The sequence below is a fragment of the Kogia breviceps genome, chromosome 1, assembly GCF_026419965.1.
Source record: "Kogia breviceps isolate mKogBre1 chromosome 1, mKogBre1 haplotype 1, whole genome shotgun sequence".
NCBI lineage: Eukaryota > Metazoa > Chordata > Mammalia > Artiodactyla > Physeteridae > Kogia > Kogia breviceps.
The window spans coordinates 117,189,426-117,261,514 of NC_081310.1; the positions used below are offsets into that span (position 1 = coordinate 117,189,426).

The 72,089-nt window shown below is 39.8% G+C and overlaps 1 protein-coding gene and 2 non-coding genes across 6 annotated transcripts; 1 reads left to right on the top strand and 2 right to left on the bottom strand.

Annotated features, from left to right (window-relative positions):
* Window positions 1-9,350: 9,350 nt before the first annotated feature.
* LOC131754835 (monocarboxylate transporter 1-like) lies at window positions 9,351-47,579 on the bottom strand. 4 transcript variants are annotated; one of them, XM_067039516.1, is made up of 7 exons: window positions 47,422-47,533; window positions 41,256-41,303; window positions 20,335-20,595; window positions 19,827-19,865; window positions 19,139-19,282; window positions 14,990-15,856; window positions 9,351-11,371 (listed from the first exon to the last, which is right to left on the bottom strand). In XM_067039516.1, the coding sequence occupies exons 3-7, from the start codon at window positions 20,549-20,551 to the stop codon at window positions 11,118-11,120; spliced, it is 1,521 nt and encodes a 506-aa protein (XP_066895617.1). In that variant the 5' UTR covers window positions 20,552-20,595; window positions 41,256-41,303; window positions 47,422-47,533; the 3' UTR covers window positions 9,351-11,117. The 4 variants fall into 4 exon arrangements, with proteins under 4 accessions (XP_066895617.1, XP_058916841.1, XP_058916866.1 ...); XM_059060858.2 differs by lacking the exon at window positions 41,256-41,303 and having other exon boundaries at window positions 47,422-47,538; XM_059060883.2 differs by lacking the exons at window positions 19,827-19,865; window positions 41,256-41,303 and having other exon boundaries at window positions 9,352-11,371; window positions 47,422-47,579.
* On the top strand, window positions 38,878-38,982 carry LOC131746759 (U6 spliceosomal RNA). The gene has a single exon (XR_009332646.1). It is a non-coding gene; the product is annotated as a U6 spliceosomal RNA (small nuclear RNA).
* An 11,035-nt stretch (window positions 47,580-58,614) lies between the features above and the next one.
* TRNAG-CCC (transfer RNA glycine (anticodon CCC)) lies at window positions 58,615-58,687 on the bottom strand. The gene has a single exon. It is a non-coding gene; the product is annotated as a tRNA-Gly (tRNA).
* Window positions 58,688-72,089: the final 13,402 nt, after the last annotated feature.

Consider the following 72,089-nt stretch of genomic DNA (forward strand, 5'->3'; position numbering starts at 1 on the left):
GGAGCACGGGCTTAGTTGCTCCGCGGCATGTGGGATCTTCCTGGACCAGGGCTTGAACCCGTGTTCCCTGCATTGGCAGGCAGATTCTTAACCACTGCGCCACCAGGGAAGCCCTTGATTCACTTTTGAGTCCTTGGAGTTCAGCTCCTGGACTTTTTGGGTTCTCATCACATTGTGTTATAAGTACTGATATCCTTTTATTGCCCCCAACAGACAGAAAGCTTTTTTTTTTTTTTTTAAAGTAGGCAGGAGTCTTCTTCCTTTTTTTAAAAAAAAATATTTATTTATTTAGGCTGCATTGGGTCTTCATTGCTGCGTGGGGGCTTTTTCCAGTTGCGGCGAGCTGGGGCTACTCTTCGTTGCGATACACGGGCTTCTCATTGCGGTGGCTTTCTTGTTGCAGAGCACGGGCTCTAGGCATGCAGGCTTCAGTAGTTGTGGCACGCGGTCTCAGTAGTTGTGCCTCGTGGCCTCTAGAGCTCAGGCTCAGTAGTTGTAGCACACAGGCCTAGTTGCTCTGCGGCATGTGGGATCTTCCAGGACCAGGGATCGAACCCATGTCCCCTGCATTGGCAGGCAAATTCTTAACCACTGTGCCACCACGGAAGTCCAGACAGAAAGCTTCTTATTCAACGTTCTATCTTCCTAGCCCAGCCCAGGGCCTGATGCATAGTCCGTTAACACATGGTTGCTCAACTAAGATAATTTGTACAATTTCAAAGCCTCATTGGTTCTCCTGCTGGTCTCTACACACCTATCTCTGGTTTTTCCTTTCTAAGAGAGATACCATCCTTCCCCTATCTACCCACCCCCATCCAACAATTCAGGGCCCAGCTGGCATGCCACCTCTTCCAGGAAGCTTCCTCAGCCCTCCAATCAAAAGGGATGTCTCTTTGCTCACTGTCTCAAGAAGTTCACACTCTGATGTGTGTGATGATGGTGGTTCAGAAAAGCAAATCACAGTGATAATTGTTATTTATGATAGAGGTTATGATCATAGTGAATACTGAGTGTTTACACTAGGTCAGGAAGGATTTTACTGCCATTGCCTTGTTTAATCCTCATAGCAACCTTCTAATGGAGTTCTGCTGTTATTCCTGTTTTACAGATGTAGAAACTGAGGCTTAGAGAAGTTAGATGCTGTGCCTGGGGGGTCAGAGCTGGGGAAGGTCTGAGATGGAATTTAACATCAAGGTTTATTCTCTTAATAACTATTGCACTCTAGCCATGAAGAGACATCAGAACCCAAAAAGGGCCATTGAGAACATTTGGGGAGTGTATCAGTCAGGATTGTGCAGAGAACAGAATCACTAAGAATGATATGAAATAAGCAATTTATGATAAGAATTACACCTTACGTAATTGTGGGAACCGGTGAAGGATTCCGTGGAAGGTTGTGGTCCCTGCATCTGGCCTGGGCCTGGAATTGCTGTATATCTGCAGGGACAGGATTTGGGAAGAAAAACTGGAGGTGAGGTTGGGGAGAACAAGGTCAACAAGCCCCATAAGAACAAACTAGAACCCATGTCTCTCCTTTACTGACTCCAGCCTTGACAAGCCAGGTGACGTGCAGCAGAAGCTGCTGGTGCCATTTGGCCTGGAGCTGCACAGGTAGGTGGCCCAGGACTTGGAGGGAGCTGGAGCAGCTGTGAGCTTGGCTACTGTCCGGGCAGTGCCAACAGGCTGAACCAGCAGTTAAGTGTCAAGGTTGTAATAGTACCTCATTTTGGCAGCGTTACACAAAATCATCTAAAACTTAGAAATAGGGCAAAGGATGATTATGTGTCCTTTCAAAGTCCTCCTTGGATGGATCCTTGCCTAATGCACCTAACTACAGACTATTTAATTCTCTAGGTTCTAGAATCCAGGAGAATAAACCTTTTCAAAAAAAACATTTTTTTAAATGAAGTATAGTTGATTTACAACACTGTGTTAATTTCTGCTGTACAGCAAAGTGATTCAGTTATACATATACATACATCGTTTTCATACTCTTTTCCATTATGGTTTATCACAGGATAATGAATATAGTTCCCTGTGCGATACAGTAGGACCTTGTTGTTTGTCCATTCTGTATATAGTAGTTTGCATCTGCTAATCCTAAACTCCTAATCCATCCCTTTCCCACACCCCTTCCCCTTTGGCAACCACAAGTCTGTTTTCTATGTCTGTGAGTCTGTTTCTGTTTTTGTAGATAAGCTCATTTGTGTCATATTTTAGATTCCACATATAAGTGATATCATATGGTAGTTGTCTTTCTCTTTTTGACTTACTTCACTTAGTATGACAATCTCTAGGTCCAACCATGTGGCTGCAAATAGCATTATTTCCCTCTTTTTTATGGCTGAGTAGTATCAGGAGAATAAACCTTTGCTATCTATTTACTATTGTTTAGGGTCCAGGCTCTGGGATGCTCTGTGTTCACTCATAGTTTTTGCCTTGCAGAGATGCAAATGATCCCTCGTCCAGTAAAAATATATAACCCTTATAGGAGCTCAGCTGAGACAGGAGCAACAGAGCTGTCAGGTGTCAGAGTAGCCAGTTAAAGCAACCAGCCTTAAATGGAAGAGGTAAGCCTGTAGCCGCTTGCTGTGATGGTGTAAACAAGAAGCTAAAACTGAGGAAGCAGCAGCTCTCCCTGTTCCATTTTTCTGAGGCTCAAGTGGATCAGCACAGGTGTGGGGTCATCTCACTATTGAGGGAGCGCCCAACAAAAGGCTCCAGCAGTTTGATGGACTCTGGGGTTGGGGAAGGGTGAGCTGGGGAAAGACCTCGGCACTGAGGACTGGTTTTCCCCTCCCCCATCCCCTGCCGGCAAGGAGGCCTGGGCAGAAGTGCCTGAAGATGACCTCAACGGAGGCCTCAGATAAAGAGACCTGGGAATGAAGGCAGTGGCTGAGGAATGTAAATGTGTGAGAGAGCGAAGGTTAGTTAGTTTTATTGTATCGCTAAGTTTGCAATCATTCCAGCATTCCTTTTTTCATCGACTATATTGTTTCTTGAATTTTCCTTTGAACTGGATTTACTATTCTGCTAGTTCCTTCATTAAGGAGTTAAACTAATCTTTGCCACATGCTCCTTATATACCTGTATGATGGGCATGTTTTAACCTCATTATGGTTATACTTTGACAGTAGCAGTGTTGAGGGTGGATTGGAAGCCTGTGGAGGTCCTTTGGAAGCTATTTCAGAAATTCTGATGAGTGTGTGAGGGCCTGACCTAAGGCTGTAGCAGGGAAAACAGGTGAGGAGGGGGTGGACAGGGGTAGACGCTGAAGCACAACAACTTTTGAGTGTTGGTAAGTGATGAGAAGTAAGCAGGAAGGATTGCTTCCATGTGGGAGGATGCTAAGAGCACTCCAGAGCTTCCAGCTCAGAAAACTAGCCCAGCAGGTCCAGGTCTTCCTTGGCTTGGGCTTATCCTCAGCATCTGAGAAAGTGGATAATGCTTAGAATTTACCTGGTTCTAGGACTGAGGCAGTGGTTATCACTAAATGACTCTACAGCCTCAGGGGATTAATAGGTAGAAACCACTATGTAAAAAATAGATAAGCTACAAGGATTTATTGTACAGCACGGGGAATATAACCAATATTTTTAAATAACTATAAATGGAGTATAACCTTTTAAAATTGTGAATCACTATGTTTTACACCTGAAACTAATATATTGTAAATTAACTGTAAATCAATTTAAAAAAATATCATTGACGCTTGTTTCCACCCTAATCTGACTTATCTGGCCTTGGGGGTGTCCAAGTGATCAGAATTTTTATTTATTTCTTTTTCTGTTTTTTTTCAGTTTGCGGGCCTCTCACTGCTGTGGCCTCTCCCGTTGCGGGGCACAGGCTCCGGACGCACAGGCTCAGCGGCCATGGCTCACGGGCCCAGCCGCTCCGCGGCATGTGGGATCTTCCTGGACCGGGACACGAACCCGTGTCCCCTGCATCGGCAGGCGGACTCTCAACCACTGCGCCACCAGGGAAGCCCTCTTTTTCTGTTTTTAATTGAAGTACAGTTGATTTACAATATTGTGTGAGTTTCAGGTATACAGTAAAATGATTTGGGTATATTCTTTTTTTGATTCTTTTCCATTATAGGTTATTATAAGATATTGAATATAGTTCCCTGTGCTATACAGTAAATCCTTGTTTTTTATCCACTTTATATATGGTAGTCTCTGTCTGTTAATCTTATACTCGTAATTTATCCCTGCCCCCTTCCCCTTTGGTAACCATAAATATGTTTTCTATGTCTGTGAGTAGATTTATGTTTTGTAAATAAGTTCATTTGTATCATTGTTTTAGATTCCACATATAAGTGATATGATGTATTATTTGTTTTTCTCTCTCTGACTTAGTATGATAATCTCTAGGTCCATTCATGTTGCTGCAAATGGCATTATTTCATTCTTTTTTTTACGGCTGAGTAATATTACTTTTTTATTTTATATATATATATATATATATATATATATATATATATTTATATATGCCACATTTTCCTTATCCATTCATCTGTTGATGGACACCTAGGTTGCTTCCATGTCTTGGTTATTGTAAATAATGCTGCTAAGAACATTGGGGTGCATGTATCTTTTCTTTTTTTTTCTTTTTTTTTTTTTTTTTTTTGCGTTACGCGGGCCTCTCACTGTTGTGGCCTCTCCCGTTGCGGAGCACAGGCTCCGGTCGCGCAGGCCCAGCAGCCATGGCTCACAGGCCCAGCCGCTCCGCGGCATGTGGGATCTGCCCAGACCAGGGCAAGAACCTGTGTTCCCTGCATCGGCAGGCGGACTCTCAACTACTGCGCCACCAGGGAAGCCCTGTAGACTTTTTGATGATGGCCATTCCAAGAGCTGTGAGGTGATACCTCATAGTAGTTTTCATTTGCATTTCCCTTATGATTAGAAATGTTGAGCATTTTTTCATGTGCCTGTTGGCCATCTGTATATCTTCTTTGGAGAAATATGTGTTCAGGGGCTTCCCTGGTGGCACAGTGGTTAAGAATCCGTCTGCCAATGCAGGGGACACGGGTTCGAGCCCTGGTCCGGGAAGATCCCACATGCCGTGGAGCAACTAAGCCCGTGCACCACAGCTACTGAGCCTGCGCCCTACAGCCTGCAAGCCACAATTACTGAAGCCTGTGTGCCTAGAGCCCATGCTCCGAAACAAGGGAAGCCACTGCTGTGAGAAGCCAGCGCACCTCAACAAAGAGTAGCCCCCACTCACTGCAACTAAAGAAAGCCCACATGCAACAATGAAGACCCAAGCCAGCCAAAAAAGAAAAATAAATGTCTATTCAGGTCTTCTGCCCATTTTTTTAAAAATTAATTAATTTATCATTTATTTTTGGCTGCCTTGGGTTTTCGTTGCTGCGTGCAGGCTTTCTCTAGTTGCAGTGAGCGGGGGCTACTCTTTGTTGTGGTGCTTGGGCTTCTCATTGCAGTGGCTTCTCTTGTTGTGAAGCCCCGGCTCTAGGAGCATGGCCTTCAGTAGTTGTGGCACACAAGCTCAGTAGTTGTGGCTCGTGGGCCCTAGAACCCAGGCTCAGTAGTTGTGGTGCACAGGCTTAGTTGCTCCGTGGCACGTGGGATCTTCCTGGACCAGGGCTCGAACCCGTGTCCCCTGCATCGGCCGGCGGATTCTTAACCACTGTGCCACCAGGGAAGCCCTTCTGCTCATTTTTTGATTGGGTTGTTTGTTTTTTTGTTATTGAGTTGTATGAGCTGTTAGTATGTTTTGGAAATTAAGCCCTTGTTGGTTACATTGTTTGCAAATATTTTCTCCCAGTCCATAGGGTATCTTTTTGTTTTGTTTATGGATGAGCAGGATTTTTAAAAGCTACTTTAGGTAAAAACTGTTTTGATAGACTGAAAAGTATTAGAATTTACTGACTTTATCCAGGTGTTTCACAAAGTAACATAGTAAGAGATCAAATATAGTCATCAGGTGGTAAGAAGCAGCATAGTGTCTAACCCTGGTCTTCCCTTAAATTTAATTACAGATTATGTACTCTGTTTCATGTCTTTCTCACCCTCTAGACTATAAGGTCTCCGAGGGAACATCCCCACGTTAGTCCCTATTGTATATCCCAAGGCTCTATACAGTGTGGGGCATGTGGTTGGCCTTCAGATATCACATATAAGATGAATAAATAAATACTTATAAAAATTTTAAAAATGTCTCTACAGCGTCAGATTTGAAAAGTATTCAGAATTATAGTCAGAAAAGCAGTCAAGTGCTTTTCTTCCTTTTTTTTTTTTAAGTGGGGTAGGAGGGTACAGAGAATGAAGCACAGCAAGAAGAGAAAAAAAAAAAAAGTATATCTGAACTCTCAGTACAATTTTTTGGGCTTCCCTGGTGGCGCAGTGGTTGAGAGTCTGCCTGCCGATGCAGGGGACACGGGTTCGTGCCCGGGTCCGGGAAGATCCCACATGCCGCGGAGCGGCTGGGCCCGTGAGCCATGGCCGCTGAGCCTGTGTGTCCGGAGCCTGTGCTCCGCAATGGGAGAGACCACAACAGTGAGAGGCCCGTGGACCGCAAAAAAAAAAAGAAGAGAAAAACACCCCAGGGTGAACATCTCTTGATTACACATTTATAGATTGTATGTCAGCCTACCGCCTACCAAGGGACTTAGTCCCAGCCCACTTCCCCTTCTGGCTTCTTAATGGCTGCTGGCCACCTCCTCCTGCAACCCAGCAGGCAAGAGCTCAGCAATGCAAGCTCTTTTAATTCTTGAAATGGTAAAGCATGGTAGGAAAGGAAATCCACAAGTGAAGAAATCACATTATGAATTCCAGTGCCAAAGAAAAGGACTGTAAATCAGATTGCGAATTCATTGGGGACCAGGAATCATCTTGCTCTTTTCGGTGCAGGACCTGAGTGATTGCTTTGGCCGTTATTTACCCTCTAGGATTACACAGGACTCGCCTCTTCCATTCTAGTGTTTGTTTCCAGAGTTTCCATCCAACCCCACCTTCAGCTCTAGCCGCTGAGCTGCCATGCTCTTCTGACAGTAGATGACCTGCTAGGATGGAGGGGTTGTGTTGTGAATTTTTTGGTTTTTGGTTTTTTCACTTTTCATTGAAATTTTAAATTTACAAAAAAGTTGGTACAGAGAGTTTCTATATGCTCTTCACCTAGCTTCCTCTGATGTTTTTTTAAATTTAATTAACTTATTTTTTTAATGTTTTATTTTATATTGGAGTATGGTTGATTCACAATGTTGTGTTAGTTTCAGGTACACAGCAAAGTGATTTAGTTATACGTATTTTGCTTCCTCTGATGTTAAATTTCTTTCATAATCATGGAACATTGGTCATAACTAAGAAGTTAACACTGGACAATCCTATTAACTACAGACCAGTTTTTCCATTAATGTCCTTTTGTGGTTCCAGGACCCAATCCAGGATATCACATGCATTGTTTTTAATTATAGCTACCTCCCTGGGGTTTTGTGTGGATTGGATGATAAACTGCATGTAGAAGGGCTACGTAAACCTTGAACTATGTAAGTGTTATCGGCAGTTCTTTTTCATTGTTGTTCTGGTTAATGATGAAACATACTGACGCTTCCCTCACTGCACTGCTTGGTGTGAGTAGATTCCAATTTCATTATTAAAATGACTAAAACCATATGCTGGGCACTTTAATCCTCACAACAATTATATTATGCTCCTGTTATGAGACACAGAGTTGATATACTTTTAGGCTTTCTAGGCCCTCCCAAGGTAGAGTTAGGTACCTTTTCATGTGCTGTCTCATCACAGCACTTACTGTGCAGTCTTCCCCACTAGACTAGAAGCTGTGGGTTCCAGGAACTGGATTTTGTTCACTGTTATTGCCCTTATCCAGCAAATAGTCAGGCACATAGACAATACTCAAAAAAAACACTGCTTAGATGAATGAATAAATGAAGGCTGATCTTTCAACCATTGCTCTATTCTGAAAACTGCTGTTTTCCTTACAACATACTGTTAACTGTCTGCTCTCCCCTACCAGAAAGTGAGATCTGTGGAACACAGAATGAATCTTCAATGCCTAGAACCCTGCTTAGAACTGACACTTAGGGTAAATGTCAATAATATCTGTTGAGTGAATGTATGGAAAGGTAGACTTCCTCCTTTGGTCCACATCACCCTGTCTTTTTGTGACATCATTGTACCCTTTTATTTAAAGAAAAAAAAAATTATTTATTTAGGCTGTGCCAGGTCTTAGTTGCGGCATGCGGGATCTTCTTTGTGGTGTGCGGACTCTTAGTTGTGGCATGTATGCGGGATCTAGTTCCCCAACCAGGGATCGAACCTGGGCGCCCTGCATTGGGAGCATGGAGTCTTACCCACTGGACCACCAGGGAAGCCCCTCACTGTACTTTTTTCCGATGCTGATCTCAGTAAGATAATGTTCAAAAGCATAACGCTGTGATGTGGGTAAGTGCAGAATGCTCTGGCTTCCTAAGTTAAATATGCATTTGCAGCTAAATGATGACTGGAAGGGGAACCACAGGAACGCTGTCCCCAAGAGCACTGTCTCCAGGAGGGAAGCAATGATGGTTGACACAGGTGGCCTGTGGACTCTACCCTCCACAGCTTTGTCCAAGACAAGCAAAATCATGCCTTGAGGCTATTCGTGCTCTGTGCTCTCAACTTCCATGTCACACTCGCACCGGAATGCAACTCTTAAAGATAAACAAATAGATAATGGCTTATAATAATCATTAGCTTTATTTTCTTAGGAGATAAGTGTCTCTTGTCAGAACTCTTCTATTTCAAATCTAATCATTTTTCCTCTGTTATTAGTGAAAATATAACAATCACATTCACGTTAAGGAAAATGAATATAGGGAAAAAGTCACCATTCCAACACAAGTATGGTTGGAATTTTGTGTTTATCTCTTTCCTCTTTTTTTCCCTGAGAGTATATTATATATACTTACCTAGTTTGTGTTCTGCTTTTTTCACATAACATTGTATCATGCTTATAACAGAAGGATCTTTCCATGCTATTAGACTTCATAACCATCTATTTAAATATACTGCCACATATTTAAGGATGTTCAAATATATTGTTCATTTCACTGTCAGATATGCCAGGAAAAGTTACCTAAAGAGTTTGAAAGAGAAAACCTCAAGGCACCTAAATATTTTTAAGACTGTTAAATGTCAGGATTAAAAAATAAACCTTCTCGGGTATTCCCTGGCAGTCCAGTGGTTAGGACTCCACACTTCTACTGCAGGGGACACGGGTTCAATCCCTGGTCAGGGAACTAAGATCCCACATGCCACACAGCACAGCCCCCCCACCCCCGCAAAAAAAAAAAAACCTTCTCTAAAAATACACGGAGGACAGCACATGAAAAAATGGTCAACATCTTTAATGTTCAGGGAAATGTCACACACTACATACCAACTAGAATGGGAAAGTTAAAAAGATCGGCAATGCCAAGTGCTGACAAGGATGTAGAACAGCTAGAATTTTCATACATCGCTAGCGGGATTACCAAATGGTGTAGCCACTGAGAAAATAGTTTGATCGTTTCTTACAAAGTCAAGCATGCACTTGCCATATGACCCAGCAATTCCAATCCTAAGCATTTACCCAAGAGAAATGAAAGCATATGTCTGCACAGATCTCTATGTGAATGTTTACAGCATCTTTACTTAGAACAAAGCTCAAATGTCCAACTGGTGGATGGATATACAAATTATGGTACATCTATACAAAGAAATACTGCTCAGCAATAAAAAGCAATGAACTACTGAAAAATACAACAACATGGATGAACCATAAAACATTATGCTATTGTGAAAGAAGCCAGACACAAAAGGCTACACCCAACTGCTTTTACTCACAACACTTATGACACCAACGTGTGGGTTATTTTCATACCAACAACCATTTCGCCAACTCTCCAGACACCAACTTGGTGTCCTACAATTCAATTCTGACATAAAGTACCCAGAGTTAGTGTCAGATTCCACAGATTTAAAGGCTTAGTCTCTCAAGACTGCCCTCACTTCAGATTCCAGTCTCAAGTCCCAGGTTGCCACCTGTACTTGTGAGCAACCAGCTATAAATTGGGAGTTCTCATGACTCCTTCATCAAGTTTGATAATTTACTAGAATGGATCACAGAACTCAGGGAACACTTTGCTTACATTCACTGATTTATTATAAAGGATACAATTCAGAACAGCCAGATGGAAGAGATGCATAGGGTAAAATATGGTGCAGAGGAGTGGTAGGGAGCTTCCATGCCCTCTCTGGGCACACTACTCTCCCAGTACCTCCAAGTATTCACCAGCCAGGAAGCTCTCTGTAGTTTAGGGGGTTTTGTTACATAGGCATGATTGATTATATAATTGGACACTAATAATTTAACCCAACTTCCAGCCCCTCTCCCCTTCTCAGAGGTCAGGGGATGGGGCTGAAAGTTCCAACCCTCTAATCATGCTTTGGCCTTTTTGGAGACTAGCACCTATCCAGAAATTAAGAAAAAGGTCTCCAGCCACCAGTCACCTAATTAGCATGCAAAAGATACTCTTATCACTCCAGAGATTCCAAGGCTTCTAGGAGCTGTATACCAGGAACTGAGGATAAAGACCATATATATACTATTGTGCCATAGTTACATACTATGTGATTCCATTTATTCCATTCTGGAAAAGACAAAACTATAGGGGACAGAAATCAGATCAGTGGCTGCCAGGGGCTATAGTTAAGGGGAGGGGATTAACTTCAAAGGAGCAGAAGGGAATTATTTTGGATGCTTGAAATATTCTATATTAGTGTGGTAGTTATTTGACAAAATACCTGTGTCAAAATTCATTAAACTTTACTCTTATAAAAGGGATTTGTACAGTATTTAAGGTATACCTTAATAAATATGACTTCAAATAAAAGCTACTTCCTTCTGTCACCTTTTGCAAATCCTCTGCCCCTAAAGGACGTGACATATTTATTATGACTGCTGTAAAGGAAGGAAATAAAAGTTCTATCAATGAACAGCTGGTATAACTTCCACACAAATGTCCGCTATCCACTGTAAGCACCAAGAGTAGAACATGATTCAGTAGAATTTTTCAAGTATCTTTGGTCCAAAGCTTCTGTTTATCCCTGACTTCAGCCTGAAAGTTTCTCCTCTTTGGGTCCTCCTTCTGTGCCTTTCAGTTCTGGAGATTCTGCAGCTTTAATAACTTCTTTTGGTTCCATCTCTTTACTTTCCTTTTTCTGCTTCGCCTCTGCCTTCTGTTCTTTTGCCTCAAGTTGATAATGGATGCCCATGCCAATGCAGAGATAGATGCCTGAGACAATAAGGATTATGCCGCATGCCCAGTATGTATATTTGTAGTCTCCATATATGTCACTGAGACGACCTAAGGAGGATGTCCAAAAAAAAAAAAAAAAAAAGGTTATATGGGTAAACAATTATACCCTTTCCCAAATAAAGCTTAAGGATCCACTCAAAGAGCTCATAAATGACAAATTAGTCTAAATAGAAACTGCTCAAAATTATTTGATCTTTTGTTATGATGTCAACTGATTTTGGATGGCCCTGTGTATTCTGTTATCTTTAGCAACTTGAAAATAATTAAATCTTGGCAAATTTGAATTGGGAAAGTCCTAGAGACCACCTAGAGTCAATCCTCTCAATATTCAATGGAAAAATTTGTGGCTCAGAGAGGTTTAGTAGTCTTGCCCAAGGCCATAGAGCTAATTCCAGTCTCCCAGGCCAATGCATTTTCTCTGACATCAGCATTTCCCAAAGGGCGTTCCTGTGAACACTCATCCTCTGCTAACATTAACTAACAGCAACACCTTTCCACCATTCTAAGTGCTTAATCCTCACAACAGGAAGGTTCTATCATCATTCCCGTTGTATAACAGAAAAACCGAAGTAAAGAAACCTTAAGTAACTCGTCCAAGGTCACAAAGCTTGCAAATGAAACAGGTTGGCTTTCAACCCAGCAAGTCTGACTCTGAGGTCTACACAATAACTTCTGTTCTACAGGATACTCCCTAATGTTTCCAAAGTCAAGTAAATTTGGAAATGACACATAGTCTTTTCTATTAAAGGCTTTATGAGGTAAAGAAACATTTACTTATTTATGAGGTAAAGAAACTTATTTACTTTGGTGTTTCCAATCTTTTTTTGGCTATGAAATCCTTGTAATAGCAAATAAAATTTATTAGTATCTCAAACTAGTATTAAGAAATAAACTTTGGAGGGACTTCCCTGGTGGTCCAGTGGTTAAGAATCCACCTTCCAATGCAGGGGATGCGGGTTCGATCCCTGGCGAGGGAACTAAGATCCCACATGCCACAGGGCAACTAAGTCTGCACACCACAACTACTGAGCCTGCACGCTCTAGAGCCCATGAGCCACAACTAGAGGGCCCGCATGCTGCACCCACTGAGCCCTCGTGCTCTGGAGCCCATGCCCCACAACTAGGGCGCCCAAGCACCACAATGAAGATCCCGCGTGCCGCAACTAAGACCCAATGCAGACCAATAAATAAATAAAAGAAATAAACTTTGGAAAATACTACCCATATAAAGCACATAATAACCAATTCAAATATGACTCCATACGGTTTTCCAATGCAGGGCATCACGCACTCAGCAATACTTATTGATTCTCTAAATATACACACGGCCCTGGGTCTGCTAGGCCCCGAGTTAAGGGTGAGCAAAGGAGGTAACATCCACAGTTCAGTGGAGAAGAGAAATGTTAATCCAATAAATACACAGACTGTGACAAGTGCTTCAAGGAAGGTTTGAAGGCAGAAAATAGGGGTTTTAAGACCAGCAAGTAAGGTCAAAAAGGCTTTTCTTTTTTTTAATTAAAAAAAAAATTTATTTTTGGCTGCATTGTTGTGCGCGGGCTTTCTCTAGTTGCGGCGAGCGGGGGCTACTCTTGGCTGCAGTGCTTGGGCTTCTCATTGCGGTGGCTTCTCTTGTTGCAGAGCATGAGCTCTAGGCGCATGGGCTTCATTAGTTGCAGTACGCGGGCTCAGTAATTGTGGCTCGTGGGCTCTACAGCACAGGATCAGTAGTTGTGGAGCATGGGCTTAGTTGCTCCGTGGCATGTGGGATCTTCCCAGACCAAGGCTCGAAACTGTGTCCCCTACATTGGAAGGGGGATTCTTAACCACTGCACCACCAGGGAAGCCCGGAAGGCTTTTCTTAAAGTGTAAACTTAGCCAAGACTTACAGGAGGATAGGAGTTATCAAGGAGAAGGGAGATGGGAAAAGGCTCGGGGCAGAGAACAACCAGTGCAAAGGCAGGTGATAGGAGGAAGCACAGGGTGTGAGAGGAGAAGCAGAGAGCAAACTGAGTGGTGGGAAATGAGGCTGGAGACACAGGTGAGCCAGGCCACGCAGGACCTAGTAGGCCACAACAGGGAATCTTATCTTCACCCTGAGAACGTGGGAAGCAACTGGAGTGTTCTAAGAGATGAAGAACAGCTAGAGTGGATATGGGTAAAGTTAGAAAGCTACTGATAGAAGATAGGAGATTTGGATAAGAGTGGTAGTTGTGATGGAGAGAAAATGGGCAGATTAGAATTATGTATCCTTCCTTACTTTATAGTGCATAATCTCAAAAGCATGAGTCGCATCCAGAAGTCCAAATTATTGTTGTATTTTGTATTAATAATAATTTTTTTTTTTTTTTTTTTTGCGGTACGCGGGCCTCTCACTGTTATGGCCTCTCCCTTTGCGGAGCACAGGCTCCGGACGCGCAGGCTCAGCGGCCATGGCTCACGGGCCCAGCCGCTCCACGGCATGTGGTATCTTCCCGGACCGGGGCACAAACCCACGTCCCATGCATCGGCAGGCGGACTCTCAACCACTGCGCCACCAGGGAAGCCCCTTTTTAACACCTTTATTGGAGTATAATTGCTTTACCGTGTTGTGTTAGTTTTTGCTGTATAACAAAGTGAATCAGCTATATGCATACGTATATCCCCATATCACCTCCCTCTTGCATCTCCCTCCCACCGTCCCTATCCCACCCCCATAGGTGGTCGCAAAACACCGAGCTGATCTCCCTGTGCTATGCAGCTGCTTCCCACTAGCTATCTATTTTACATTTGATAGTGTATATATGTCAGTGCTACTCTCTTACTTCGTCCCAGCTTACCCTTCCCCCTCTCGGTGTCCTCAAGTCCATTCTCTAGTCTGTGTCTTTATTCCTGTTCTGCCCCTAGGTTCTTCAGAAACTTATTTTTTTTAAGATTCCATATATATGCGTTAGCATACAGTATTTGTTTTTCTCTTTCTGACTTACTTCACTCTGTAGGACAGACTCTAGGTCCATCCACCTCACTACAAATAACTCAATTTCATTTATTTTTATGGCTGAGTAATATTCCATTGTATATATGTGCCACATCTTCTTTATCCATTCACCATTTAGCATTCTTAAGAGAATAATACATCAAGTTTTATAGTCACTTACTAGCTGTGTGATCTTGGGCAAGTCATTTCACTTTTAGAAGCCTCTATTTATTTATAAAGCGGGAACAATAATTGTCCTACATCACAGACTTGTAATATATGACAGAATATAGAATACGACTAGGACAGTCCCTGGTATACTGTTAGCCCTCACCTGGTACCTATTGTTATTATTTTAAATATTACTGCTGAGATAAACTCTACAATTAAAAAGATATCACCAACAGTATTTTAAAGGTGGTTATGCATTTTCCTACAATAAACATGTTAGGTTTTTTATCAGGAAAAATTATTATACATACTTAAGTGTGTAACAGTTTTTTATTCCTCTTTCAGCTTGATGATTCACTTTAATTCAGTTCTATTAAGTATTTGAGCAGTTATGCTGTACCAAGCATTGTGCCAGCACTGAGGGTACAGAAGCGAAGAAAGACTATCAAGCAGCTCACTGATTTCTGCTTTCTATCACCTTCCTAATCTTCTCTACCTGTTTTATGTTAATAGAACCATAGAAATAGGGAGACATACTATACCTAAAATCGGTGGCCCAAGCAGAATAGGACAGCATTCCACAATGGTCACCAATCCCACAGCACTGGAGAACCTCTGGGATCCAACCAGGTCCATCAACGTTTCAAACAATACGGCACCAAACCACCCAAAAGCAAATCCAAGGAATCCCGCATAAAGACAGAACCCTATATAGCTAGAGGATAAGGGTACTAGCATATGACACACTCCATTTGCAATAATAGAAGCAGCAAAAAAATACTGAATTCGAGGTCTTATCCACTTTGTGTTGGCTACAAATCCCATAGAAGGTCTGGCTACCATGTCAACAAAAGCCAGAATGGAAAGAAGAAAGGCAGCCTTTTCACTAGAGTGATGCTGACTCTTGGCATAATTACTAAGAAAGACTAAAGGTGTAGCCAGCGCAAAAGACATTATCACATTCCCAGAGAGGTACAGCATAAAGCCTCTGTGTTTGAATAGGGATAAGTCCAGAAGTTTGTTAACTGTTTGAAAAACAGATTGTTTCTCCTTTGGGGGATTTCTGCCATTAACTTCTGTATTTGCATCACCTGCCCCCTTGTTTGCATCACATTTTCCAGCTTCCTGAAGGGATTCTTTAGACTTCTCTTTCCCTGCAGTTGTTGGCTTGGGCCCTATTGGTCTCATCAGGGCTCCAGCCACACAGCAGTTTAGTAGGATGCCTCCAAGAATTAGGAAGCTTCCTCTCCAGCCAAAGACAGCAAAAAGAGCCTGGTTGAGCGGGGCCAGGGCAGAGAGGAACACAGGGCTGCCTGCCATGGCCAGTCCATTTGCTAATGGTCGCCTCTTGTAGAAATACTTGCCGATCATGGTCAGAGATGGATTCAAGTTGAAGGCAAGCCCAAGACCTGGCGAGAGGGGAAAAAATAATCACATACTCCAGTAAATGTCAGAAACATATTTGGAATTAATTAACTAGGCAAAGAAATGAAGTGGAAAGAGGTCAAAATCATGAGAGGCTATTATAACTAGTAGGTCATTAGTGGACTGTTATCAAATAAATACAGACATAAAGTCTCTTTATGCAGCGAATACTAGATTTATAATATAAAAAATGTATATATATGTATATATGTGTATATATATGTATATATTTTTTGTCCTCACCATGTGGCATGCAGGATCTTAGTTCCCCGACCAGGGATCGAACCCAGGCCCCTTAGAGTGGAAGTACAGAGTCTTAACCCTGGACCACCAGGTAGTCCCTAAAAAATGTATATTTAAAAAAATAATTCTTTAGCAACAAAAAGAACAATAAATGTAAGATCTTTTGTCTAATTTCATAATTTTAGCTTTCCTGAGGAATAGGGAATTGAAAGCAAAAAGGAGAGAGGATAAATCTTATAAATTCAGAAAGCAAGATAGGAGAAGGGGCAGAAGGAAGGGAAGCAAGAGAGAGGGAGGGGGAAGGAGAGAGAGAGAAAATGTTTTGGGATAGTAACACACAACATTGTCAAGATGCTAACACTACCTTAGTAAATCCATTGATTTAATGAAATTTCTATGAAAATTTCAATGTGTTTTATTTTTCAAATGAGGTAAAATGACTCTAAAATACACCCAAAGAACAAATGCATTAGAAATATTAGAAAAGGATAAATAATTGGTGGGCCTACCCTAACAGATATATAAATTTATTGTACAGCTATGGTAATTATAATAGTGTGGCACTTATTCAAAATTAGAAAAACTGATTACTAAAAGTGGGCAGAAAGTCCAGAAACAGAACCAAAAGATACATTTAAATTAATAGGGAAAGAATGGATTTTTCAGCTAATGGGGCTGGGACAGTAACTATCCCAATAACCTCTTAAATGGTCTCCCAATCTTGCTTCCCTACTAGGTAAACCAGGTTAGGATGCTTGCCCATTTCAATCTCTCTAATGACTGCCCGTCCATAACTTTTCACTCTGGATTAAGAGGTCCCATGATATGGCCCTAATCTACCTCCCTGCCCTCATCTCAGTCTATTCTTACTTGTGCTAAGTGTAACTGTTCTTCTAGATTTTCACAAAGCCTTCTCCTAGCTTTCATTCATATCTCAACTTAAAATCACCACCTCTGAGAAGCCTTCCCTTTAGGGACCATTCAATCCTTCTCTATCAAAATTCTGTTTTAAGTCTTTGCAAAGCAGTTATTACTACCCAATGTTTTTCTTATTTATTCATTTATTTGTTGGACTGCTTATTGTCTGCTTCCCTTCACTAAACAGCGGGAGTCTTGCCTGTCATGTTGGCTCTCCCCACAGAGCTTGGACCAGTGCCTGGCATATAGTTAGGGACTCAATAAATGTTTGTTGAGTGAATTAATAAATGAAATAATGAACAGGCTGAATAATCACATGGGAACAAATAAAGTTCTATTCCTTCCTTATGTTATTCAAATAATCCAGATGAGTTAAAATAGTTAAATGTTTAAAAATTTAATTAATGTAGTAAAAGTATAGATCCAAAAAGATAATACCTATTATTGGCATTATCTCAGGCCCTGCAGGTGGGACTGTAAATTATTATAACCTTTCCAAAAGAGTATTTGGTCAATAATATCAAAACCCCTTTTCCCCAGTAATTGCTCCTCTACAAATTTATCCAAAGGAAATCATCATTTTCACAAAGATGTATACAGAAGCACTATCATGCAAATACTGTTTATTAAGAGTGAAAATATAAACAATCTAAATGTCCTTCAGTTAGAGAATGGTGAAATAAATTATGGTATATCCATCTATCCCATGAAAAAATAATCGCTGCTAAAGTGTATTTACTGAGATGGAGAAACTATATATAATACATGATGTATTATTAAGTGAAAAAATTGGTTACAAACATTATACATAATCTCATCCCTTTAAAAAAAATTTTAAATTTATTAGAGTGTAGTTGATTTACAGTGCTGTGTTAGTTTTAGGTATACAGCAAAGTGATTCAGTCATACATATACATACATTCATTCTCCTTTAGATTATTTTCTCTTATAGGTTATCACAGAATATTGAGTATAGACTTCCCTGTGGTATAAGTAGGTGCTCGTTGGTTATCTATCTTATATATAGTAGTGTGTGTATGTTTATCCCAAGTTCCCGATTTATACCACCCCCACTTTTCCCCTTTGGTAACCATAAGTTTGTTTTCGACATAGTAAGTCTGTTTCTGTTTAATAAATAAGTTCGTTTGTATCATTTTAAAATATTAGATTCTACATATGAATGATATCATATGATATTTGTCTTTCTCTGTTTGACTTCACTAATCTCATCCCTTTTTGTTCTAAAAATTCTATGTGTGCATAGAAAAATGAGTGGATATGGCATCAAAATATTAATGGTAACTTTCTCTGAACTGTAGAGCTATGGGTGTCGCCTGTATTTATATTCAGCAATTTTATTTTCTTAATTTAGCTATTAGAAAGGGGGATTTCCTCATGCATGCCCTTTATCCCTTGAAAATGTATCTGTCTTTTCTATCAGAAACTGCTTCGTATCTGACATTCTCTCTTTCTCTAATTTGAGCCAATTCCTTCTTGGGTAGAATGGGAAATGAGTGGGAATAGCTAATGACCTCCTTTTCAACAACTTTTTACCTATCACCACTATCTTCTTTCTTAAGACAAAAAAAAGAAAGAAAAGAAAAGAAAGAGAGGGAGGGATGGAAGAAAGAAAGGAAGAAAGGAAAGAAGCTCTTTCAATTTATTCACTCAATAAGAATAATTATCCATTAAGTGCCAGAACTTTCTTTAAAGACTTGCTTTTTACATTTTATTTATTTATTTATTTATTTGTGGTATGCGGGCCTCTCACTGTTGTGGCCTCTCCTGTTGCGGAGCACAGGCTCCAGTCATGCAGGCCCAGCGGCCATGGCTCACGGGCCCAGCCGCTCCGCAGCATGTGGGATCTTCCCGGACCAGGGCACGAACCCATGTCCCCCGCATCAGCAGGCGGATTCTCAACTACTCTACCAGCAGGGAAACCCAAGACTTGCTTTTTTTAAATTAACATATCAACAGCTCTAAAAAATAGTGACCTAGTAATTTTTCTAACAAAGAACTTTCATTTTTCAAAAGAATTGGCAAATTAATGCTATAAATAGTCCACACAAAAATTAATGCTTGAAAATACATCAGTAGCAACTCACCTGCAATGACTCCGACACACAAGTAAAGTTCCTGCACAGTGGTACAGAAAGAAGCCGCAACCAAGCCACAGCTTGACAAGCAGCCGCCAACAATCATAACTGGACGACTGCCATATTTATTCACCAGGATACTGCTGATAGGACCTAGGAGAGAACAAACAGCTTAGTTATATAGAGGAGAAGCCCAGCCCTCACATCCACACCTGCATATGACATTACCAACATGACAGGATGCCACCCCAGAAAATAAACAGATAAAACAGAAGACAGTGCTAAGGAATATTACTTTCTATCTTTATTTCAGAGTCACAGGTTTGTGTAATGGAATACATATAGTATTGATTGTACATTTTCTATATATCTAGGACATATTAGATGGGTTTTAACTAAAGTATGCAAGACAATAATCTAATTATTTTACAGCAGAAGGGGCTGCAAATACCCTGATTATAAGTGTTTATAGGATTCTTCATGTATCTAGGATATTATCCACATACATGTAGCAAGTTTGCTTGTTTTAAATTTTTAGATGGTCATCTAGAGCAAACACACATGAACGATGAGATTTATGATCAAGTCTGATCAAACTTCTGACTTAAGGGCATATTTACAAACTAGCTAAAATGTATTATTTCTCACAGAAAACAACAACACAACCAAAACAGAACTACAAAACAAGAATGCCTACCATCACCACCTTTCTTCAACATTATACTGGAGGTCCAAGCTAGCAGTAAGACAGGGGGGAAAAAGGTGTAAGGAAATGAAGAAACCAAACTATCAATATTTGCAGAAGATTTGTCTATCAAAAATTTTTGAAAAAAAATCTACCTATTTAGATAGGTAGGTATTTCCAATCTAACTATTGGAAATAACAAGAGTTTAGCAAGCTTACAGGGTATATGATTAAAATACAAACATCAATTACCTTTCTATACCCAGCAATCAACACAAAACACATTTTTAAAGAAAGTTATCCTTTATAATGACACCATTTTATAACTGACCTAACAGAGCACACAGCTGCTATGTAGCTTTTATTGTTAAAGACAATGAAAAACATGACTCTAATCACATAACTCCAAAAACTAACATTTCAAATATCTCACTGATAAAGGCATCAAGAACAAAAAGCACTTACTACAGAGCTTTTGTCTACCCATTGAAAGTTAAAAGAGCAGGTCATGAGTACTTACCTCCGCCATACATGACAGCAAACGCGATGGAAGATAACCATGACACTTCGCTGGTGCTGGCTTTAAATATTTCTTCAATTTCTTTGTAAAATACAGTAATAGATTTGCCAAACGCACAAGAGAAGCCAATGGAAATGAAAGCTCCAACAACCACTGCCCACCCCCAGCCTCCATCTGGGGGTGTGTATCCGACTGGACCTCCGTTTGATGGTGGCATTGTAAGTAAAGATGAATTCTAAAATGCAGTTCAAATCCAAATATCTAAAGAGTATGAAATTAAAATAGTACATAATAAGTCAATAACAAAGCACTCCCATAAAATCTCTTACATTTATTAAATAAATAAATAAAGGCATATAGCAATTTTCTAAATAAAAGGTCATTTCAAACATTAGATTCTCATTTAACGGGCTGGAAAGTTAGCACAGTAAAGTTGGGTTTTCATCTAGCTGCTTAGATTTAAGGTATTCTTTTACTAATATGTGACTAGAAAGATTCCTAAATGATGGCTGACCAATACTGTTTAAACCTGCAAAATGAACCCTGAGGTACTTCCCTGGTGGTGCAGTGGTTAAGACTCCATGTTCCCAATGCAGGGGGCCTGGGTTCAATCCCTGGTCAGGGAGCTAGATCCCACATGCGTGCCACAACTAAGGAGCCCGTCTGCCGCAACTGACAGGGTGCAACCAAATAATTAAATAAATAAAATATTTTTAAAAAGAAAAAAAATGAACCCTGATATAAGAGACTAGTAGTTTTAAACCAAAGATTTCCCCTTTCCTTCTTAAGCCCTAGCATTAGTGAAAAACATAGTTAGAAAAAGAAATACAATGTGATTATGAATTACTAGCAGGTGGGAGAAGTTGAGAGCTAAAAAGTTTACCAGTCTACTTTAGAGAAATTAAGTTCTCCTTTGATTTACTTAAACCAGCTTCTATTTTATGTCAAAATAAACCTTCCGGGCTTCCCTGGTGGCGCAGTGGTTGAGAGTCCGCCTGCCGATGCAGGAGACGCGGGTTCGTGCCCCGGTCCGGGGGGAATCCCACGTGCCGCGGAGCGGCTGGGCCCGTGAGCCATGGCCGCTGGGCCTGCGCGTCCGGAGCCTGTGCTCCGCGGCGGGAGGGGCCACAGCAGTGAGAGGCCCGCATACCACAAAAAAATAAAAAATAAATAAAAAATAAACCTTCCAACAATATGTTATCATACTCATTCTGGCCACCCTAACATTACCTGGAGTGATGTAGTACAGTATTGATACTGTATAGGTCAAAAATGACAATATCATATTTTACTATTCCTTACTCTTTTTTTTTTTTTTTTTTTGCTGTACGCAGGCTTCTCACCGTTGTGGCCTCTCCCGTTGCGGAGCACAGGCTCCGGACGTGCAGGCTCAGCGGCCCAGCTGCTCCGCGGCATGTGGGATCTTCCCGGACCGGGGCACGAACCCATGTCCCCTGCATCGGCAGGCGGACTCTCAACCACTGCGCCACTAGGGAAGCCCCCCTTACTCTTTAATACAAATCCTACCTTCTTATCCATAGAAATCAACTTTTAAATAAATCACCTTCTAACCAATCTAAACACTTCAAATATAATTTGGAAAGTGATCCTGTAGTGATTTAAAAAAAAAACAACTCTTAGGAAGAATTCTGCTTAAGAAGCTAAAAGACTAGGTTTTTTAAATAAAACTTTTATAAAAGTAAAGTTTCTAAAAGTTTATAAAATTCCCACGGTTTGCACAACTTTTGTTGGATTTATTCCAAGGTAGCTTTTATTACTCTTGTAGATGGTAATTTTAAAAAATCATTTTCTGTTAGTTGCTGGTTTATAAAGACACAATTGATTCGTTTAAATAATAGCTTTACTGAGATAAATTCACATATCATAAAATTCACCCTTTTAAAATTTGTATTTCAGTGGTTTTCAGTATATTCACAAAACTGTACAACTATCATCACTAATATCAGAACATTTTCATCACCCCGGAAAGAAACCCTGTACCCATTAGCAATTAATTTTATTCCTGAATATTATTTTTGATGATATTGTAAATTGAACTGTTTTCTTAATTTTACTTTTGGATTTTTCATTGCTCATGTCTAGAAATACAATTGATTTTTGTATGTTAAATTTGCAGCCTGCAAATTTGCTGAACTCATTTATCAGTTCTAATAGACTTAGGTATATATATGTATATATGTGTGTAGATTCCTTAGGATCTTCTATTTACAAAATCATGTCATCTGTGATAGTTTTACGTCTTCGTTTCATTGCCTAATTTCCTTGGATAAAACCTCCAGTGCATGTGGTGAAAGTGGACATCCTTGTCTTATTTCTGACCTTACAGGGAAGTTTTCAGTATTTTACCATTAAGTATGATGTCACCTGTGGGTTTTTGTAGATGCCCTTTAAGTTTGAGAAGCTTCCTTCTATTCCTAGTTGTTGAGTATTTTTATTGCGAAGGATATTGGACTGTAGCAAATTGTTTGTTATGTGTCTATGAAGATGATCTTGTGGTTTGGGGCCTTTATTCTATTAATATGGTATGGTTTGACTGATTTTTATATGTTGAACCATTTATGAATTCCTTCACTCCTGAGGTAAGTCCCAATTTGTCATGATGTATAACCCATTTTATGTTGTTGGACTCTGTTTGCTCATACTTTGTTGAGGATTTTTACGTCCATATTTACCAGGGATAATGGTTTGCAGTTTTCTTCTCTTGTGATGTCTGTCTGGTTTTGGTAACAGGGTAATACTGGCTTCAAAGAACACGCTGGGAATTGTTCCCTCCTCTTCTGTTTTTTGGAAGAGCTTGTAAAAGAGTGGTGTTAGTTCTTTAAATATTTCATAGAATTCACCAGTAAAACCATCTGAGCTTCAGGTTTTCTTTGTGGATAGTTTTTTGATGATTATGTCAATCTTTTTACTTGCTATAAGTATATTCAGATTGTCTATATCTTCTTGAGTCATTTGATAGTTTGTGTCTTTCTAGATATGTGTTCATTTCATTTAGGTTATCTAATTTGTTGGTCTGCAATTGTTCATAGTATTCCTTTGTAATCCCTTTTTATTTCTATAAGGTTAGTAGTGATACATGAAGAGTTTAACCAACAGTACTATTAGAGGGAACAGGCCCCACAAAATTGACCTCACTTCTAACACCAATTTCAAATTTAGGCAGCGGGGGTCAGGGGGTGTGGAGTGGGGTGGTTTCCAAAACAGTTTTGGCAATTCAGCAGGACTCACAGAATTCACTGAAAGCTATTATATTCACAATTTATTACAGGGAAAGGACACAGGTTGAAATCAGCCACAGGAAGAGATGCACAGGGCAGAGTTTGGGAGAGGTTCAAGTATGGAGCTTTTGATCATACTCTTTCCATGGAGTCATGGATAGTATTACCTTCTCCCACTTACAATGTGTGACAATATAGAGTACCACCAACTGGGGAAACTCACCTAAGCTTTTGGTGTCTAGAATTTAGTAGGGCTTGATCACATACTGCTCATGTGAGTGGTGACCTTTAGTCTCCAGCCCTTACTAGAGCCCTTACCAGGGGCTAATACTTTAGTCTCCAGTTCTTTCAGAGATTGGAAATAAGACAATATAGCTAAAGGGCCCAGCAAACAAAGACACTCCTATCAGGCAGGACTTTTCAGAGACCTAGAGATCATATTCCAGTAGCCAAGGACAAAGGCCAAACCTCTCTATTGGTAAGGTTAATTCTTCACTATACATAATGTATCCTCTTGCAGTTCTGATTTTAGTAATTTGAGTTCTCTATCTCTTTTCTTGGTTAGTCTAGCTAAAAGTTTGTCAATTTTATTGATTTTTTTCAAAGAACCAAACTTTTGGTTTTATTGATTTTGTCTATTGTTTTTGTACTTTATAGTTCATTTATTTCTATTCTAATCTTCGCTATTTCCTTCCCTCTATTAACTTTGCATTTAATTTACCCTTTATTCTTGTTTCTTATGGTAAAAGTTTCAGTTATTATTATTATTTTTTAGAGACTTCTTCCCAACAGGATGGAAATTAAATTAAATTAAATTAAATTTTAATTTATTTATTTTTGGTTGCACGTGGGCCTTCTCTAGTTGCATCAAGCAGGGGCTACTCTTCGTTGCAGTGCATGGGCTTCTCATTGTGGTGGCTTCTCTTGTTGCGGAGCACGGGCTGTAGGCATGCGGGCTTCAGCAGTTGTAGCACATGTGCTCAGTAGTTGTGGCATGTGGGCTCTAGAGAGCAGGCTCAGTAGTTGTAGCACACAGGCTTAGTTGCTCTGCAGCATGTGGGATCTTCCCGGACCAAGGATCAAACCTGTGTCCCCTGCATTGGCAGGTGGATTCTTAACCACTGTGCTGCCAGGGAAGTCCCAAAAGTTTCAGTTATTGATTTGAGATTTTTTTTCTTTTTAAATATAGATGTATACAGCTATAACTTTCCTGCTAGGCACTGTTTTAGCTGTATTACAGAAATTTTGGTATTTTGTTTTCATTCATCTCAATGTGTTTTCTAATTTCCTTTATAATTTATTCTTTGAACCATTGGTTATTTAGGAATGTGTTGTTAATTTCCACATATTTGCTCATTTGCCAAATTTTCTTTTGTTGTTCATTTCTGATTTTATTTCATTATGATCAGAGAACATACTCAGTCCTTTCAAATGTACTGAGACTTGTTTTATGGCCTAATAGATGGTCTACCCTGGAAAATGTTCCATGTGTACTTGAGAAGAATGTGTATTCTGTTGTTGTTGGGTAAATTTTCTACAGATGTTCGTTAGATTTATTTGGTTTATACTTGGTACATACTTGGTTGTTCAAGTTTTCTGTTTCCTGGTTGATTTTCTGCCTCGTTATTTTATTGAAGTTCTGTTGAAATCTTCAACTATTTTTATTGAATTGTCTATTTCTCTCTTTATTTCCATCAGTTTTGGCTTTATCTATTTTGGGGCTCTGTGGTTAGGTGTATATATGTTTATAATTGTTATGTCTTCATAATGGATTGAACTTTTATCATTATAAAATGTTTTTGTGTCTAAAAACAATTTTGCCTTAAAGTCTATTTTGCCTAGGTTTCCTTGGTTACTGTCTGCATGGCATATTTTTTTTTCATCTGTATACTCTGAAGCAGTTTGTGTCTTTGAATCTATAATGTGCCTCTTGTAGACAGCATAGGGTTGGATCCAATTTGCCAATCACTGCTTTTTGATTACAGTGCTTAATCTATTTACATTTAATTTAATTACTGATAAGGTAGGACTTAGGTCTGCTGTTTTACTATTTGTTTTCTCTGTCTTATGTCTTTTTTGTTTTTCTATTCCTCCATCACTGCCTTCTTTTATGTTAAACAGATATTTTTGGTGTGCCCCTTTAATTACCTCACTGTTTCTTTTACTATGTTTTTTGTTATTTTCTTAGTGGTTGTCCTGTGGATTACAATTAACATCTTAACTTAAAACAGTCTAGTATAGTTTAATACCAATTTAATTGCAATAGTATACAAAAACTTTGCTCCTGTACAGTTTCCCCCTTCACACTATTGTCTTACAAATTACATCTTTATATACTATAAGCCCATTAAAAATTGTATAATTATTGCTTTTAAATTGGGTAGAAGGGAAAAAAAGTGTTTACAAAGAAAAAAATACATTCATACTGTCTTATTGTATATTTACCTATGTAGTTACCTTTACTGGTGTTCTTTATTTTTTTCCACGTGGATTCAAGTGACTGTGTAGTGTCCTTTCAATTCAGCCTGAAGGACACTCTTTGGTATTTGTTGTAGGGAAGGCCTGCTGGCAACAAATTCTCTCAGTTTTTATCTGGGAATGTCTTAATATCCCCTTCATTTTGAAGGATAATTTTGCTGGATATAGAATTCTGGGTTGACAGTCTTTTTCTTTCAGCACTTTGGGTATTTTGTCCCATTGCTTTCTGGCTTCTATGGTCTCTAAAGAAAATTCAGCTATTACTCTTATTAAGTATACTTGGTTTGTGATGAGTTGCTTCTCTTCTTGCTTTCAAGATTCTCTCTTTGTCTTTGTCTCTGAGGTTCTATTTACTTTTCATTCATTTTTCTTTTTTTCCCTTAGATTTGATAAACTCAATTGACTTATATTCAGGTTTACTGATTCTTCTACCAGCTCAAGTCTGCTTTTGAGCCCCTCTTACAATTTTTTCATTCAGTTATTGTACTTTTCAGCTCCAGAATTTCTATTTGGCTCTTTATTTTTTTGTAATAACGATCTCTTATAAATATTCTCTATTTGGTGAGACATTGTTCTCATAATTTCTTTTAGTTCTTTAGACATGGTTTTCTTTAATTCTTTGAAAAAATTTATAATACCTAAATTAAAGCCTCTGTCTAGTAAGTCCAATGTCTAGGCTTCCTTGGGGATAGTTTCTATTAAATGACTTTTCTCTCTGTGTATAGACCATACTTTCCAGTTTCTTTGTGCGTCACATATTTTGTTGTTTTTGTTTTTGTTGTTGAAAACTGGACATTTAAAATAATATGATGTGGCTGCACCCCAACATTCATTTCAGCATTATTTACAATAGCCAGGACACGGAAGCAATCTAAATGTCCATCAACAGAGGAAAGGATAAAGAAGATGTGGTACATGTATGCAATGGAATATTACTCAGCCATAACAAGGAACGAAACTGGGTCATTTGTAGAGACATGGATGGACTTAGAGACTGTCATACACAGTAAGTCAGAAGAGAAAAACAAATATCCTATATTAATGCATATATGTGGAATCTAGAAAAATGGTATAGATGATCTTATTTGCAAAACAGAAATAGAGACACAGACGTAGAGAACAAATGTATGGACACCAAGGGAGGAAGCGGGGGTGGGATGAATTGGGAGATTGGGATTGACATATATACACTATTGGAACTATGTATAAAATAGGTAACTCATGAGAACCTACTGTATAGCTCAGGGAACTTTACTCAGTGCTCTGTGGTGACCTAAAAGGGAAGGAAATCCAAATAGGAGAGGATATATGTATACGTATAGATGATTCACTTTGCTGTGCAGTAGAAACTAACACAACATTGTAAAGCAACTATACTCCAATAAAAATTTATTTAAAAAAATAAAATAATACGATGTGGCAACTGTGGAAATCAGATTCCCTCCCTCCCCAGGGCTAGTTGTTATTGCTATTGGTTGTTCATGTTGATACTACTCCTATTGCCTTTTGTTTGTTTAATGAATTTCCTAAATAAATTCTGTGAAGTTTGTATTTTTTGTCATATGTGGCTATTGAAATCTTGCTTGGTTAGCTTAGTGATCAGCCAATGATTGGACAAAAATTTCCTTAAAATGCCTTGAATCAGTATATTTCCCAGGCTTCACCAAAGGGTATTATGTGTATGTTCAGGCATGCTTTCAATTCTCCAGCAGGCAGCTTACACTTCTGCCTTAGCTTTCATCCTGCTTGTATAGAGCTTCAAGTTCAGTCAGAGGAAGGAGATTCAGGCCTTCTCAGGTATTTCCTGAGCATGGACAAAGAGTGCACATGTGCATGACCTTCTAGCATCCTGGGAATATGTCAGAGCTTTTCAAAGCCCTCTATGGACATCTCACTTCCCAGTTTTTGCTTTGAAGTGTTTGGTCAGCTTTTTGTTTGCCCCAATTGTTTTTCCAACTCAGGCAGCTGAGATTTTAAATAATTGCCCCTGATTCTTTTCAACAAATGTCCTGGGGAAAAAGCTGTTTGCACTGAGTAAGCTCTGAATCAGGTCAAAGAAAGACAAGCCCTGTGAGTGGGGGTTTGGAGGAAACTGTCAGGCATGTTGAATAATGATAATTCTCTAAGAATGAGGCTTTTTTGAAGGTTCCAAACCATTCTGCCCCCACCAGTGGTTACTACACTGCTGATTTTCATGGCTCCTATTATTGTAAGGTTTTTTTGATTCAATTCTACTAGAGTTGGGGAGATGAGAACTGGAACAGATCATGTTAAAACACCACAAATCAGACTTCCCTGGTGGTGGCACAGTGGTTAAGAATCCACCTGCCAATGCAGGGGACACGGGTTCGAGCCCCGGTCCGGGAAGATCCCACATGCTATGGGGCAACTAAGCCCATGCACCACTACTGAGCCTGTGCTCTATAGAGTCCATGAGCCACAACTACTGAGCCCACGTGCCTAGAGCCCATGCTCTGCAATGAAAAGTAGCCCCTGCTCACTGCAACTAGAGAAAGCCCGTGTGCAGCAACAAAGACCCAATGCAGCCAAAAATAAAATATTAATTAATTAATTTTTTTAAAAAACCACCACAAATCTTGCTGTTCTGAGATTCAGTTTTTTCTTGAATATATTCTCTTTGGATTATTGCAAGCCTCTGGTTAATCTTGAGTTTTGAAAAGTTGATTTTTTTTTTTGCCAATGTTTTATTGCTCTTATGAAAGAGCATAATTTCAGAGGACCTTAGTCCACCATTCCAGAAGTACCACTACAATTGATTTTTGTATACAGTAGTCCGCCTTTATCTGCAGTTTTGCTTTCTGCAGTTTCAGTTACCCATGGTAAACTGTGGTCTGAAAATATTAAGTGGAAAATTCCAGAAATAAACAATTTATAAGTTTTAAATTGCATGCTGTGCTGAGAAGCATGATAAATCTCACACCATTCCCCTCCTTCCTTCCTGGGACGTGCATCATTCCTGTGCCAGCATACCCACATTGTATCTGCTACCAGCTCATTAGTCACTTAGTAGTTGTCTCAGTTTTCAGATTGATTTTCATGGTATCGCAGTGCTTGTGCTGAAATAACCCTCATTTTACTTAATATATAAAATAATGTATTTAGTGTTTCATCATCAAGAAAAGTATTTACTCCAGAGTTTGGAAGATACATTATCAGATTTAGGAAGTTTTATTCCTAGTTCATTAAGAATTTATTTTAAATCCATTGACCATTGAATTCAGGTTTTGTTGTTTTTTTTTCATAATACCTTCACAAGGCATTTCTTCTTTCATCTATACAAGTAGTGAGTAACATTTATAGATCTTTAAAGTATTAAACCACCCTTGAATTCCTAGAATATGCCCAACTTGATCACAATATACATCTTTTTAATACATTTCTAAGTTAAATTTGTTAATATTTTGTTTGGATTTTTTGAAATGTGTCCATAAAGTATTTGGAAATATAATTTTCCCTTCTCATATTGTCCTTTTCTGATTTCAATATCAGGGGTTTTTTTTTAAATAAATAAATTTATTTATTTATTTATTTTTGGCTGTGTTGGGTCTTTGTTGCTGCACGCAGGCTTTCTCTAGTTGCAGTGAGTGAGGGCTACTCTTCGTTGCAGTGCACGGGCTTCTCACGCAGTGGCTTCTCTTGTTGCAGAGCACAGGCTCTAGGCACGCAGGCTTCAATAGTTGTAGCACACAGGCTCAGTAGTTGTGGCTTGAGAGCTCTAGAGTGCAGGCTCAGTAGTTGTGGCACATGAGCTTAGTTGCTCTGTGGCATGTGGGATCTTCCCGGACCAGGGCTTGAACCCATATCCCCTGCATTGGCAGGCAGATTCTTAACCACTGCACCACCAGGGAAGTCCCTCAATATCAGTTTTACATTAGAGTCATAAAATGAGTTAGGAGATGTTCTCTTTTTTCCTCCTCTCAGGGAGAGATTATATAAGACTAGAATGATCTAGTCTTTGTAAGTTTGGTAGAATTTACTGGTAATACTATTTGAGCATTTTATTTTCTTTTTGGAAGATTTCATATCATCTTCAATTTTCTTAACAATTATAGGTCTATTCATTCCTTCTATTGCATTTTCAGTCTGTCTTTTTAGGGTATTTTTCTATAGCTTCTTCCATTTTGTCAAAGTTTTCAAATTACTGGCATAGAATTTTTATAATTTAATCTCTTTATGGGTATAGGTATATCCTCTTTATCATTGATATTTGTGCCTTCTTTTTCCCCCTTTAATCTCAGGAATTTATCTATCTTATAAGTTTTCTTCAAAGAACATTTTCACAAGAACCTCTCTGTCCTGAACAGATTTTTCCTCCAATTGCAGAGCTTGGCCCTATACTTGTGCTAGTATATTTAGTTATATCACCCCCTAGATGTTTTCTAATTGTTGAATATATTGTTCAATGTTTAATACATTGGACCCTTAAAGCTGTCCATTTATCTTTATTTCAAAAATCTGAACATATGGCCAGCATATACTTGATTGATGGTAAAATTTAAATGTTAATAACATACCCATAAAAATGAACATTCTCAGTTTTATCTATATTTTATTATACTTTCCCCTTATTTCATTGATTTGTTACTTTTTTTTTTTTTTTTGCGGTGCGGAGCACAGGCTCCGGACGCGCAGGCTCAGCGGCCATGGCTCACGGGCCTAGCCGCTCCGCAGCATGTGGAATCTTCCCGGACCGGGGCACGAACCTGCGTCCCCTGCACCGGCAGGCAGACTCTAAACCACTGCGCCACCAGGGAAGCCCTCTGTTACTATTTTTTATCATCATTTGTATTCTTACATATTTGGAATTTATTCTATTCCTTTTCAGACATAAGATGGCTACTAAGCTGATAAATTTTTAGCCCTAATTTTTTTCTAATATGAGCATTTAAGACTACAAATTTCCCTCTATTTATCACCTTTACTGCATACTATGTAGTTTTATATACAGTATTTTTACTATTGTTTGTTCCAAGTGTTTAAAAAATTTCGATTATGCCTTCTTCTTTGACCCAGAGTTATTCAGGGGTTTTTAACTCTCCAAAGGAAATCTTTAGTTTGGCTTTATTGACTTATATTTAACAACACTGTGGTAAGATGACAAGGTTGGTACAATTCAATTTTTTGATATTTTATAAGACTGGCATTTATGGGCTGGTACATTAATTTTTGAAAATATTTCATGTATGCTTGAAAAGAATATACATTTTCTAGCTGTTGGGTTGAATTATTTATTTGTTGAATCAAACTTTTGTTTTTTCAAATCTTCTAAATCTTTACTAGTTTTCTATTTTCTGCTTCCTCTATCAATAATTGAAGAGAAGTATATTGAAATCTCCTAATGACAATGTGTTTCTCAATTTTTCCATGTCGTTCTTTTGGTAATGCTTATGAACTTAGGTGGTTGATCTTAATCTCTGAGAAACCTGAAGGCCTAAACTAAGGGCACTTTCTTCCAGAAAAAAAAATTGCATCTCCCAGAAGATAGGAATGCTATGGACCTGGATGATTTTAGCCAGGATTCCTGGCTTAATGTGGGAGCTAAGGTTAGTTTTCTTTTGCTGCTAATCCCAGGCTTACCTCCCAATTACTAGCCCAAGTATGCAAGGCATAGCACAAAGTAAATTCAATTCAAATATCTGAGTGATAACTTTAGTTTACTAAAAGCAATAAAAATTGAAATATGTTTCCTGCTCCCAAAGAATTTATAATTTAGTGGCAGATAATGGAAGCTATTACCATTATAGATACTATTTTTTAATTATCTATTTTGTGCTAGATACTTTCACCAGGCTTATATGACAAGCTTCTTGTGTCCTTGCCTGGACATTAATTTATTCATTCATTGTTCAAATTGTTGAAAATGCACTCTCAAGTGCTTTCTTTTTTATCTTCTCTCTGGATTGTCTTCTTTTCTTGCAGGCCATTCACTCCTTTTCACTTTGATTCAGTTACTCCATTTCTTCTGCCTATTTTATGTTAATCAGGTTGGCAAGTGACCAAAACCTTAACTCAATCTGACTTGACCAGAAAGAAAATGTATTTGGCTCATGTAACCAAGAAATCTAAGGCAGTGGTTCTGGCTTTAGGCACAGCCTGATCCAAGGACCAAATGATCTGGTCAGGGATATTTCCCTATTTGTGGTTCTACTTTCTTCTGTGTTGATTTCACTTTCAAGCAGGTCCTCAACTCATTGAGGCAAGAAGACTGCCAGTAACTCCAAGCCTACATACTTTCCATAAAATCCCAGCTTCGTTCCAGGCAACAGAATTCCTAGAATGTTCACTTTGGCAACATAATTAGCTTTAAGTAAATACTTGGTTTGGTCAGGTCTAATCACTGTGAGCCTTGACTGGCTGGATCTATTTCATATGCCTAATTCTGAAGCCTGGGGGGGTCCAGTCACAGAACAGATAGAATGGAAAGCCAGAGTTTTTAAATGCTACAAAGGCCTATATAATTTATCCTAACTTCATCTCCTACCTTTGTCCCTCCTGGCTTATACCACTCCAGCTATACTGGCCTTCTTACTATCTTTAAGGATGTCAAGCACACTTGCCCTTCAGGGTTTCTGAATTTACGGTTATCACTGCCTAGAATTTTGTTAACCCAGATAGCACTTCAATTAAATCTTTGTTCAAATGTTCCCATATCAGGGAGCCTTTTCTGGACCATCCTAGATCAATCCTAGATCAACCTCCCACTTCCCACTCCTTACCTTGCTTTGTTTTTCTCCATGGTACCTATCTAAAAGAATATATAAAATAACAGCAAATACTCATATAGTGCTTTCTATGCAGCAGGCATTAGATTAAGCACTTTACTTGATTAATTTAATGCTCTAACAACCCTATGAAGTAAGTACTATTACTACTCCCAATTTAGAGTTGAGCAAACTGAGAACAGAAAGGTTAAGTAACTTGTTCAGGACATGGCAGAGCTGGGATTCAAACGTAATCAGAATGGCTCCCAAGTTTGTGCTTTTAACTACTATACCACATTACCTCTTATTGTTGTCAGTCTCTCCACATCAAAAAATAAGCTGCATGAAAACAGGGACTTTTTATAGTGATATATCTCTAGCCCTTTGGCATGTAATAATAGATACTCAAGAAATCTTTGATGAACAAATAAAAGAGGATGCCGATATAGCCAGAAGGGAAAATGGATCCTTAAACATGTACTACACACAGGCTGCCCTAAATTAACACTGCAAACTGAGAGCTTATCTGTTCTAGTGGTTTCCTTATCATCTATGTGATGACTCAATTGCATAGTTCCAGCTAGCCAGTCCAGAATCTGGGGGTCATCCTTCTCTCATTTGCCCTCATGTCCCATATCTAATCAATCTGAATAGCTCTGTATTTGTCCTCCTCTCCACCCTCACAGCCACTGTACCTTAGATCAGGTAACCAATCTCCCATGGGTTAATGCAATAGCCTCCTAACTGGTTTCCCTACTTTCCACCTTTTGGTCTCCCTTTTTCATTCTCCACACTGCAGTCCAATTGATCTTCTGAAAGTAAAGCCTGGTCATTTTGCTCTTTTTCTTAAAATTCTTCTATGGCTCCAGATATATCACCCTCAGAATAATTTATCAAAGCATTCAAAACCTGTTCTAATCTTCACCATTGTTTGCCTCTTCAACTTTATCTCTTCCTGATTTCCATCATACACTATGCCCCAGCCTTAACAGAGTACTTGAACTTCTTCAAAGTGCCATCCTCTCTCATCCTCTGCGTTTTGCACGTTCCTGTTCCTTGTGCCTAGTTCTGGCTCTCCCATCACTTGGCTAACTGCTATTTGTCTTTCAGGTCTCATTTTTCCTGAACTGCCAGGGGCAGGCTTGTCATCTCTGCTATGCGGACCCATAGGACCCCAGTCTTACTTCTATCATAACACCTACATTGTAGTATAATTTGTTTGCCCGGCTCTCCCATTAAACTGTGTATGCTCTTGCGAGCAGACACCATATCTATTGTGTTCAATGATATACTTCCATTATCTAGAATAGGTTCTGGCAGATACCAGGCAAATATATTATTTGGAAAATTAAATGAAGCCTGATTTAATTGGTGAAGATGTGCCTAAAGTTGTTAAACAGTAGAGCCCATATCCAAATTCTAGTGAATCTGGTTCCAAAACACATGTACTTTAATGTACAGACCCTTTTTAAAAGAGGAAAGATAAAAATTCTTCTGGATCACTGGGTTGATAAAATTATTTTATTTGTAATGCTACTTACATATGTACATATTATAGTAATACTAAACAAAAGCACTAAAAACATTAATTTATAATTATATAATTGTAATTTATAATTATAAATTAATGCTGTGATCAGATTAGTGCTGTCATAGTGAATATGCTTATCCTATGCTATACTTTTTCTCTATTTAAACTAATATCGCACTTGTTTTTACATAGTTTAGAGTATGCCATAAAATCGTCTGGTCTACATTTGTATAAACCTATCATTTAAATATTAAGTATTCATCCATATTCTTCACTAGCCTGCATCATTAAATCCATACTATTTGGTACCTGTATTAATTTTAATCAAATACAAATGCAAAGTACTTTCCTTTAAAAACAATGGTCATCTACTATAATATCCAGAAAATACTTTATCTATTTTAGATTGTCAATTAAAAACAAATACAAGATACGAAAAATTCTCCTACAGAACTAGTTATCCCTAATAATATGTACACATTAACACAAATATCTAAGACATATTTTGTAATCTCAAAAAGCAGGAGCCTGGGCAAACTTTTCAGACTCCTCCTTTTCCTCCAGAAGGATCTGAGACTTCTTCAACAATGTTCCTTAAGAGACTCTGGCCTTGTTCCAAATTTCCCCAGGGTCTCCTGGTCAGATAAACAGGACTGGGATATGACCAGGGCCAGCAAGTTCCACTAGGATAGTCCTGTTTACAGGAGCTCAGACACAATCAGATTGTTTCAAGTCCTTTAAAGTGATTTGGCACAAATAGCCCAGATATCTCCTCCTAACATTTACAACTTTCTAAGTAGCTGCTCAAGCCCAGAAATTGATGGAATCAAATCAGAACATGAAAGCACCATTATTCTATGGCCTGGTAGCAATTACAGATTCATCTCCTTCAGAGATTTCCATTTATTTTGACTATTCATCAGAATGGGTAAGATTATACCATGAAATTATTAGAAATACAATTTTCCACCCATTCCCATTCACTGACGGAGACAAACAAGGATAAGTGAAAGTCCTCAAGTGAGTATAGGACATATAGTACATTTCACCTGCAGAAGAGATATGATTGATGTAAGAGCCATTTCAAAGTTTCCCCAATGCCACTGGGCCCTCATCTCCCAAAGCATGATTCATCCTTGGTAAAGGTCTTTGTTGGTCCTGGTTGGTTCTGATGCAGGAATTTGGTCCCTAGCTTAGTTTCTGTTTTTGCTCTGGAAAATACTGTCACATCCCATAATGTCCTTCGCCTGGGGTCTTTTAGATAGAGCTACCAAATTAATTCTCTTCCACAACTACAGGCTTTTTATAAGAATCACATTTGGTGTAAGAAAGAAAAAAAAATCAAGCAAAATTCTTTGCTAATATAATGTCCTGAATTATACCATTATATCCTCTCCTAATCTCTTAGATTTACTTTGAAAGGAACTACGTGTGTACAAGTGACTCCCAAGCCTGTGGTCTTCAACCATTTTGCCCCAAAATGAACTTAGGAAACTGTACTTCCTTACACATTGACTACTAAACTGCATAAGTTTGATAGTTGCAAATGTGTAATTTCTGGCATATTGTATACTGTGTTATATGTGCATTAAATATATCATTGTCAAAACCTTGGCACTTCAGCTTATTCAGCTTACAGAAAATGGCCACTATATAACTGGCCAGTCCTCACTATCAGAAAAGGTGTGACCTCATTTGAATTTGAAAGGGAATAGAATATGCCACCCCAAAATATGCCATTTGGCATAGTTTATTTTGAATTAAAGTAACTTAAGAAACAGCTGGTACAAGATGGACACTCTGACCTCCTTTGTCGCCGATAGCAGTAAATAAATCTCCCATTCGAAAGTTACCCTCCCAGTACCAGGAGGATAGCAGGCATCCTTATTATCAGAGATAGTGAGTTTAGGGCCAAGAAGGCTATATAAACAAACCTTGTTACTTCTTCACTAACATGCCACGCAAGCCCAAATGCTTTGTCTTCTCAATTCTTCACAAATGTATTGTTTCCTTGTCTAAAAGGTATAAAAGCTGCCTGCTTAGGTTACTTCTTTGAGTGTCATATTTTTTTCAATAAATTTATTTATTTATCTTTTTAATTTTTGGCTGCATTGGGTCTTCATTGCTGCGCACAGCCTTTCTCTAGTTGCTCCAAGCGGGGGCTACTCTTCGTTGCGGTGGCTTCTCTTGTTGCGGAGCACAGGCTCTAGGCACGCAGGCTTCATTAGTTGTGGCACGTGGGCTCAGTAGCTGTGGCTCGCAGGCTCTAGAGCACAGACTCAGTAGTTGTGGTGCACGGGCTTAGCTGCTCCACAGCATGTGGGATCTTCCTGGCCCAGGGGTCGAACCCATGTCCCCTGCATTGGGAGGCAGATTCTTGACCACTGCGCCACCAGGGAAGTCTCAAGTGTATATATATATATATATATGGGCTTGCATATGTACGAAATTAAATGTTTTTCTGCTGTTAATCTGCCTTTTGTCAATTTAATTATTATTTAATTATTAGACCAACCACAGAGCTTAGAAGGTAAGAAGGGAAAAGTTTTTCTTCCCTACAAATTCAAAGCAGTGAGTTGAAAAACATTCCTGTTACAACCTATTCCTGTCTCCTTCAAAATTCTCTCTCTGGAGCTATGCATTCTGTGTTTTTCCCTTTGTTTGGATTGTTCCCCAAAGATTTTTATAGCATGGAACAGCACACCAGAATAAAAACAGGGATGAGTGAGGTAGTCTTTCTTTTGTAAAGAAGGAGAAGGGAATAGATAAACAAGGACTTACTGTATAGCATAGGGAACTATATTCAGTATCTTGTAATAAGCTATAATGGAAAAGAATCTGAGAAAGTATATATATATATATACACACACACACACATACACACAGTATATGAATCACTTTGCTATAGACCTGAAACACAATATTGAAAATCAACTATACTTCAATAAGAAATTTTTTTAAAATGATGGAGAAGGGGATTTGCATAAAATGAGTCAGTTAAAGAAGTCCTGAGGCATCCAGTCTCATATTAGGAGAGCTCATTCTAAATTCAGGGTACATATGAAACTGAGGATTTGCAAAATAATTCCATAAAACTATACCACCATTTGAAAATGAAGATTACCTGTCCCAGAGCATTTCACCTACATATGCTGAAGGTAAGATAATAAAAATATCTCCAAGATTTCTAAAATTTCCATTTGAGTTAATAGAAGCTGTAACATCTCAGGTCAAAGGAAACAATCTGGGTTCTGAGGTTAAACAGAAATGCTCCATGGCATGAATTTCACAAATTTTTTTCTGAATTAAGAGTAAAAAAAAATATTAAATTAATTAATTAATCTCAGAATATTTACACTTAAATTTACATACATACTCCATGATAGTAGAGCTGTTTGATGCAGTAAGGTTCAGTTGGAACAGCTAATATAATACTTATTGAATGTGATTAAACTTTGAGCTTAGTTGCCGGTTATGATTTCTCACAATTTCTTTTATTTATTTATTTGTTTGTTTGTTTATTTATATATTTTTGACCATGCCACTTGGCTTATGGGATCTCAGTTCCCCGACCAGTGATTGAACCTGGGCCACAGCAGTGAAAGCGCCGAGTCCTAACCACTAGACCACCAGGGAACTCCCACAATTTGCTTTTTAAGGTCACAATTTTTGGTCACCAAGAACTGTTTCATCAGTTTTAATAATAACACTGTCTTATATCAAAAACTTTATTCCACAGTGTCAAAATTAAATTTAAAATGCAAGTATCTTCAGGAAGAAAAAGATTCAGAGAGAAGAAGAAAGGGAATAAAATACGAGCATTCAAAAGAAAAATTATGGATACAAAAATTCAAAACCCAGACGTGGACTCAACACAGTTCTGCCAAATTACCAAATTCCTGTCTTTGTTATTTGAAATTTTTTATTTTGGCATGATTTCTAAATACCAATTTTCTTCACATTTTAGAAAGGACATAAAAATCTGAAGTAATAGTGAAGAAAGGGAAGTTAGAGACTGTGTCCTTTGAAGTCCTTTACACTATACAGGAGAGTTTTACTCAGTAGAATTCCAGATTATAATCTAGACTATAATCTATAAACATTGTTTTCTGCAATCCAAAGTAGACTCTCCAAAACCTAAATACACTATTTTTATTTATTAATATATGATTGATTTTGTCCCAGGGTTTGAAGCACAAATGTACTGACTACTTTACAATAATAAATAAACAGGTATGGAGTTAGGGTTATGGTCATCTACATTACTCCTTTTGAATAGAAATGCTAGTATACTACTGCTGGTATCTACTTCACACCTAGTTCTTTGAGGCCAAGTTGGGAAAATAAGTAGTCACAAGGAGGAAGACAGCAGAAAAAGTTGTTCTTCCTTTTCTTGAAAAAAAAAAAACTATGACTTGAACTGCTCACTGAAATATTTAACACTATAATTAGCTTCATAATTTTTAATAGTTTTATAGTTGGTTTTATGTAAAAGTATCTCATAGGTTTTTATGAATAAAGACTAAAATTTTATCTCCATTCTTTACTCATCATTCTTAAAGTTTTCATCCCAATGCTTGCTCCGGCAGCACATATACTAAAATTGGAATGATACAGAGAAGATTAGCATGACCCCAGCTCAAGGATAACCCAAATTCATGAAGTGTTCCATATTTTTGTGGAATAGGAGGGTGGGAGGGAGAAGAAAGAGGGAGGAGATATGGGGGTATATGTATATGTATAGCTGATTCACTTTGTTATAAAGCAGAAACTAACACACCATTGTAAAGCAATTATACTCCAATAAAGATGTTAAAAAATTTTTTTTCATCCCAAATTCAAGACAATTACATTTGTCTCCTTTTAGTTCTTTCCTGTATACATAATTGTTTAATGTCCATCACTGAGTCTGAACATCATTATTACTACTACATCTGAGCCCACTACTTCAAAGAACTTAACAAAGTTGTTTTTGTAAAGTACTTGATAATCCACAAAAGACTAATAAATTAAGTATTGTTTGTCTAACATAAGCATTACTTACACTAAGCACAGATAAATAGTTATTTGCAAAGTTGTTTTAAAGGGCATTTCTGGACAATAAAAAAGTATCAAAAATGAAATTTTGTTACCTCAAAATACGATTATAGGTTAAACTTAAGTCTTTAAATGCTGACGATGTAAGTCCTAGAATATACTGTCAGTAAAACAAAAATCACTTTATAATACACTTAAAATAATTTCAACAATCTAGGGCTTCCCTGGTGGCGCAGTGGTTGAGAATCCGCCTGCCGATGCAGGAGACACAGGTTCGTGCCCCGGTCCGGGAAGATCCCACATGCCGCGGAGCAACTAAGCCCGTGAGCCATGGCCGCTGAGCCTGTGCGTCCGGAGCCTGTGCTCCGCAACGGGAGAGGCCACAACAGTGAGAGGCCCGCATACCGCAAAAAAAAAAAAAAAAAAAAAAAAAATTTCAACAATCTATTTCACTTTCCTAATACAGTAAATTGTTAATCTGCTCCCCTTAGGGGGCTGTTTTCTATATGAAAAATGACAAACATCAGTAAGGTGCAATCACAACAGAGTGAGGTAAAATTGTGCATTTTTAATTTGCATCCTAAATCTGAATCATCAACCTCTGGAGGGGTTACTGGCAATTGGCATGACAAAGGCCTACACCTTAGAGGGAATTACTGAAGACAAGGTTTGGGGCTAATTTGAATAATGTAACTGATATTACTGGATCCACAAGAAGAGAGAATTCCATGGGTCACGGTAATTAGCCAAAAAGTTGCTCAAGACACACTGTTCTATTTAACTATGCATTATGGGAACTTCAAAGACAGCTACTACCTTAGAAACTTACAATAGAGGAGAGAAAGTAAGCAAAAATAATACAAGTGTAAAGATTCACATAATACAAAAAATACAGTGGAGGGACTTCCCTGGTGGTCCAGTGGGTAAGACTCCATGCTCCCAATGCAGGGGCCCTGGGTTTGATCCCTGGTTGGGGAAATAGATCCTGCATCCATGCCACAAGAAGTCTGCATGTCACAACTATGAGTCCACATGCCGCAACTAAACGATCCCATGTGCCACAACTAAGACCTGGTGCATCCTAAATAAATAAATATTTTTAAAAAATACAATGGAGACAAGGGATAGGTAGGATTTGAGGAGAAAATGGAATTTCTAAGGACAAAGTCATGGAGAATCAAGAATGGGGTAGAACTCAGGATGAGTCAAAGGAAGAGGGAAAAAAGTTTAAAAGAGTTTAAAGATTAGAAGGTTACAGGTGGCCCTGCGACCAACTTTTCATAGGCTGGGAAACAAAGCTTGAGAAACTTGATGTTGTCTTGGGCAGAGTGCGTATAGCAACAGATCAAAGAAAAAGAGGAAGAAAACGTGCTCTTAGCTGCTGGGGGATCTCGCTGAGTTGCTTTTGTCTTGAGGGCTTCTGTTGGGTTTGGTGTTTCCTCCCGGAAGACAGCTGCGTGGGCTTTGAGGAGGCTCACTCCCTGCCTGATGGGTGATGGAAGTCTAAACATGAGGAAGGGTCTTGGTGCTCTGGCCAGGTGTCAGGCCTGAACCTCTGAGGTGGGAGAGCTGAGTTCAGGACATTGGACCACCAGAGACCTCCCGGCCCCACATAATATCAACTGGCGAGAGCTCTCAGAGATCTATGGCTCAACACTAAGACCCAGCTCCACTGAACAACCAGCAACCTCCAGTGCTAGACACCCCATGCCAAACAAATAGCAAGACAGGAACACAACCCCACCCATTAGCAGAGAGGCTGCCTAAAATCATAATAAGGTCACAGACACCCCAAAACACACCACTGGACGCAGCCCTGACTGCCAGAAAGAAAAGATCCAGCCTCATCCACCAGAACAAAGGCACCAGTCCCCTCCACCAGGAAGCCTACACAACCCACCGAACCAAACTTACCCACTGGGAGCAGACACCAAAAACAACAGGGAACTGCAAACCTGCAGCCTGTGAAAAGGAGACCCCAAACACAGTAAGTTAAGCAAAATGAGAAGACAGAAAAATATGCAGCAGATGAAGGAGCAAGGTAAAAACCCATCAGACCAAACAAATGAAGAGGAAATACACAGTCTACCTGAAAAAGAATTCAGAGTTATGATAGTAAAGATGAGACAGAATTTTGGAAACAGAATGGAGAAAATACAAAAGATAATTCAACAAGGACCTAGAAGAACTCAAGAGCAAACAAACAATGAAGAATAACACAATAAATGAAATTAAAAATTCTCTAGAAGGAATCAATAGCAGAATAACTGAGGCAGAAGAACGGATAAGTGCCCTGCAAGATAAAATAGTGGAAATAATTACTGCAGAGCAGAATAAAGAAAAAAGGATGAAAAGAATTGAGGACAGTATCAGAGACCTCTGGGACAACATTAAACACACCAACATTTGAATTATAGGGGTCCCAGAAGAAGAGAAAAAGAAAGGGACTGAGAAAATATTTGAAGAGATTATAGTTTAAAACTTCCCTAATATGGGAAAGGAAATAATCAAGTCCAGGAAGCAAAGAGAGTCCCATACAGGATAAACCCAAGGATAAACACACCAAGACACATATTAATCAAACTCTCAAAAATTAAATACAAAGAAAAAATATTAAAAGCAGCAAGGGAAAAGCAACAAATAACATACAAGGGAATCCCCATAAGGTTAACAGCTGATCTTTCAGCAGAAACTCTGCAAGCCAGAAGGGAGTGGCAGGACATATTTAAAGTGATGAAAGGGAAAAACTTACAACCAAGATTACTCTACCCAGCAAGGATCTCATTCAGAGTTGATGGAGAAATTAAAACCTTTACAGACAAGCAAAAGTTTAGAGAATTCAGCACCACCAAATCAGCTTTACAACGAATGCTAAAGGTACTTCTCTAAGTGAGAAACACAAGAGAAGGAAAAGACGACAATAACAAACCCAAAACAATTAAGAAAATGGCAATAGGAAGATACATATTGATAATTACCTTGAATGTAAATGGATTAAGTGCTCCAACCAAAAGACATAGACTGGCTGAATGGATACAAAAACAGGACCCATATATATGCTGTCTACAAGAGACCCACTTCAGACCAAGGGACACATACAGACTGAAAGTGAGGGGATGGAAAAAGATATTTCATGCAAATGGAAATCAAAAGAAAGCTGGAGTAGCAATTCTCATATCAGACAAAATAGACTTTAAAATAACGACTATTACAAGAGACAAAGAAGGACACTACATAAGGATCAAGGGATCAATCCAAGAAGAAGATATAACAATTGTAAGTATTTATGCACCCAACATAGGAGCACCTCAATACATAAGGCAAATGCTAACAGCCATAAAAGGGGAAATTGACAGCAACACAATAATAGTAGGGGACTTTAACATCCCACTTCACCAATGGACAGATCATCTAAAATGAAAATAAATAAGGAAACACAAGCTTTAAATGACACCTTAAACAAGATGGACTTCATTGATATTTATAGGACATTCTATCCAAAAACAACAGAATACACTTTCTTCTCAAGTGCTCATGGAACATTCTCCAGGATAGATCATATCTTGGGTCACAAATCAAGCCTTGGTAAACTTAAGAAAATTGAAATCATATCAAGTATCTTTTCTGACCACAACGCTATAAACCTAGAAACAAATGACAATGAAAACATGACAGCCCAAAACCTATGGGATTCAGCAAAAGCAGCTCTAAGAGGGAAGTTTATAGCAATACAGTCCTACCTCAAGAAACCAGAAAAATCTCAAATAAAAAACCTAAACTTACATCTAAAGCAATTAAAGGAAGAAGAACAAAAAAAATCCAAAGTTAGCAAAAGGAAAGAAATCATAAAATTCAGATCAGAAATAAATGCAAAAGAAATGAAGGAAACAATAGCAAAGATCAGTAAAGCTAAAAGTTGGTTTTTTGAAAAGATAAACAAAATTGATAAACCATTAGCCAGACTCATCAAGAAAAAAAGGGAGAAGACTCAAATCAACAGAAGTAGAAATGAAAAAGGAGAAGTAACAACTGACACTGCAGAAATATAAGGGATCATGAGAGATTACTACAAGCAACTATATGACAATAAAATGGACAACCTGGAAGAACTGGACAAATTCTTAGAAAAGCACAACCTTCCAAGACTGAACAAGGAAGAAATAGAAAATATAAACAGACCAATCACAAGCACTGAAATTGAAACTGTGATTAAAAATCTTCCAACAGGGCTTCCCTGGTGGCGCAATGGTTGAGAGTCCACCTGCCGATGCAGGGGACATGGGTTCGTGCCCCAGTCTGGGAAGATCCCACATGCTGCGGAGCGGTTGGGCCCGTGAGCCATGGCTGCTGAGCCTGCGCGTCCGGAGCCTGTGCTCCACAATGGGAGAGGCCACAACAGTGAGAGGCCTGCATACTGAAAAAAAAAAAAAAAAAAAAATCTTCCAATGAACAAAAGCCCAGGACCAGATGGCTTCACAGGCAAATTCTATCAAACATTTAGAGAAGAGCTAACACCTATCCTTCTCAAACTCTTCCAAAATATAGCAGAGGTAGGAACACTCCCAAACTCATTCTACAAGGCCACCATCACCCTGATACCAAAACCAGACAAGGATGTCACAAAAAAAGAAAACTACAGGCCAATATCACTGATGAACATAGATGCAAAACTTTTCAACAAAATACAAGCAAACAGAATCCAGCAGCACATTAAAAGGGTCATACATCATGATGAAGTGGGGTTTGTCCCAGGAATGCAAGGATTCTTTAATATATGTAAATCAATCAACGTGATACACCATATTAACAAATTGAAGGAGAAAAACCATATAAGCATCTCAATAGATGCAGAAAAAGCTTTTGACAAAATTCAACACCAACTTATGATAAAAAAAAAAAAAAAACCCTCCAGAAAGCAGGCATAGAGGGAACTTACCTCAACATAATAAAGGCCATATATGACAAACCCACAGCCAACATCAGTCTCAATGGTGAAAAACTGAAACCATTTCCACTAAGATCAGGAACAAGACAAGGTTGCCTACTCTCATCAATATTATTCAACATAGCGTTGGAAGTTTTAGCCACAGCAATCAGAGACGAAAATGAAATAACAGGAATCCAAATCAGAAAAGAAGAATTGTCACTGTTTGCAGATGACACAATACTATACATAGAAAATCCTAAAGATGCTACCAGAAAAATAGTAGAGCTAATCAATGAATTTGGTAAAGTAGCAGGATACAAAATTAATGCACAGAAACCTCTTGCATTCTTATACACTAATGATGAAAAATCTGAAGGAGAAATTAAGGAAACACTCCCATTTACCACTGCAACATAAAGAATAAAATACCTAGGGATAAACCTACCTAAGGAGATAAAAGACCTGTAGGCAGAAGATTATAAGACAGTGATGAGTTAAAGACGATACAAACAGATGGAGAGATATACTATGTTCTTGGATTGGAAGAATCAACATTGTGAAAATGACTACACTACCCAAAGCAATCTACAGATTCAGTGCAATCCCTATCAAACTACCAATAGTATTTTTCACAGAACTAGAACAAAAAATTTCACAATTTGTATGGAAACACAAAAGACCAAATAGCCAAAGCAATCTTGAGAAAGAAAAACAGAGCTGGAGGAATCAGGATCCCTGATTCAGACTATACTACAAAGCTACAGTAATCAAGACAGTATGGTACTGGCACAAAAACAGAAATATAGATCAATGGAACAGGACAGAAAGCCCAGAGATAAACCCACACACATATGGTCACCTTATCTTTGATAAAGGAGGCAAGGATATACAATGGAGAAAAGACAGCCTCTTCAATAAGTGGTGCTGGGAAAACTGGACAGCTACATATAAAAGAATGAAATTAGAACACTCGCTAACACCATATACAAAAATAAACTCAAAATGGATTAACAACCAAAATGTAAGGTCAGACACTATCAAACTCTTAGAGGAAAACATAGGCAGAACACTCTATGACATAAATCACAGCAAGATGCTTTTTGACCCACCTCCTAGAGAAATGGAAATAAAAACAAAAATAAACAAATGGGGCCTAATGAAACTTAAAAGCTTTTGCACAGCAAAGGAAACGATAAACAAGACGAAAGGACAACCCTCAGAATGGGAGAAAATATTTGCAAACAAATCAATGGACAAAGGATTAATCTCCAAAATATATAAACAGCTCATGCAGCTCAATATCAAAAAAACAAACAACCCAATCCAAAAATAAGCAGACCTAAATAGACATTTCTCCAAAGAAGATATACAGATTGCCAACAAACACATGAAAGGATGCTCAACATCACTAATCATTAGAGAAACACAAATCAAAACTACAATGAGGTATCACCTCACACAAGTCAGAATGGCCATCATCAAAAACATCTACAGTGGTCTTCCCTGGTGGCGCAGTGGTTGAGAGTCCGCCTGCCGATGCAGGGGATGCAGGTTCGTTCCCCGGTCCAGGAAGATTCCACATGCCTCGGAGCGGCTAGGCCCATGAGCCATGGCTGCTGAGCCTGCGCATCCGGAGCCTGTGCTCCGCTACAGGAGAGGCCACAGCAGTGAGAGGCCCGCGTACAGCAAAAAAAAAAAAAAAATCTACAAACAGGGCTTCCCCAGTGGTGCAGTGGTTGAGAGTGTGCCTGCTGATGCAGGGGCCACGGGTTCATGCCCTGGTCCGGGATGATCCCACATGCCGCGGAGCGGCTAGGCCCGTGAGCCATGGCCGCTGAGCCTGCGCGTCTGGAGCCTATGCTCCGCAACAGGAGAGGCCACAGCAGTGAGAGGCCCGCGTACCACAAATAAATAAATAAATAAATAAATAATCTACAAACAATAAATGCTGGAGAGGGTGTGGAGAAAAGGGAACCCTCTTGCACTGTTACTGGGAATGTAAATTGATACAGCCACTCTGGAGAACACCTTAAAGAACTAAAAATAGAATTACCATATGACCCAGCAATCCCAATACTGGGCATATACCCTGAGAAAACCAGAATTCAAAAAGACTCATGTACCACCATGTGCACTGCAGCACTATTTACAATAGCCAGGACATGAAAGCAACCTAAGTGTCCACTGACAGATGACTGGATAAAGAAGATGTGACACATATATACATGGAATATTACTCAGCCATAAAAAGAAACAAAATTGAGTTATTTGTAGTGAGGTGGATGCACCTAAGTCTGTCATACAGAGTGAAGTAAGTGAGAAAGAGAAAAACAAATACCGCATGCTAACATATATATATGGAATCTAAAAAAAAAAAAAGTTCTGAAGAACCTAGGGGCAGGACAGGAATAAAGATGCAGACGTAGAGAATGGACTTGAAAACACCGGGAAGAGGAAGGATAAGCTGGGACGAAGTGAGAGAGTGGCATGGACATATATACACTACCAAATGTAAAAAAGATAGCTAGTGGGAAGCAGCTGCATAGCACAGGGAGATCAGCTTGGTGCTTTGTGTCCACCTAGAGGGGTGGGATAGGGAGGGTGGAAGGGAGACACAAGAGGGAGGAGACATGGGGATATATGTAATAACTGATTCACTTCGTTATTCAGCAGAAACTGACACAACAATGTAAAGCAATTATACTCCAATAAAGATGTTTAAAAAAAAAGTTTACAGGTGGCATGCCACAACACCAAAACAACCTCCGACCCCACATCACCCCCCCACCCCTCCTCAGGCACAACCTGGCCAAGAGATCCTGGAGGCAAAAGGTTAATCAACGCTATCAGGTTTTATAGCCTCAGATCATTACTCTTCCAGATGGAAAGCATCCCCAGTGGGGATGAAGAGATTTCCCCCAGGCCACCACGATCTCACCCATCTCCCCGCGCCGGTGCCCGGGACACTTGGCCGGGACACCTGTCCGCACCTCCTTCACCAACCGCTCCCTGCTCCGCGGCGCTGAAGCCACGAAGCCCTCGCAGGGCAGCCCCCGACCTCCGGAAACCAAGCTCTCCGTTCCCCTAGTCTCCCGCCCACCCCGCCCAAGCAGCCAGGGCTCCCAGCGCTCCACCCGCCGTTACCCAGCTAACCGTTGTGCTCGGGTCGCGGCGCCGCGTGAGCGTGACGTGATGTGACGGGGTGACTCGGGGCGGAGCTCCTCTCCGCGCCAGGCGCCCCCCACGCCGTGGGAGTTCGCCGGACACTGTGGGGAAGGATGGGCGCAGCCGCCTTATACCACGCCGCGGGGGCCGGAGCATGCACGCAGGGGGCGGAGTTGGCCCTACGGGCCCCCGCCCCCTCCGCCCGCCCTCACAGCGCTGACTTCGGTGTAGTTCCCCCTCGGCCGCAGGCGTCGGCTCCCTGCCCCGACGGGTGTTCCTCCACAACGTCGCGGTCACCACCACGCGTGCGGGACGTCAATGTCGGCCTCACCCTCAGTCTCTGGCGGAGAAAAGGGGAAACCGCTAAGGACGGACGGGGCGTGCCCCCAGGGGCCTGACTCAGGTGTGGGGGGAGATGGGCGCGCGGAAGAGCAGGGAAGTGACTGGAAGTGGGGGACTGGGCGGGGCTTGAGTGGACGCGGGTGCACCTCCGACCCGGGAAGAGGCCGAGGGCTAGAGGTTAAGAGCGTGGGCTGTGGGCTCGCTGCTTGAGTTCCGTGACCTCGGGGAAGTCACTCAAACCCTCAGGGCCTGTTTCCTGCTCCCTAAAATGGCAACAGTAAAATGGCAACAGTAGTAGAAGCGACCTCATTTAGGAGATTTCCATGGTCTTTGAGGTACACAGAAGTCGGGAAAGAAGAGCGGGTATGTTTGGGACAGGATGTAATTATGGCTGGCAGTTTTGGGGGGATTGGTTATATACTAAACACTTCACTTGAATCTTCATGACCCTGTGGAGTAGGTATTATTGACAGTTTACAAATAAAGGACCTGAGGTTCAGAGGGGTTGAATTACTTTACAGAGGCCGCTGACCTAGTAGTGGCCAACATTTGAAGCCAGACTTTAGAGCCTGGTTTTTGTCATAAGAACCATTGTTCTTGAGCAAGTCCAGATACCAAAGTATATCTGTTAAAGTGATTAAATAATCTTGATTTGAGAAATACCAAAAAAGTATGTCAAGGCCCTTGCCTTCAAAGACTTTACAAGTTCTTTGGGGCAACTGAGATACAAATAAGCCCACATTTCTTGAGAATTTGCACATGCCAGGACCTGTTCTACCACTCCACCTTTTGTCTCACACACACACTTCATTCCCACAACACTTAAGAGTAGGCCTTATAGTTTCTGTTTTGCAGATGAATAACCTGAGGTTGAGGAGGAGTGGGGTTTGTGGGCTCAGGCCTTGCGCTTCCTCTCAACCACTCTGCCTGTTTCACAGCAAAGTTTTCAGTAACAGTTCAATATGTTAGTAGAAGACATTGCAGAATCTATGGTCAAGTACTGCTTGTGAGCAGTAATTGTTTTTTACCTTTTTAAATGCAGAGAAGAAAGGCACTTAAGGTCACTGGAGTGGCCAGGACTTAGATCAGCAGTGCTTCAGGATTGTTAGTGGCAGCAGCATTCAGAAGAGATGGTAGCTAGTTGAGTTAGGGAGACAGTGGGAGACTGGCTCGGGTGTAAATTTATAAGGGCCTATACTATGGAATGGCAGTGCAAAGAGGTAGATAAGAGATTCCCAGGAAACTTCTCAAAGAAGGCATGTAAAGCAACAATATAGTGGGTTCAGAATATGGACTCTGGAACCAGACTGCCCAGTTTCCAATGAAGTACCTAATTAAGGTGGCTAGGGGAATAAAATTAGTGTTTGTGAAGCACTTGGAACAGAGCCGAGCATATAGCAAGTGCTCAATAAGTGTTTTTAAAAAATGAATAAATAGGAAATTAAGGAAATAATTTCATTTACAATAGCATCCAAAAGAATAAAAACACCTAGGGATAGGTTTAACTAAGGAGGTTGCAAAGATTTTAGGCAACTCTACTTTCTGAAGAAATACTGCCCACAAAACTGCCCTTACTTCAGACACCATCTGCAAGGTTGGGGGTCTCCAGGGTCACCCTCACTTCACACAATCTGGCCACGAATTTGGGGGTTCTCATAACCTTGCTTAGGATCAATAATTTGCTAGAAAGACTCACAAAACACTCTGAAAGCTATTATATTCACAGTCACATTTATTACAGAAAAAGGATACATTGAAATCAAGCAAGGGAAGAGTAGCATAGGGCAGAATCTGGGAGGGGTCCAAACTCACTGTTCTGGTTGTCCTCTCCAGGTGAGGTTCTGAGTGGAGTTATCTCCTCTCAGCTATGATGTGTGACAATGCTCTAAGAGTATTGCCAACCTGGGATATCACTCAAGTCCTGGTATCCATTGCTTTGTGAGGCTTCATTACTTGGCATGAATCATAGTCCATGTGATCAAACTAAAATCTCCAGTCACCTGCTTCCCTGAAGTTTGGACTGTTACCATGTGACACAAAGCCCTACTCTCCAATTACATTGTTGGTCTTTCTGACATTGCCAGACCTACCCTGAGTCATTTCATTAGCCTGAACTGAGAAGTGACCCACCCTTAGACACCTCATTAGCATAAACTGTCAGAGTTGGTCTGAGGGACCCACTATGAATTACAGAGACACTCTTATCACTTGGGAAATTGCAAGGGTGTGGCGGTCATCATCCCAGGAGCTGGGACAAAGGCCAGACCTCTTAGACAAGGCCAGATTCCTTACTACACAAAAGTGGAAGACACACTGAAGACTGTAAAACGTTGCTGAAAGATACTAAAGAAGACCTAAATAAGTGGAAAGACATCCATGTTCACGTATTGGAAGACTTAATATTGTTAAGATGGCAATACTACCCAGTGTGATCTACAGATTCAATGTAATACCTATTAAAATTGCAATAGCCCTTTGGCAAAAGTGGTAAACTCATATGGAATTGTGCAGGACACTGAATACTTAAAACAATATTGAAGAAGAACAAAGTTGGAGGACTCACATTTCCTTATTACAAAACTTATTACAAAGCTACAGTGATCAAAACAGTGTGGTACTAGCATAGGGATAACTGTATAGACCAAGAGAATAGAAAGTCCAGGAACAAACTCACAAATCTATGGCCAATTGATTTTTGAAAAGAATGCCAAGACCATTCAGTGGGAAAAGAAATGTCTTTTCAACAAGTGGTGCTGGGACACCTGAATATCCATATGCAAAAGAATGAAGTTGCACCCCTACCTTATGTCGTATACAAACATAAACTCAAAATGGATTAACCAATAACCAAATGTAGGAACTAAACTATAAAACTCTTAGAAGAAAAGATGAGGGGTAAATCTTAATGACCTTGGATTTGGCAATGGATTTTTAGATACAATACCAAAAGAAGAGCAACAAAAGGAAAAGATAAATTGGGTTTCATCAAAATGAGAAGCTTTTGTGCATCAAAGGATGTTATCAAGAAAGTGAAAAGACAACCTACACAATGGGAGAAAATATTTGCAAATCAGGGACTAATGTCCAGAATATGTAAAGAACTCTCACAACTCAACGACAAAAAGACAACCCAATTAAAAAATGAGTAAAGGATTTGAATAGGTGTTTTCCAAAAAAGATGTGTAAGTGACCAACAAGCACATGACAAGGTACTCAACGTTATTGTCATTAGAGAAATGCAAATCAGAACCACAAGATGCCACTCTATACCAACTAGGATGGCTATATAATAATTTTTTAAGGAAAATATGTATTGGCAAGAATGTGGAGAAGTTTGAAAACTTGCACATTGCTCATGGGGGTATAAAATGGTATAGCCACTGTGGAACAGTTTGGCAGTTCCTCAAAAGTTAAACATAATATTACAACAAGACCCAGCAATTCTAAGTATATACCCCCAAAATTGAAAACAGGTATTCAAATACTTGTACAGGAGTTTCATAGCACTATTCACAATAGCCAAAAGTTGGAAATAACCCAATCTGCATCATTAAATGTATGGATAAACAAATGTGATATAGCCAGACAATGGAATATTATTTGGTCACAGAAGGATTGGCATACTGGTACATGCTACAACATGGATGAGCCTCGAAAAGATGTTAAGAGAGTAGCCAGTCACAAAGGGTCTCAAATTGTGAATATCCAGACACAAAAGGTCAGAAATTGTATGATTCCATTTTATTAAATATCCAGAATTGGTAAATCTAGAGAGACAGAAAGCAGGTTAGTGTTGCCAGGGGCTGGGAGAATGACTTTTTAATGGATACGGAGTTTTCTTTTAGGTTAATGAAAATGATTTGGAACTTGATATAGGTGTTGGTTGGTGGTTGTACAACATTGTGAATGTACTAAATACCACTGAAATGTATACTTTAAAATGGTTAACTTTATGTTATATGAATTTACCTCAATAAATAAACCAAATAAATAAATGGAGAAACAGATTTTCCATGAATTTAATGAAGTTTCTTCCTTGTGTTAAGAGAATCATGTCTAAGTTTATAATTTAAACTTTATATATCTTAAAGAGGGCCAATGTGATAGTCAGAAGCCACCCCCCTCCCCCAAGATGTCCATGTCCTAATCCTTGGAATCTGTGAATATGTTATTTATATGACAAAGGGGAATTAGGATTGCAGATGGAATTAAATTTGCTAGTCAGCTGACCTTAAAATAGGGAGATCATCCTGGATTGTCTGGGCCCACTATCATTAAGAGTCCTTAAAAGTGGGGGAGAGTAGGCAGACAGGTCAGAGTGATGCAGTGTGAGGACTTGACCTGCTCTTGCTGGCTTTTAAGATGGAGGAAGGGGAGCACCAGCCAAGGAATGCAGGTGGCCTCTAGAGTCTGGGAAGGGCAAAGAAACAGACTCTCCTCTAGAGCCTCCAGAAGGCTTGACACTTTGATTTTAGCCCAGTGAGGCCTGTGTTGAACTTCTGACCTATAGAACTGTAAGATAATAAATCTAGGTTGCTGTTGTTGTTATTTAAATATTTATTTATTTGGTTGCGTTGGGTCTTAGTTGCAGCAGGTGGGCTCCTTAGTTGTGGCATGTGAACTCCTAGTTGCAGCATGCATGTGGGATCCAGTTCCCAGGCCAGGGATTGAACCAGGGCCCCCTGCATTGGGAGCGTGGAGTCTTAACCACTGCACCTCCAGGGAAGTCCCCTAAATCTATGTTGTTTTAAGCCACTAACTTTGTGATAATTTGTTACAGCCATGATGGAAAAACTAATACAGACAGCATAAATGTGTATCCTTCAGGCTCCCCAAAACTTGTATCTTCCTACTGACAGTGAATATTTTTATGAAGAGTACAGGCTTTGGAGTTGGAAGGCCAGGTGCTATAACTTGCTAGCTATGTTTCTGTGGGCAATTCACTGAACTCTTCTAGGCTTCAGTTTCCTCACCAGGAACATTGGAGATAATACCTACAAACCCGATCTGTCATGAGAATCAAAAGAGAAAATTATTTTTTTTAAAAAAAAGAGAAAATTATTGGTGAAACTGGGAAAGTGCTCTGAGAGTGGTTTGTTTGGTTTTTTAATATAAATTATCAGTAAAGGGTGCTTAAGGGGGAAAGGTCCAGCGTTACTCTAATATTTTAGCTGGAAACAGAGAAGGTGGGAAGAGGAAACAGTTTGAGTGAACTGGAGAAAATGATAAAGCAGGTACAATTCTTTCTGTTTTTCCAGATGTCATCCTTGTTTTAAGCCAGTATAAGAGGAATTTTAGAGTTGGCAGAAGCCTGGAAATCATGTAACCAACGCCCAAACTTATGCAGATGTGGAAGCTGAAATCCAGAAGCTGGAAGACTTTCTTCAAACCACTCAGCTAATGAATGGTTGACCAGGTGAATAGACAAGTTTTCTGGACTTTACTGTCTAAAGCATAACCTTTAAGATAAAAAGTGTTTCTTTACTGCAAACCAGAGGGGATACAGTGCCCTCTAGTGGCTTTTTATTTTATTATACAAATCCCTGTTACTTCACATTTCTGTTTTAAAGGTTGAGAAGGAGATGATGCAAGCTAGGCTGCCTTAGAGAAAGACCTTACAGTTATTTGCAAACTCAGATTTCAAGGTTTAAAGCAAGTTCTAACTTGAGAAATTAGGGGCTAGGATGAGAAACACCATTAAAGGAAAAAGGGTGGGGATTTGTAAATGCAAAATTGGAAATCTGTGCTGAATACACTGCTCAAATATTTTGTATGGAAAATAAGAAAAATACGTTTTTGTTGTGTCTCCACTGACAAACTCAGTGAAATCAGAAAGATTCACTTTTCGTTTTCTTGAGATACAGTCCTCATAACATAAAATCCACCGTTTAAAGGTGTAAGCTTAGGGCTTCCCTGGTGGCGCAGTGGTTGAGTCTGCCTGCCGATGCAGGGGACACGGGTTCGTGAGCCAGTCTGGGAAGATTCCACATGCCGCGGAGCGGCTAGGCCCGTGAGCCATGGCCGCTGAGCCTGCGCGTCTGGAGAATGTGCTCTGCTACGGGAGAGGCCACAGCAGTGAGAGACCCGCGTACGGGAAAACAAAAACAAAAACAAAAAACTGTAAGCTTAAGTAGTTTTCAGTATATTCACCATGTTGTGCAACCATCACCACTATCTAACTGCAGAATATTTCCATCTCCCCCCACACCCCCCAAAAACCCAAACGATTAGCAGTTGGTTCCAATTCCCCCCCCCATCCCCTGGCAACTGCTAATGTACTTTCTGTCTCTATATATTTGTCTATTCTGGATATGTTATATAAATGGAATGTGAACTTTCATGTCTGGCTTCTTTCACTTAGCATAGTGTTTTCAAGGTTCACCCATATTATAGCAGGTATCAGTACTTAGTTCCTTTTTGTGGCTGAATAATATTCTGTTGTGTGGATATATCACATTGTATTTATTTGTTCATCAGTTGATGGGTATTTGAGTTGTTTACAGGTTTTTAAAATTTGTTTATTTATTTATTTTTGGCTGTGTTGGGTCTTCGTTGCTGTGCACGGGCTTTCTCTGTTTGCAGCGAGTGCGGGCTACTCTTGTGGTGCACGGGCTTCTCATTGCAGTGGCTTCTCTTGCTGCGGAGCATGAGCTCTAGGCACACTGGCTTCAGTAGTTGTGGCACTCAGGCTCAGTAGTTGTGGCTCACAGGCTCTAGAGCACTGACTCAGTAGTTGTGGCGCATGGGCTTAGTTGCTCCGCGGCATGTGGGATCTTCCCGGACCAGGGATTGAACCTGCATCCCCTGTGTGGGCAGGTAGATTCTTAACCACTGCGCCACCAGGGAAGTCTGTCTATGTTTAACTTTTTGAAGAACTACCAAACAATGTATGTTCCAACTGTCTCATATTTTCCAACACTTGTTTTTTCCATTTTATTATTAATGTTAATATTGCCATTCTAATGGGTATAAAGTAGTATCTTGTGGTTTGTTTTAAATTTTGAAATCAATTTTTTCTCTCTTTTTTAATTTTTGTTTTTATTTGTGGTAAAATACACAAAACATAGAATTTACCTTCATAACTATTTTAGGTATATAGTTCATTAATGTTAAGTATATTCACATTGTGGTGCAACCAATTTCCAAAACTCCACTTTGCAAAACTGAAACTATGCCTGTTAAGCAACTCCCCATTCTCTCCCCTCAACCACTATTCTACTTTCTGTCTCTATGAATTTGATGACTCTAGGGTATCTCATATTAATGGAATAGTATTTGTCTTTTGGGGACTGGCTTATTTCACTTAGCATAATGTCCTCAAAAGTTCATCCATGTTGTAGCATGTGTCAGAATTTCCTTTCTTTTAAAAGTTGAATAATATTCCACTGTAGGACTTCCCTGGCACTCCAGTGGTTAAGACTGTGCTTCCACTGCAGGGGGCATAGGATTGATCCCTGGTTGATCCCACATACCATGCGGTGTGGCCAAATAATAATAATAATATTCCATTGTATATATACACCACATTTTTTTTTTTTTTTTTTTTTTTTTTTTTTTTTTTTTGCGGTATGCGGGCCTCTCACTGTTGTGGCCTTTCCCATTGCGGAGCACAGGCTCCGGACACGCAGGCCTAGCGGCCATGTCTCACGGGCTTAGTTGCTCCACGGCATGTGGGATCTTCCCGGACCAGGGCACGAACCCGTGTCTCCTGCATCTGCAGGCGGATTCTCAACCGCTGCGCCACCAGGGAAGCCCCACCACATTTTATTTATCCATTCACTTGTTGATGGACCCTTGGGTTGCCTCTACCATTTGGCTTTATGAATAGCACTGCTGGGCTTCCCTGGTGGCGCAGTGGTTGAGAATCCGCCTGCCGATGCAGGGGACACGAGTTCGTGCCCCGGTCTAGGAAGATCCCACGTGCCGCGGAGCGGCTGGGCCCGTGAGCCATGGCCGCTGAGCCTGTGCATCCGGAACCTGTGCTCCGCAATGGGAGAGGCCACAACAGTGAGAGGCCCGCGTACCACAAAAAATAATAATAATAATAATATGAATAGCACTGCTATGAACATGGGTGTACAAATATTTCTTGGAGACCCTCTTTTCAATTCTTTTGGTGTATGCCTAGAAATGGAGTTGCTGCCTCACATATAAATCGGTTTTTAATTTCTTGAGAAACTGCCATACTGTTTTCCATAGTGGCTGTGCTAGTTTATATTGCTATCAACGGTGCACAAGGGCTCCAATTTTTCCATATCCTCCAACACTTGTTATTTTCTGGGTTTTTTTTTTTTTTTTTTTTTTTTTTTTTTTTGCGGCACGCTGGCCTCTCACCGTTGTGGCCTCTCCCGTCGCGGAGCACAGGCTCCGGACGCGCAGGCTCAGCAGCCATGGCTCACGGGCCCAGCAGCTCCGCGGCATGTGGGATCCTCCCGGACCGGGGCCTGAACCCGCGTCCCCTGCATTGGCAGGCGGACTCCCAACCACTGCGCCATCAGGGAAATCCTATTTTCTGTTTTTTTGATAATAGCCATTCAGTTGGTGTGAGGTAGCATCTCACTGTGGTTTTGATTTCCATTTCTCTAATGACTAATGATGGTGAGCATTTTTTTTTTAAATTTTATTTATTTATTTATGGATGTGTTGGGTCTTCGTTTCTGCAAGAGGGCTTTCTCTAGTTGTAGCAAGCGGGGGCCCCTCTTCGTCGCGGTGCGCAGACCTCTCACTATTGCGGCCTCTCTTGTTGCGGAGCACAGGCTCCAGATGCACAGGCTCAGTAATTATGGCTCACGGGCCTAGTTGCTCCGCGGCATGTGGGATCTTCCCAGACCAGGGCTCGAACCTGTGTCCCCTGCATTGGCAGGCAGATTCTCAACCACTGCGCCACCAGGGAAGCCCAATGGTGAGCATCTTTCTATGTGTTTCTATGTGTTTCTATGTATTTGTATATCCTTGGAGAAATGCATTACAAATCCTTTACCCATTTTTTAATTGGATTGTCTTGTTATTGTTGAGTTGGATGAGTTCTTTATATATTCTGGATACAAATCCTCTTTATCAAGATACATGATTTGCAAAAGGATTTATTTTAAACTATCCTCTATTGAGGTATACTTTACATAGAGTAAAATATACAGATCTTAAGTGTACAGCTGAATGAAGTTTGATAAATTTATACATACCTGTAACTTTCATCCAGGGCAAGTTAAAGAATATTTTTGTCACCCCAGATAATTCCCTTGGGACCCTTTCCGTGCAGTTGCCCATTCCTCTCTGCCCAATGCAATGATTATTTTTATTTCTGTCAATAGAAATTAGTTTTCCATGTTTCTGAAATTCATAAAACAAATTGTGTAATATGTGCTACTTGTGTCTGTCTTCTTTTACTCAACATTATATCTGTGAGATTCATCTGTGTTATTGCATATATTCAGTTGATACTTTTTTATTACTGAATTTTAAATTTTGATGAAGTCCAATTTATCCACTGATTTTTTGGGGGGGGCTGTTTTTTTTTTTTACAGTTAGTGCTTTTTGTGTTCTATATGAAAAATCTTTTCTGACCTCCCGTTCTTCTACCACCAGGTTGCAAAGATATTTTCCTATATTTTCTTCTGAAAGATTTAGAATTTTAGCTTTCACATTTAGGCCTATGATGCATATCAAATTCATTTTGGTTTAATATGCGGTGAAGTTGAGGTGTGGTTGGTGTTTTTTTTTTTTCTCCCACAGATATCCAGTTATTCCAGCACTGTTTATTGGGAAACTTTTTCATCCTTCATGAATTGCTTTTGTTATTTTGTTAAAATTAATATATGGTATATGTGTGTAGGTCTATTTTTGGACTCTCTGTTCTGTATTGCTGATCTATTTGTCTATTCTAATGCCATTACTACCTTGACTTTCATTAATATAGCTTTTCATTAATATAGCTTTTTATTTTAATAAGTCTTAAAATTAGGTAGTTTGCCCTAGAGCTTTGCCTTTCTTTTTCAATATTGTTTTAGTTATTCTGAGTCCTATCCACTTCTGTATAAATTTTAAAATAAGTTGTCAATTTCAACCAAAAAAGCCCATTTGGGGTTTTTATTGGGATTGCATTGAATCTATAGAACATATGGTGAGAACTGTCATCTTAACAATATTAAGTCTTCTAATCCATTAACATGGTGTTATATCTCTTCATCTGATTAGGTCTCCTTTAGGCTCTCTCAGCAACGTCTTGTTTTAATGTAGAAGTTTTGCACAGTTTCATTAAAATTATTCTAGGTATTTTTGGTTATTTTAAAATAGCATTGTTTTATTTTAACTTTTGAATTGCTCATTGCTAGTAGAAATAAAATTTATTTTGCATATTGAATTTGTATCTGTAACCTTGCCAAATTCACTTATTATTTCTAGTAATTTGTTTGTAGATTTCCTTGGATTTTCTACATACACAATCATGTCATCTGCAAAAAAGAAAGTTTTACTTTTTTCTTACAATCTTAATCCCTTTTCCTTTTCCTTTCCTTACTGTACTGGCTAAGCCCACCAGCACAGTGGTAAATAGTAGACATAAGAATGGACATTTTTGCTTTGTTTTAATTTTAGAGGGAAGTGTTAAATATTTCACCATTAAGTTTGATGTCAGCTATAAGATTTTATATACAGCCTTATCAGATTAATGAATTTCCTTTCAATTTTTAGATTTTTAAGAGTTTTTAAAAATATTTATTTATTTATTTATTTTGGCTGCACTGGATCTTCATTGTGGCACACGAGATATTTACTTGTGGCATGCAGGCTCCTTAGTTGTGGCATGAGAACTCTTAGTTGAAGCATGCATGCGGGATCTAGTTCCCTGACCAGGGATCGAACCTGGGCCCCCTGCATTGGGAGTGCAGAGTCTTACCTACTGGACCACCAGGGAAGTCCCTGCTAAGAGTTTTTATCATGAACAGGTGTTAAATTTTATGAAATGCATTCTGTATATTTACTGAGATAATTACATGTTTTTTCTCCTTAATTCTGTTACTATGGTAAATTACACTATTTGATTTCTTTTTTAAAAATATCTTTTATTATGGAAAGTTTCAAACACATAAAAAGTAAATAGAATAGTATAATAAACTCCCAGGTTACCCATCACCTAACTTCTTATACCATTTGTACCCTCATCAAATCCCCACACTTAAAAGTTCGTTCAAGTTTTTTGCTTTGGATCTTTTCTATTTGTCACTTTCTCTCTAATTCTTTTCCTTCCCCATTTTCTCCCTCTTCTACTTTCCCTTTCTCCTCATACCTTGTCCTTCTTCTCCTCCTCCTGCCTCTTTCCTTCCTTATTACTCCCCCTTGCTTCTTTCTCTTCCTCTTTTCCTCCTCGTCTCCTCTCTTCCCCTCATCCTCTTCATCTTCCTCTTTTTCTGGTAAAGTTGACAAATTCCTTATTATTATTTAATAAAGATAAATGAATTCAATGAAATTATTTTCTTGCACCCCCTTTCATACAATTCAAATTAACAAAGTTTTCTGTATACAATTTAATCTATTAGAATACTACCAGAATTTTTGTCAAGCACTGAAATGTTACACATTAGTCATGATTATAAATTCCATCAATGTAATCTAAAATACGTAAGTGTATTAACTGGAACTTAGTTAATTACAGAGACTTCTTACCTTTCCTTTTTTTCAGGCAGATATATTGCTCATTTATTCGCTCCATGTTTGAAAAGAATTTCAAAATAAAATAATTTTATACACCCTACAATTCAGAGCAGAGTTGGGCTCAGGGGACCACTTCATGGTTCACAGGGTGGGCAGAACCCTCTGTCTCCAAACATTTTTTTGCACTAGTTTGACTTTCTGCTGTGAGTCCTGGTCCCAGTCTTGCTTAAAACCCCATGAGGTTAAGTTCACCACCCAAGGGGGCTGGAATTTTCCCAGCCATAGGGATGAGCTTCTAGTTCAGAGGTGAAAGAGGGCTTCCTGGAAGGGACCAATAAAGCCTCTGCAGCAGAAACAGGAGGAGACAAGGGCAGAAGGCACAGGGCTGAACCAGAGAGCCTCTGGGGGATGGTGGAGCTCTTAGGATCCAGCATTTCCCTGTGCTCAACCATGGGTTTCCATTCAGTAGAACAGGGTCTGCCTTAGAAAGTGGCAAAAACTTTCTTCTAGTAGCTTCCAAAACCTGAAGACAGGGCCCAGCAGGAACTTCGACTGGACCCAGGAGATCCCAGGATGCCAGGGAGCTACAAGCCCTTGATTATTGAGGTGGCCGAGCCAATGGGCCCAGCTCCTGGAAGGCACGGTCAGGTAGTTTTGCAAGGACAGCCCACGACTAGGACAGACAGACCCATGCAAAGACACTGGAGTTGGTAAAAGGGACTCCATATTGCTCATCCCTAACTCCAGGTTCGACACCCATTGTTCAAAAGACATAAAGTGAACACCGTTCTTGAGGTTGGAGGACACATGGCTGGCCTCAAAGGGGACTCTCCTCCACTGCCGGATGCGGAAATGATTAGAAGAGAAATGACACAGGACAGCCTGCTTGACGTCTAAAGTTTGGACAATTAGCCGATATATACATATACGGTTAGTGCCTCTTCGTTCCATCCAGCAGGCAGAGACACAAATCTCAGTCTTTCCACTATCCAGGAGTTCTGGCTAGAAACCCTCCTTCTCCAGGTCCAAAACTTCCTTCCTTCAAAACCACCTGTAACCAGTAGGTAGTAGGCAGGTAGGAAGTGGACATCACAAGGAGCTGCAGGCATGCCCTTACATTTTCCCTCCTTTGTCCAGCCGTCCCCACCACTCAGCATAGGCTGTTTTGGGAAGCCATCTAGGCCCCTGGGGTTCAGGAGGAAGTTGCGTCCTATGGGTCTAAGCTCGCAGAAGCGGCCCAGGACACAGGGCCTGAGGTGGGCAGCGGCGGGCAGGCAGGTGTTGATGAAGGGCCACAGGGAGGCGTGTTTCCGGGGCAGGATGCTCAGCCACAGGGCCTGGCAGTCCACCAGGTCGCGCCAGCGCCTGCACACCTGGCGGCGGTGCCTGAGCAGCATGTGGGTGGGGGGGGGACACGTGGCTCAGCACCATCAGGAGCAGCTCGGCTGGCAGTTGGTTCAGGCCCAGCGCCTCCTTGGATTCCTGCTCTAGCAAGGGGATCCTGACAGGCTGGCCCCTGAAGGAGGTCTTCTCACCAGGCTCAGCTGCGACCTGCATCTCAGCCAGCGCCCCTCCTGGGTGGGCCATTTCCTTTCCTTTCTAAGACAAGTTAGAGCACTTTATCATTTTGCTGTTTCAGGTAAATAATCTGAAAATGCACTGCTTATGGCTATGCTTAACAAGTTGTGATATATGGTGGAAAATAGGAATAATACAGGGCCAAAAAGATAATCTTTAAGTATTTTATACTTTTTTGACTTAGGGCCCATGCAAGTTAAATGAAAATTTTGAAGTTTATATGGTTGTTTTTCGTTGTTATTGTTGTTGCAGGTTTTACCATCTGAAGAGGATAGAATGAAAAAAGAAATGAGAAATCAGCTTGTTGTGAAGCTTGTGAGAAAAAAAAAATAAGGTAGTTTGGATGTTATATGAAAGAATATCTTCAAACCTATGCTTATTTTGGCAAAATTTTTAAAATTTTAATGGCGAAATATAGCTGGAAGAAACAGGATAATGACTCTAACTTACATTCCCATCTTACTTTAAAAGAGGAATAAATTTTACTAATAGAAGTCATGTAGCATAGCTAATGAAGTGAAATGTGTGAGATGAAATGAAATGAAACTTAATATTTTCATTATCTGGGTGCTCTTGAGAAGCAGTGATTATTTCATCAAAAGAAAAAGTGTTGATTTGAAGATATTGTCACATTGTATAAGAAATTAGAAAATCACATTTATCATGTAGATACATTTTTCATATTAAAACTCTAAGGATAGTTCTAAACATTCTTATGCCATTCCAACTCTGAAAATTGCTTGGAAAAACTTAGAGAATTAAAATTTGTTTTTCTGGGACAAGATTGCATTAGCCCTACCCTTACAACCAAATTCCTCCAAACACTCATTTGCAGGTGTCAGTAATACACACCATTTTAAACAATACTTCCACAGAAATCATCAGTCACATAAACACGTACTGCTCCCATAGCCAGACTCCACATCCAATAAAAACACGCATTTGTTCTTCTTTCCCCTCTACCCCCAAATAAAAAGTAAACAAACAAATCCCCTAACTAGGGAGCTACCAGAGAGAAGGTGGAGGTGAGGCTGAAGGTAGGAGCTGCCTGAGCACAGTAATCACATTTCCTCTCCTCCAGCCCCCCTCCCCTCTCCATTTTAAACTGAGGTAATAAAGATAAAATTACACGTGTAGATCTTAAGCGATAAATTTAATGAGTTTTGACAATCTTATATTCCTCTCTAACCACCAGCTGAAAAAAAAGATATAGAACATTCTGTCACCCCAGGAGGTTTCTTCATGCCCTTTCCAGTCTGTTCCCCCTCTTTCTAAGGAAACACACATCTGATTTCTGTCCCCATAGCTTTGTTTAGCATTGTCCTGGACTTCATATATGGAATCATACAGTAATATACTATTTTATGCCTGGACACTTTCACTCAGCATATTTCTAAGATTATCCATGTTGCTGCTAATTTCAGTAGCATGTTCCTTTTAGTTGCTGAGTAGTATTTCATTGTATGAATACACCACACTTTTTTTAAGACTTTATTTATTAGAACAGTTTTAGGTTTACAATAAAATTGAGAGGAAGGTAAAGATTTTCCATATACCCGCTACCCCCATACATGCACAGCCTTCCTCATTATCAACATCACTCACCAAAATGGTACATTTTCCTACCAAGGATGACCCTACATTGATACATCATAATCCCCAAAGTTCATAGTTTACCTAAGGGTTTATTCCTGGTGTTGTACATTCTATGGTTTGGGACAAATGTATAATGACATGTATCTATCTTTATATAATATCATACACAATATTTTCACTGCCCTAAAAATTCGTTGTCCTCTGTCTATTCATCTTCTCCACCCCCCAACTCCCCCTTCAAATCCCTGGCAACCATTGATCTTTTCACTGTCTCTATAGTTTTACCTTTTCCATGATGTCATATAGTTGGAATCACATAGTATGTAACCTTTTCAGATCAGCTTCTTTCACTTAGGAATATGCATTTAAAATTCCTCCATGTCTTTGCATGGCTTGATAGTTCGTTTCTTGTTAGTGCTAATTAATATTTCATTATCTGGGTTATGTTAATATATCCATTCATCTACTGTAGGACATCTTGGTTGCTTCCAAGTTTTAGCAATTATGAATAAAGCTGCTCTGAACCTCCTTCTGTAGGTTTTTAGGTGCATATAAGTTTTCAATTCTATTGGGTAAATACCAAGGAACACGATTGCTTGATTGTTTGGTACAAGTTTATTTTGTCATGTAAGGAACCACCAAACTGTCTTCCAAAGTGGCTGTACCATTTTGCATTCCCACCAGCAATGAATAAAAGTTCTGGGACTTCCTGGTGGCCCAGTGCTTAAGAATCTGCCTGCCAATGCAGGGGATACAGGTTCGAGCCCTGGTCTGGGAAGATCCCACATGCCACAGAGCAACTAAGCCGTGTGCCACAACTACTGAGCCTGCGCTCTAGAGCCCGCGAGCCACGACTACTGAACCCGCATGCCACAACTACTGAAACTCACGTGCCTAGAGCCCGTGCTGTGCAACAAGAGAAGCCACCACAATGGGAAGCAGGCACACCACAACATAGAGTAGCCCCCGGTTGCCACAACCAGAGAAAGCCCGTGCGCAGCAATGAAGGCCCAATGCAGCCCAAAATAAATAAATAAATAAATAAATAAATTATTTTTTTAAAGTTCCTGTTGCTTCACCTCCTCACCAGTGTTTGGGGTTGTCAGTGTTCTGTATTTTGGCCAGTCTCATAGGTGTGCAGTAGTATCTTATTGTTTTAATTTGCATTTCCCTGATGATATATGACGTGGAGCATCTTTTCACGTGATTATTTGCCATTTGTATATCTTCTTTGGTGTTAAGGTTTTTGGCCCATTTTAAAATCTGGTTTTCTTATTGTTCAGTTTTCAGAGTTCTCTATGTATTTTGATTAATAGTTCTTTGTCAGATGTGTCTTTTGCAAATATTTTCTCCCAGTCTGTGGCTTCTCTTCTAATTCTCTTGGTAGCTGTGTTTCTCAGAGCCAAGTTTTTTAATTTTAATGAAGTAAAGCTTATCAACTATTTCCTTCATGGTTTACACCAGAATTTTTTAAACCCATTCTTCTGTTTATATACTTATAGTTTGTTTCCAATTTGGGACCTTTATAACAAACAATGCTGTGACTATTTGTATAGACACATGCTTTTCTCTCTCTTTGGTAGATACCTAAAAGTAGAATTATTAGGTCATAGGGTAAAGGTATGTTTAAGTTCATTAGAGGGGACTTCCCTGGCAGGCCAGTGGTTAGGACTCCATGCTTCCACCACTGCGGGCACGGGTTCCATCCCTGGTCGGGGAACTAGGACGCCACATGCCGTGCAGCATAGCCAAAAAAAAAATGTTCATTAGAAACTACTAAGTCCTCCAAAGTGGATGTACTACTTTACCAGCAGTGTATTACAGGTAAAGTTGCGCCATATTCTTGTTAACATTTAACATTGTTAGAGTTTTTTTTACTGTGGCCATTCTGATGCATGGGAAATGGTGCCATATTGTGGTTTTAATTTACATTTTCTTGATGAATGGTGATGTTTAGTACCTTTTCATGTGCTTATTTGACATCATATGTATTCTTTTTTAAAATTGAAATATAGCTGAGGTACAATAGTATTTTAGTTTCAGGTATATAATACTGATTCAATATTTTTATAGGTTACACTCCATTTAAGGTTATTATAAAATATTGGCTATATTCCCTGTGCTGTACAATATATCCTTATAGATTATTCACTTTATACATGGTAGTTTGTACCTCTTAATCCCATACCCCTATAACTCTCCACCCCCTTCACTCTCCCCAGTGGTAACAACTAGTTTGATCTCTATACCTGTGAGTCTGTTTCTCTTTTGTTATATTCATTCACTTGTTTTATTTTTTAGATTTCATATATAAGTGACAACATCCAGTATTTGTCTTTGTCTGTCTGTCTGACTTATTTCACTTAATGTAATACCCTCTGTATCCATCCGTGTTGTTGCAAGTGGCAAGATTTCTTTTTTTTTCTGGCTGAGTAATATTCTATTGTGTGTGTGTGTGTGTGTGTGTGTGTGTGTGTGTGTGTGTGTGTGTCTTCTTGTTAATTCATCTGTTGATGGACATTTTGGTTGCTTCCATATCTCGGCTATTGTAAATAGTGCTGCAGTGAATATCAGTGTGCATGTGTCTTTCAAAGGACATTGCAAACATTAATAAACTTCCCTCTCAATAGTTCAGCATACATAGCACTAACTAGAGTTCAGTGTTTGTTGACAGTATTTTTTCTTTTCGGGAAAATTTGAATGAAAATATTTTATAGTTATAATTTGTAATATTAACTTATTAAGGTCAGTGACTTTACCAGAGCAAATTTTTGATCATTATAAATAGAAAATTTTGAAACTGGAATATTACATAATAATTTATTTCTCCATTTTATTTTGTTTGCACAGTACTTAAATGATTGATGATTGATCAAAATAAGTAGTCACAAGTGGCAGCAGATTTTTAAAATAGCTCATGGAATTTTAGGAAATTAGGTCTAAATTTTATAATTTAGGTCACACTTCAATGACATTAATTCTAAAGCTGGAAGGAAGTATATTAGACATTTTTCTTTTTAAATTGTAATCAGAATAGTATCTAATAAGAGTTCAGGTATTTTTTTCATATATGTAATAGTTGGGCATAACTTACCCCAACTAACAATAAATGCTAGAAGTGTCTATAAGTGTTCACTGGTTATCGTACAACTGATCATTGCAATGTGAAGAAAATTTGTTCCAAAAAGATGAACCTTATACATTTATTGAATGTGCTGTGTTATCTACTCATGTGTATGATTTTACAACCTGGATTTTTAAAAAGGAGCTACCATCTACCTAGTCAACCACACATTAAGAAAAAGTTCATATTAAGTGCACAGCAATGGGAGAAGAATCTCTATTCAAAGAGCTAAGTTTCTGCCAACGGAGGAATTAGGAAAATGCACTCGTACCCCCGCCCTAGAATGCCACACTTAGGAATCAAAGGAGGTCTCTGGCAGCCAGGCCCAGCAGGCTTGACAGGTTAGTCTTTCTAATCCCTCCCTGGAACACGCTGCTCAATACTGTCTGCTGTGGTAGCAGGAAGCTAATTCTGCTTCTCTGTGAATAATGGAGGGTACCACCACCCTGAGGATTGTCAGAAGCCAGGGGAGCCAGTGCTTGGGTAGACTTTTTTTGCTTCAGGGCACTAGGCTGGTTGGAACCCCTTGGAGAATCCAGCTGGAAAAAGTCACAAAACCCATGCAAGGCATCCTAAATAACCATGCTTAAATTAAGGTAGAGGACTGCCTCTTGAAGAGGCTCAGGACCTTCAGTCCAGGAGTGATTGGCACTTCATTCACTTCTACATGGAGGAAAAAAAAGTTTCTGGAATATTCAAAAACTGCCTCAGTGACCTGATTTCATTGGCATGGACCCAGTCTGTTCTGAGAAGTTGTGCTGCAGTAGTGCTATGGCAAGAAGAATACTATTTTTGGAGTAAGGAAACACTTAGTTTGGAACGTATGGATCACAAGACCTTGAACAAGTCAACTAATCTAAGTTTTCCTCATCAGTAAATGGATTGTTGTGGTAAGAACTTCATAAAATAATCCATGTGGAAGCACCTGACACTAATGCTCAGAATACGTTACTTAATCTGAATACAGTCTCCTAAGTAAAACATATTTCTTAACACACCAACAGATGCTCTGAGTGAGGGAGGGAAGAAAGAAGGAGGAAGTTTTTAATTGAACTGTTATTAAATAAATTGGAGGTGCTTATGTAATTGTAGCTATTATTACTTCACCTTTTAGAATCTAAAGGAAAGTGATACATCACCTAATATAATGCTGAGGTAAATACATGTAACTTTTGCTTTCTTATGTCTGGTGATAGATACTGTGCACTTCTGGGGAGACCAGATCACAAGTTGACCTTAAACATATATAATGGACAGCTTTTATTCTTGCCTGACTAGCATCCATTCCTCCTTTTATGTTATAGCACCTAGTTTTCCTCTATCATGCTCAGTTCATTGTTCCTGGGAGGAGAAGAGTCCACGCCAGCTCCAGAAGTGGGCTTGTAAGCCAGGCCTTTCCAATCAGAGCATTACATTTATGGCAGATCCCATTGACTGGCTAACCTAATCCCCATTCTCAACCCCCTTCTTCCCAGCCTAACTCAACTGAAGAGTCTGGAAGAGCAAAATACTTGACTCCCCAGCCTTGCTTGAGGGTAGGGGTAGCCTTGTGACCCAGTTATGATCAATGAGTCATGAGCAGAAGTCTGTTGGGTGATTCTGGGAAAACTTTCTGTTTCTTCAACGCGAGACGTTTGCTGCCCGTAGCATCCTTTTTCCTGCCTAGAACCTGGATGTGATTTTTTGGAGCTGCAGCTGCCATCTTGGAATAATGAAGAAAAAGCCAAAGAACTATAAAAAATGTTAGTCCATTGAATCATCAGCAGTAGCTATCTATTCCACACTTCTTTTGTTTATTTATTTATTTATTTTTGGCTGCGTTGGGTCTTTGTTGCTGCGCACGGGCTTTCTCTAGTTGCGGCGAGCAGGGGCTACTCTTCGTTGCGGTGTGCGGGCTTCTCATTACGGTGGCTTCTCTTGTTGTAGAGTACAGGGTCTAGGCGTGCAAGCTTCAGTAGCTGTGGTTCACAGGCTCTAGAGCGCAGGCTGAGTAGTTGTGGCACACGGGCTTAGTTGCTCCGCGGCGTGTGGGATCTTCCCGGACCAGGGCTTGAACCCGCGTCCTCTCATTGGCAGACGGATTCTTAAACACTGTGCCACCAGGGAAGTCCCACATCTTTTACTATAAGGAACATGAACTTCATTTTGTTTTATCAAGTACTCTGTTGTCTGCAATTGAAGGCATCTCTAACTGATAAAATATCTCCTTGGCTGTACTGATTGATTCAAGGATGGCCATGTGCTCAAGTTAGACCAATCAGAGCCAATGAGACTCAGTTTTAGGACTTTCAATGGACTGTTAGAATAAGAAGTTCTCTATCTGTAGACCTGAAAGTAAAAAGATATAAGCCTAGAACTGCTGGCAGCCAACTTGCCCCAACTTGGGATCAGCCAGTATGAGAATGAAGCCAATACAGAGAAGACACAGATGAGATAGGGAGAGACAGTGAGTTATGATGATATCCTTTGAGTCCCTGATCCAGATTTGCCTAAAGGGAGGGTGCCTCTGGACTTTTTAAATACAGGAGCCAATAAATCCCTTTTTGGCTCAAGCTTGTCTGAAATATGAGGTTTCTGTCACATATCATAACCTGACTAATACTTGGCAACATATTACTGGTGCTGCTTCTAGTCAGTCCATATTTTCTCCTGCCTGCACTGCCTCAAGTACCTAAGAGCAGCACTTAATATTTATCCATTTTTAGTGAGTCCCTCCTCCCTCAGCTTCTCTGTTGATACTTTTGTGGGTCCACCCACAAGGAGAGGCCTCTGCTCTGGGTGAGAGGAGATGAAAGATCCCACACATTTTAGGAGAGACTTTCCAGCACAGGGAAGCACAGTACACGTTTCCTCTCTGACTGAAATTCATGAAGAGGCTGTTCGGAGAGGTAGGAAAGGGGAGACTAGAGGGAGTTGCTGGGTGGAAGGATAATTTGGTTTATTATAATTAAATTGTTTCAACCTTTTTTTCCCTTACTATCAAAGTCATACAGTAAATATAAAAAGAGGGAATTCCCTGGTGGTCCAGTGGTTAAGACTGCACTTCCATTGCAGGGGACCCGGGTTGCTATGTGGCGTGGCCAAAATAAATAGACATCACTATGTTTCTCAAGTGATTTTTCTTTTCTTCTCATAGTCTTCTGTATTATGTCTGCTGGAAAGCATTGTCTTTGATAATCAAAATTAAATGATGGTTGAATCCATTTGATAGCAACAAACCAGTTTTCAAGGCCAAGGAATAGCAATAGTCTGGTCCACTGTCAGGGGAGTCCTAACCACTGGACCACCAGGGAACTCCCAATAAGTATTGTGTTTGAACTTACTCTCTTCAGGCTTTCACTCCCATATTCCACCAAAACTGCCTTTGCTGATAAGTTCACATTGCCAAATTTGATGGTTAATTCTTGGTCTTTTTACTTCACCTGTTGGCAGCATTTTACACTGTTCTTTGGAGTCCAGGTAGTGAGGCAGTCAGGAGTGTAGACTCTTGAGCCAGCAAAAGTTCAAAATTAGAGCTTCTCCACCACGAGCTGTGTAACCTTGAGAGAGACCTTTAAACTCTGTGCCTCCAGTTTGTCTTCTATAACATGGGAATGATAATAATATCATCTAATTCATAGTGTTGTGAAGATTAAGTTGTACTAAGAATAGTAGTAGTAGTTGGTGGTAGTTGGTAGTAGTTGGTAGTAGTAGTAATATGCTTTCTTGAGTTGGCTTCCAGAATCTCACACTAACTCATCTTTTTTCTTACTTCACTAGCTACTCCTAATCTCTTTTGCTGCTTCCTTCTTAGTCCCCTGATCCCTAAAGCTGCCCCAGATCCCTGTCACTGTACCTCTTTAACTACATCACTCTCTTAGTGAGCTCATCCAGTCCTACGATTTTAAGTACTATCAGCAGTGGGCACTATTATGTACCATCCACATACCCCTTCAAGGAAGGATTTGTGCCCCAGCTGCTAAGGCTACCATAGTGGACAGCCTTCATCTGTCAGGCCTTTCAGGGATAACCTCAGCTGCACAGAGCCTCCCTGCCTGAGGCCATGTGTTTCTGGAGGTGGTCGACATTCGATAACTGGTTGAGGCAAGAGTATAAAGGCTTACTATTTCAGCCTCACATAGGACAACTCTGCCAGACCATTTCAGCTCCAGAGCTTCTCAGGGAATCAGCTTGGGTTGTCAGGCCTGCATCATAGCTCAACTCCCTCTACCCAATCCTGCTTCTTCCACCGCCTTCCAGAAATGTTGACTCCAAAGACATGCTCTGGGAAACATCCTAAAACACTGAGGTCTGCCTCAGAATCTGCTTCCCAAAAAACCCAAATTGTGATGCTATTTATATGTTGATGACTCTCAAATTTTATATCAACAGTGTAATCTTCTCTGAACTCCAAATTGTGTAGTCAACTGCCTGCTTGGAAATTTAACAGATATCACAAATTTAATGTACCTAAAACTGGGCTCTTTTTTAAAATTTATTTTTCTGTTGAAGTATAGTTGATTCACAATGTTTCAAGTGTACAGCAAAGTGATTCTGTTTTACACATGTATATAAATACATGTATTTATTTATATATAAAAATATACATGTTCTTTTTCAGATTCTTTTCCATTATAGGTTATTACAAGATATTGAATATAGTTCCCTGTGTTATACAGAAGGTCCTTATTATTTTATAGATCGTAGTGTGTACGCGTTCATTCCAAATTCCTAATTTACCCCTCCCCCCTCTTCCCCTTTGGTAACCATAGTTTGTTTACTATGTCTGTGAGTCTATTTCCGTTTAGTAAATAAGTTCATTTTATCATTGTTTTTAGATTCCACAGATAAGTGATATCATATTTGTCTTTCTCTGTCTGACTTACTTCACTTAGTGTGATAATCTCTAGGTCCATCCATGTTGCTGCAAATGGAATTACTTTGCTCTCCTTTATGGCTGAGTAATATTCCATTGTGTATATATATATATATACATCACATCTTCTTTATCCATTTTTCTGTTGATGGACATTTAGGTTGTTTCCATGTCTTAGCTATTGTAAATAGTGCTGCTGTGAATATTGGGATGCATGTATCTTTTCGAATTAGAGTTTTCATCTTTTCTGGATATATGCCCAGGAGTGGGATTGCTGGATCATACAGTAACTCTATTTTCAGTTTTTTAAGGAACCTCCATACCATTATAGTGGCTGGACCAGTTTACATTCCCACCAACAATGTAGAAAGTTCCCTTTTCTCCACACCCTCTCCAGCATTATTTGTAGACTTTTAAAATAATTAATTAATTAATTAATTTAGTTTTGGCTGTGTTGGGTCTTTGTTGCTGCATGTTGACTTTCTCTAGTTGCGGTGAGTGGAGACTACTCTTCGTTGCAGTGCAGAGGCTTCTCATTGCGGTGGCTTATTTTGTTGCGGAGCACAGGCTCTAGGCGTGCGGGCTTCCGTAGTTCTGGCACACAGGCTCAGTAGTTGTGGCTCACAGGCTCTAGAGCACAGGCTCAATAGTTGTGGCACTTGGGCTTAGTTGCTCCACGGCATGTGGGATCTTCCTGGACCAGGGCTTGAACCCGTGTCCCCTGCATTGGCAGGCAGATTCTTAACCACTGAGCCACCAGGGAAGTCCCTGTCGACTTTCTGATGATGGCCATTCTGACTGGTGTGAGGTTTTGATTTGCATTTCTCTAATAATTAGCAACGTTGAGCATCTTTTCAAGTGCCTGTTGGCCCTCTGTGTGTCTTCTTCGGAGAAATGTCTGTTTAGGTCTTCTGCCCATTTTTTTTTTATTGACTTATAAAACTGTGCTCTTAACCTTTCCATTTCCAAAACCTTTCTTCTTCTCCTCTCAGTAAATGACAATTCTTTCAGTTATTCAGGCCAAAAACCTGGAGCAATACTTGATTCTTCTCTTTACTTCATACCTTAATTCCCACTATCAGCAAATCCTATCTATCCTACTATCAAAATATATCAAAAACCACTTATCAGGACTTCCCTCATGACACAGAGGTGAAGAATCTGCCTGCCAATGCAGGGGACATGGGTTCGAGCCCTGGTCCAGGAAGATCCCACATGCCACAGAGCAACTGAGCCTGTGCGCCACAACTACTGAGCCTGTGCTCCAGAGCCCGTGAGCCACAACTACTGAGCCCACTTGCCTAGAGCCCATGCTCTGCAACAAGAGAAGCCACTGCAATGAGAAGCCCATGCACTGCAATGAAGAGTAGCCCCTGCTCACCGCAGCTAGAGAAAGCCCGCGTGCAGCAACAGAGACCCAACACAGCCAAAAATAATTAATTAATTAATTTTTTTAAAAAACCACTTATCATTTCCACTACTAACAGCATGACCTACACCACCATTATCTCT

What these genes read in the sequence shown, in the direction of transcription:
- LOC131754835 (XM_059060858.2), bottom strand. Translation starts at nt 20,551, where the DNA reads ATGCCACCATCAAACGGAGGTCCAGTCGGATACACACCCCCAGATGGA. An exon ending in TGCTGTCATGTATGGCGGAG is followed by an intron (nt 19,866 to 20,334) that starts GTAAGTACTCAT and finishes TCTTACTGCTAG; the next exon opens with CTTGGACCTCCAGTATAATG. An exon ending in GCTTGGGCCACCGATTTTAG is followed by an intron (nt 11,372 to 14,989) that starts GTATAGTATGTC and finishes CATCCTCCTTAG; the next exon opens with GTCGTCTCAGTGACATATAT.